Source organism: Notechis scutatus, chromosome 6 (assembly GCF_049901735.1).
Source record: "Notechis scutatus isolate UNSWTSFEM ecotype Mainland chromosome 6, rNotScu1.2, whole genome shotgun sequence".
In the NCBI taxonomy this organism is placed as follows: domain Eukaryota; kingdom Metazoa; phylum Chordata; class Lepidosauria; order Squamata; family Elapidae; genus Notechis; species Notechis scutatus.
This window is the reverse complement of record NC_142014.1, coordinates 41,517,076-41,589,164: the sequence shown is the minus strand read 5'-3', so window position 1 is coordinate 41,589,164 and position 72,089 is coordinate 41,517,076. Positions and strand designations below refer to the sequence as shown.

Sequence of the window (72,089 nt, the reverse complement as noted above, 5' to 3'; positions counted from 1 at the left end):
TCTGCTTGGTCCACCGTGGCCCTGCTCAGCCAGTCCGCCTGGATATTGGCGATTCCGGAGCTGTGTTCGGCTTTTAGTGAGAGGAGGTTGGATTCTGCCCAACGGCAGAGAGCGCTCGGCTTCCCTCATCAACTGAATAGACTGGGTGCCCCCTTGCCTGTTGATATGGGCCTTGGCCGTGATGTTGTCCATGAGAATGAGGACGTGACGTCCGCGGACCTGGGGGAGGAAGCTGCGCAGGGCCAGGTGAAGCTCCAGCCAGTTGATGCTGCATCTTTGCTCGATCGGCGACCATTTGCCCTGTGCCGAGAGCGAGTTGACGTGAGCGCCCCAACCGGATAGGCTGGCGTCCGTAGTGAGGGTAAGCCGTTGAGGTTCCGTGAAGAGGTGGCCCCTGTTGATGGCGGGGTTGGTCCACCAGAGGAGAGACGTGAGGACCCTTGGAGGTACCTTGACTCTGGACTTCGAGTTGCTCCTTCTGGATCTTTGGAACGGGAGCAGGAACCACTGGAGGGATCTGCTGTGTAAACGGGCCCAGGGGATAATTGAGATGCATGACACCATCTTACCCAATAATTTAGAAAGGTCAAGTAAGGCCACCCTCCTTGATCGCCTAATCTGTTTGACCAGAGCTTGAATGCTAAGGAGCCTCTCTGAGGAGAGGAAGACCTTTTCTGAAACCGAATCGATTATAGCTCCCAAGTGGGTGATTCGGGTGGATGGGGTAAGTTGGCTCTTTTGCCAATTGACTAGGAACCCGTGTGCCCGTAGAGCGGAGAGGGTGACTCTGGTATCCCTGACTGCCTGGGACTTGGACGGGGAGAGAATAAGGATATCGTCCAAGTAGCAGTGGAGGTGGACAGGAACGCTTCTGAGGTGAGCCGCCAGGGCCGCAAGGACCTTGGTGAAGGTCCTGGGGGCCAAGGCCAGTCCAAAGGGTAGGGCCACGTATTGATAGTGAAGGTTATTATAACAGAACCTGAGGAATTTGTGGTGAGAGGGCCTGATTGGAATATGGAGGTATGCCTCCGAAAGATCTATGGAATATAACCAGTCTCCCCGCCTGGTACCGAAGAGAATCGATTGCAAGGTGTGCATTTTGAATTTGCGCTGGATAAGGTGGCGGTTGAGCTGTTTCAAGTCTAATATGGCTCTCCATCCCCCAGAATGCTTGGGCACCACAAAGAGATGGGAGTAGAATCCCCGTCCCCTCTGAGCCGGTGGGACGGGTTGAATGGCCTGAATGTCAAGCAGATGTTGGATGGCTGCATCCATTAGTGCACGTTTGGCGGGATGAGATGAAGCAATCAGCGGGGGCGGACCTGAACTCAAGGGCGAGACCAAACCTGACGGTGTCCCTAACCCATGCATCAGATGTGGATTTGTACCATTGGGTGGCGAAGTGACTGAGGCGGCCGCCGATGGGGAGGGAGGAAGAAGCTCTATCTGGTTCGGCGGTAGGGCCTTCCTCCCGATCCCCGAAAGGGCCTCTAATAGTTGCCGCCACGTCTGCTTCTGTCGCCTGAGTCCGAACGATCCTGAGATCGGAAGGAAGGGGGTCTCGGGTATCTGGGCGGGAAGGGGGGTTGGTAGAAGGGGCAGGGGAAGCCCCTCCGAAAGGGCTGTGGGCCTCTTGTCTCTGACCTTCGAAAAAGGGAGGGCAGATACTTCCTCTTGCTGCGGCCCTCGACCAGCAGGGGTTCCAAGGCCGGGCCAAACAGTTTATCTCCCTTGATGGGAGCAGTGGCCAGCTTGACCTTGTTTTTAACATCCGCCTGCCAGTGCTTGAGCCACAGCAGGCGGCGAGCTGTGACGTGCGATGTGATGGCCCTGGAAGAGAACTTTACCGATTGGTAAGTGGCGTCAGCTGAGAACTCGGCTGCGGCCACCAGTTTTACTATGTCTTGGTGTGCTCTCACATTGGACGCGGGGACGTGTTCTCTCAGCTGACGGAGCCAGCGGATAGAGGACCTTGTGAAGAATGAAGCGGTCGTAGCCAATTTAATGGCCCAAGCGTCGGATAGATGGGCCCAGCGCAACGCCAGTTCCGTCCGCTTGTCCTCAGGTTTCAAGGCCTCTAAGGCCTCACTGGGGGTAGAGGAGGAAGCAAGGCCCACAATGGGATCATCAACCTCCGGTATGTTCAGAAGGCTAGACATTGCCGAATCGAGATTAAAGAATCTCTTGTCTTGGCTAGAGGGTGTAGGGGGGGGGCCTGTGGAAGCAAGTTGTTTCGCTACTAGGTCTACGAAGATGGGTGGGGATGGGATGACCTCAGCCTCTACCACTGGTTGAGTGAAAATGGAGTCCTCTGGTCCCTCTGAGGCGGGGGGGAGGTCAGAAGGAGACTGGGGAAGAAGACCAGAGACGTTCTTGGCCTTAAAGAGGAGGGATTTAAACATGTGTGGCTTGAACAGCCCCCCGAATACGGGCTGGTCGGGAGAGGCCCCCTCGTCCTCCGACATCTCCCCCTCCATGATGTCCGCCTCTAAGAGGGGTTCACTATAACGGGAGGATCCCATCCGGGAGTCCTCTTTCTCTTCCCTGAAATCCCCAAAGTCCCCTTCCTCCTCCTCCTGGGCCCCAACCGGAGGAGGGCTGTCCCTCTGAGAGAATACCTGATCAACCGGGGGGACCGGCTGTGGAAGGGATCTGATGGATAAAGAGTCGTGCTCGGAAGCTCGTGGAGAGAAGCCTGATCTGGCCATGTGCTGCAGGCCCTCTGCAATGCTCTGGCGGATAGCCGATTCCATCCAAGCCCTGATGTGGGCTGGAACCTCGGAGGTAGAGGGTTCTTCCTGGCGCAGACCAGCGGCCGTAGGTGTAAAGGTGGCTTCAGGGGTCCGTCTGATCGGAGGTCCAGGGGTCAAGTGACCCTGAAGTGGACTGCGCCTAGGTAGGGAAGAAGGGTCTGGAGGGGGAAGAGGTTGAGTAGAGGTGGGGGGAGTGGGAGAAGGAAGGGCTGGAGGCCCCGAGCGGGACTCCCTTGATCGCCTGTCAAACTCCTTTTCCAACGCCTTATGGCGCCTTAAGGCGTCTCGTTGGGAGGCCTTGGAAGGTTCCTTGTCCTGCCTAGAGCCCTTAGGTTCCTTGTCCTGCCTGCGCAAGTAGTGGGACTTTGCCTTAGCCTTCAAAGAAGGAGTTTAGAGAGATTGTCGTCTGCCATATTTGATAATGAATACTAGCAAGGGCGGTTGGCTCGCCTGGAATTGGCCTGTGAATAGGGCCGGGTGAGGATTGAGCTGGCCCGCTCCCCCTTTTGGAATTTGATATGTACAGAGATAACAGACAGTAAGGTATATATATAATATGATATGTACAGATATATATAATTTTGATTTCTTTTTTCCTTTTTTTTTTTTTTTTACACCAGTTGTATGTACAGGTTATCTGTGTATATACATATAAATAAAAAAAAAAAAATTTTTTTATATATATTTTTTTTTACTTTTTTTCTTATTTTTTTTTTATTATTATTATTATTTTTTATATAAACAGTAACAGTAACAGGAAGGAACTAGAGCTGTATCCCAGTACAGGCCGGATTAACCAAATAAACGCCTGAGGCCTAGAGAGAAAAGCCTCTGGCAGCAGGCCTCCAGACAACAAAAAAAAAAACCGGAGGGGGGGGGCTGCAGCTTCGCCCCGATAAAGGCTGCGGGAGGCCAACAAATAATAATAAGAGCGAGCCAGGAAGATCGCTATAAACAGCTGAGCTCTTGACCCGAGGGGTCTGGGACTTTAAATTCACCGCAGCAGCAGAATTCAGAAACCAAAATGGCGCCCGACCACGATGCGGTGCCAAGATGGCGGCCGCGAGCTGAGCTATGTCGGGGCGCCTTCGGGACGGTGAGGAGGGCTTGGCTGGTCAGCTTAGCGCGCCTAGAGCCCTTAAGGGGCGACTAGCCCTCCCGGTCGGCGTTTTGGGTGGGGGGGAATCCAGCAAAAACGCGCGCCACGAGGCAGCGCGGAGGCAGCGACGCGATCTAGTAAAGGGGGGGTCGCGCCAACAGCGCTGCGAACCCGCCCATTTGGTCCCTAGGGACAAGGGGAGACTTCCCCTAAGTCCCAACCTTATGCGCAGGAGGAGGCAAGGAAGATTCAAACCTCAGCAATGGAGGAAAATAGCCAGAAGAAAGAATAATATTGGATCAGCCAAGGAGCTCTTTCGGATCACAGCCTGACTCTTCGAGGCTGAGCAAAAGACTGGGGGAACGCTGCGTGGAGTCACGTGAGGGGGTGGAGCGTTTCCTCAGCTAAAGCTCAGCCTGCAAGAAGAGGACTCAGAAGCACATCCCACTCTCTGGATGCTCCGAGCGGCTCGAGGGAGAAAAATTGATTTTTCTTTCCTAGTTTTTTCCCCAATTTGTATATCATCACTTACAAGTATATAGTACTAACAAATCTAATTACAATTCCTATATAATATCCAAAGAATGTACAGATATCAAAACTAACCCCATTTTATATTAGAATTAGGTTACTGTGCAGAAGTATATATATATATATATTATGCTAAAGCACAAGCAGAAAATGTTGGTATGGATTTGAGTAATTATTTGATTTTGAGATTCGCAGCTGATTTTGGAGATGTTAACCTGGAATCCTGATGAGATACACTGAGACACAGTAACAGGTGACAGAGAAATTTATGCTTTGTGGCATAAATATAACCTAGAATATAACCTAATTAGCCAGTAGGAGCTCTATTTATAAGTGGTGGCACTAAATTTGGCACAATCAACACTTCTCTTGAAGAAAAAGATTTCAAGATCCATAATTAAATCTAGGGTTCACAGTCTTCATTTTTATTGGCTGAAGAGGGATTTGGTTTTCTTTTTCAACAATCAGGATATTTTAGCCTAAATAACTTAAGTTGCAAATAAAGTAAAATCTGAAAGAAAAAAGAATAGCAGATCCCTGAAATAGCTTTACTTTTAACATCCAAGTACAATTTGTATTCATGTTACAAAAAATGGTCATGGGAGAGAAGAAGACTGCAGTGTCCTTTAAAAGACATACTAATGATAAAACATACTTTTACCCAACTGAGACATTCCTTTGTTCGGATCTACAAATTAAAAGTGAAAACCTCTAACTGTATTTTTGTGGTCAAATTATGTGATTCATGGACCAAAAGCTGAATCAAAATATTTATATAAGAAAATCTGCAATGCAAAGCAGTGCCTTGTTAGCTTGAATCAATGGTAAACTAAACAGAACAACAACTTCACTAACTGTTTCATAGGTCTTTGGAGAGGGAAGGTCACCTAAATATTTCCTTAAAATATTTATATCCTTATCTTCCTTCAAATGTGGTGAATGCTGCAAGACAAGAATTAACATAAACATCAATTTTTAAGTTAAAACTGAAATGGCACCAAGTTACCACAAAGTGAAAGAACAATAACAAATAAATAAATTCAACTAAAATTGAATAAAAATACCATTTATATGTCAAATAATTTCCTATACAGGAGGAGGTTAACTAATTTACCTTAGATTGTATAAAATAAGATGAAATGGGCCAAATCTCAGGAAATCCCAATGCTTCCCGCTGCTTTAACAGCTCTTTGATATACTGAAAGTCTATGATAAGGGCAACAAGAGGCACAAATAATGTCACTTTCATTATGAGATCATAATGCAACTGACATCAGTTATGTAATTTACATCAGTGCAATTGCCTTGACTACATAAACTACATGTTATCTGTGCAATGATGTTATGACATAGAGGGTGGGACAGCTATACTATGTGTTTGAAGTCTTGCTTCTACCTATAGCAAAGCTTGTCTTCACTACAGTTACCCTCTGGAACACCATAGCACCTGACTTTGGATACCCACGACCCTGTTGGCCTTTTAAAAAGCCATTGAGAATTTGCTATCTTCCCAAGCATGGGATAGGAAGTTAGTTGAATTGATTACTGATTTCCTTATTTGTTATAGTATACCCTGTACTTCCCATTGCTTTTGGGGGAAAAAATTTTTTTTAAGAGTTAGCTGACAAAACTCATGTTTAAAGATAGCTAGCCTTTTAAATTGGTAAAAGAAATCAATAACAAATTATTGTTATTTACCATTCACCATTCTGAGCTTTTGTTATCTCTGTCTCTAGGTTCCTCTCATCCTTGGATTTTCAGCCTCACTATGAGAAGCTAATTATCCCTTCCCTCAGAGGACTGTACAGACATGCTTACGGGTACACAGGGACTGTGTATCCACTCTTTCTGAAACAATTTTAATACCTCAATACATACATACATTTCACAAGCTTCTTTGAAAATTATCTAAATTACTTATATCAAGGCACAAAGACAACCCAAGATTTACATCCCATTCTTACAAATGAAAAACAGTCCCGTCCCAACAGTCCCATCCCACCTCTTTATTTCTGCACATGCACACAGTACATAATGGAATATTGGTCAGAAAAGGTTTATATGGGGAGACACACTGAAGTTAGGAGTACAACTTTTGTACTTGTAAGAAAGTATTTTTGAAACGGCATTTGCATGAAAGAAAATAAAGGTTAGCTTTAAAAAACAATATCATGAAAGAACAAATCCCTCAAACTCTCTCTACATTAGCCTCTTTATCAATAGATTTATAGGTTCAAAAAGCCAATGTATGTCAAGTTAATTTTCAACAAGTGATTCATGCAGGGTGACTATGAAGTGTGCTCCTATGGAGTGATTTATGGCTAAGCGTGCAGTAAATACTTAGCCAATTGCTATTTATATGTTTATTTATAGAGTAGTACATTAGCATACCCTTTCCAATTTTACAAGTCTTATTGCAGTTTACAAAAAAAATAAGCTATTAAAACAGTAGGTGAAAGCAATCAATGAAACATGCATTAAATCATTATATAAAACACACAGAAATAATAAAAAAAAAAATCTAGCACAGTAATTCTCTAAGTGTGGTCTGCAGGCTATTAGAGATGCATAGGGCTCCTGAGGTAATCTGCTACAACTTCACTCATTCAACAGCCTCAGCAAATTGTCTCAGCACCAACTCCAAATGAGTGTTGCTGGAAATGGCAAAGCAGGGCTGAAGGCCAAGTGGGTCTCTGCCAATGAACTGCTAGTTCATATCTAATAGTCTGTTCAGAAAAGGCTGACTTGAACCAATTTGGTGTCTCAGCCCGCACCTGAAATGATAGATACTTAATCTTGAATTGCATTTTTGATTTTGAGGTTAGTTTAAAAAGGACCTTTAAAACTGATGTGATGGGAAGGGATACAAATGGAACTCAGCCCATTTACTTTATGGGTCAAAAAGGTGAATTCCTTTGCATAGAGCCATGGTGGTGCACTGGTTAGAGTGCAGTACTGCAGGTTACTTCTGCTGACAGCCGGCTGCCTGCAATTTGGCAGATCGAATCCCACCAGGCTCAAGGTTGACTCAGCCTTCCATCCTTCCAAGGTGGGTAAAATGAGGATCCAGATTGTTGGGAGCGATATGCTGACTCTGTAAACCGCTTAGAGAAGACTGTAAAAGCACTGCTTTTTTTAAGTCTAAGTGCTATTGCTATTGCGATGGGGGTGTGTGGAAATGGGGATGGGTATATGGAGAGTTTGTTTAACTGGGCTGTCCTTGCAGTTTCCAAACTTGCATTTTGTGGTCCCAAATTGCAGAAATATTGAGAAGTGCTGACTTACAAAATCATAGCAGCAATAAGAACTTGAAAATATAAGAACAGCATTGTACATTATTTATAGGTCTCCAAAAATAAAAATGCTTTTCCTGGCCTAGAAAAGATGATGTGAGATGTACCTCCCTGGCAACAGCATTCCAAAGTCAAGATGCCAACACTGAAAAGCCTCCTCCTGAGTACTCATTCAGTTAATTAATTGATTAACTGAATAATCACTCATGGCATACTCCATAGTAGGATACTCAGAAAATGCCCTATATAGATAACTTTAAGGTATACATAGTATCATATGAAAATAATAGCCCTTCAAAAATTCTACTCCCTCACAGTGCAAGGTCTTTACAATTAATACCAGAACTCTGAATTGGGACTAGAAATAAACTGGCTGTCAGTAAAAATAGTAAGGAAGTGATATTATATGTACATATTGCATTCTTGCAATTTTTGTACTAATTAATTTCTGAACTATCATTAATCAGCAATCTGAAAAAGAAATTGCCAGGGAAGGGTTTATTCAAATAAGGTCATAGCTGATGTACCAGCTTATGTTAGTAAAGGTGCTTCTTGCCAAAGAGACCAGCTACTTAGCTTTATTACTCAAACCAGGCTCTAGTTCAGCAATGTTATTGCCTCATCTAAATCCAAGGTTTAAAAAAAGGTCAATCTAGATGTCATAATCAAATTAATACTTTACTCTAAATCTTGAAATCATCTCATTCAGTGATTTCACGTAGCTGTTGGACAGAATGAAGGATAAAACAGAACTCTGCATAACTCCACAACATAAATGCCATGTAGTTGAACAGAAATACCTACTGGTTCTCAACCAAACTCATTGGAAAATGCTCCAGAGCTTCTGGAATCCATGAAATCAATCATCCTCCAAAGGCAGATTATTTTAATATATACACACACACTTAATTGCAGAAAGAAACAGTTGCAGCACTTTGTTTAAATCTCAACCACGACTGACAAAACAACAGATGCAACAGATGACATTTTCAGACATTCCCAGTAATGGAAAAAAATAGTCCAGAGCTTGACCTGCTACAGGTGGTAGTAGTTGAGACAGACCCACGGCTGACATATCAGCTTGCTAAGACAGCAAGAACACCCTTGCTAAGACAGTTCTAAGTTGAATGCTAAAGTTACCAAGAATTAATCCTTTAGATCAGAGGTCTCCAACCTTGGCAACTTTAAGACTTGTGGACTTCAACTCCCAGAATTCTCCAGCCAGCTCTGCTGGCTGGAGAATTCTGGGAGTTGAAGTCCACAAGTCTTAAAGTTGCCAAGGTTGGAGACCTCTGCTTTAGATGACCCCCACCAGTTCATAAAGGGAGACTGTTGGTGTTAGAATGGGTGAATAGAATCACCAGTCTGGTCCATATGCCCCACCCAAAGACTGAGAACTCTGAATGTCATTGAAAGAGTAGAGAGTGAGTTTCCACAGCCTACAGCAACTCTTCCTGCCCAATCACTGACTGAGCCACTGGCCCAAGGCAACTTAGCTGGCTTTGTGCCTGAGACTGGACTAGAACTCATAGTCTACATGTTTTTAGTCTGATATCTTACCACCATACCAAAGCCAGTCACTATCTCTTAAGGAAGAAGTAATGGCAAACCACTTTGGAAATCTTTCTAAGAAAACTGTGGGGAATCCTGGCAATCACCAGGAGTCAACACTGACTCAAAAGCACTTTTAAAAAAAAAAAACCTTCAAGCACTATTCATCCTAAACCAAGAGTCTATATCTACATAACAGGAGTTAAAGAGATTCAGAAAAAAAGAACATGTAATTTCTTAGGACTAGTGCAACAACAACTTTTGCACATGTCCCTCACTTCACTTTCAAATGGCAAAACAAAGTATATGATAAGGCTTTCAACAAGTTAGGTCAGCAGTACAATTTTTTTTTTCTTTTAATCTCTGTCAACACAGAAGTTGTTGACACAATTAGGTTGTTACACTTGTCAACAGTGAAGTATACATCCAAGAAACAGCAAACTAATAGCAATAATACTTCATGAATCATCTCATATTATAAATAATTTCCAAATACTCATTAATTCAATATAAAAATGCCAGCAATTTACTCAGCCCATTTTACTCAGTATCAATATTGGAGAACTATTTGTTCAGGTTACTGAAACTTTGTTTTTGTCCCTAATCAGAAAGATCAAAACTTTCCTTAGCCTAAGGTTTTTCAGGGTGATCACTGCAGTGTTATTGAAAGCAGGACAGAGCAGATTGTAGAACTCAGCTATACAAAGAAACAGGAGGCAATTAAATACTGATATCATCCATAGTGTAACCACTTTTAATTTCCAAGTTTCCTACAATTACAAATGTTCATTATGCTAATATTATAAGGATAATCTACCCCATGGGAGGAACATCAGATGAACCTTTTCTTGGGTGACCTTCTGGCTGGTAGATAATATTATAAACATATCCAGAGAGCATTATATTGGAAACCACTGGTTTAGATAATCTTAATAATCTATTCAAGTGCATAAGACTTTGGTGTACTTAACTCATACACTGCCCTCAGTATACTAGCAATAAGCACTTATATACCCGCTAAGCCCTCTCAAAGCGGTTTACAGAGTCAGCATATTGCCCCCAAAATTTGGGTCCTCATTTTACCCACCTCGGAAGGATGGAAGGCTGAGTCAATCTTGAGCCTGGTGGGGATTCGATCTGCCAAATTGCAGCCGGGAGTAGCCTGCAGTACTGCATTCTAACCACTGTACCACCAAGGCTCATTTATAATATAATGGGAAGGGTATGTACTGGAGATGCAATTATTACAGCTGTTTCAATAGGACATGTATTCATGTCCTATTTCATGTCCTAATTTGTGAACCCAGCAATATTTAAAATGGAACTCAACTCTGACAAATCTTATGGGTGATACATATTCTGCCTTTTTTTAAATGGTGCCATCTTCTCCTGACATGAATGTCGCGCTTTAACAACTGTGTGGTCGATAGAAACTCCACGGGGACTAAAAGACGCGCAGCAAACTTCCCCGGTTGCCAGCGAGCTGAAGAAACCCGGGTTTAAACTTTTATAACGCTGCCTTTTATGACTTCGGCAGAGCAACAGCCAAGCGAGCCTCGCCAGCCACTCACCAAGAAGTGCTAAAGGGCTCTTTCCTTTCCATGGTTTTAGTCCACGGCTTGTGCCACGTGATGCCTTGAGCTGCTTCGGCCCAAAGTTGATCCGGCTCGTCCACCGACCTCTTGAAAACCCTGCCATAGTCACCTGCGGCAGGCGCGGCTGCCTGAGAGACGTAAGCGCTGGCTATGCGAAGCGGGCGAGTTTGAGGAACCAGAGGAAGCGCTTTGCTTGGCTGTGTGACACACCGGAACCCGCCGGTCGATCCCCGATAGACGCGACGGCTACAGTGCACAATTTTCTGCAGCAAAGTCCTTTTGCCCGGAATTATCATGTTCCCTGGAGTTGCCCCGTCCCGTGTTGTAGCAGGCGGTTGTGTATGTGTGCAACTAAAGGAAGGCCGTCCCTTTAGTGAAGTAAAAGTATACAAGTTTTTCTCCAAGTCAACACAAAAAGTCGAGCTGGATTTCTGAACATGGAAAAGTGATCGTTGATCTTCGTTTTGCAAATCACAAACTTAGTGATTTGCAAAAATCCAGTCCGGGCTTTGTTCTTACTTCCCAAATACTCTCCCTTGTTTGTTGAAAAAAAGGCACTGCATTGCATAATCCCGCACCTTGGTTCCTCTTTCAGCCCGTCCCAGTGTGGCTCTCCTAACCCTTCATCCCTTAAGACTTTTCTTGTTGCAGATACTACTAGTTTTTATTTGTCCTTCAGGTTTTGTCTAGGACTTCTTTTACTTTAGAAAATCCCACTGTTTAAATCCTGGTTTGGATAAGAATCTCAGATTACAGGTGGTCCTTGATTTACAACAGTTTACTTAGCGACCTTCGAAGTTACGACATTGAAAAAAGTGACTTATGACCATTTTCCAGACTGATAATCATCACATGATTTACATTCAGATGCTGGACAAGTGACTCACATTTATGACGGTTGCAGTGTCCTGGGGTCATGTGATCATCTTTTGAGATCTGACAAGCAAAGTCAATGGGGAAGCCAGATTCACTTAACAACTGGGTGACTAATTTAACAGCTGCAATGATTCACTTAACAAATGTGTCATGAAAAGTCATAAAATGGGGCAAAACTCATTTTCTCACGAACAAATTTCTCACTTAGCAGTGTAAATGTTGGGCTCATTGTGGTCATAAGTTGAGGACTACCTGTAGTCGTTCTGTTTTTCAGTGACTAAGAACTTCTACTGTATTCTTTTTAAAATACATTAGCATTAGTAGTACATTAGCATTTCTGGAATATGCCTACAGATTACGTTGTAAAGAAGTTGTATACTTCCTGATTTGAAAAGCAGGGGCAAAGTATTATGCTACATGAAATGATAATTGGGATTCAATTTACATTGGACACAGATCAAAGCAACCTTTGCTCAGAATAAACAAGTTCTTAAGACTGAGTTTGCCTATTGGTAGGCAGCTGAGAAGCGAAATATGTACTGGTCTTTCAGGGCCAAATTACCAACACTGAATACTTTGAAATTGCTTAATGTATTCTGTTGAGAACAATGCATGGCTTTGCCCACAGAAAAAAAGGACTTTATTATTTAGGTGGCTGTTGGTGTTGGGTGGGGAGTCCTCAAAAAAGTGCTTACCATTGCTTAAAAGTCTAAACAAGAATAAGAAAAGCACTGTGACTGGCAACTCCAAAAAACCCATACCTGTCCATTCCTCCTATCCTCATCACAAAAAAACTCTCCTCCCACTTGCTATAATGTTGAGTGTGGTTTTCCATTTGGAAATCTGCAAATGGAAGGTATTATTTATATAGCATATGGCATACAAAACGAGGGAGTCTACAATGTTTCCACAAGGCAGAAGTTCTGGCAGCCAACAATCTCTGGTCAAGGTCATTGAACTGGCGTTCTACCAGGGGTGGGAGAACTAGCTCTGCGCCAGCTGGCCAGCAACACTCTTGAGGGAGTGAGATCATCTGGGGCTTCCCTCCACCAGTCTTCCATCAATCGCATCCCAGCAGATCCAGTGCTGGCTCCTGCTCTCTGCACAGAAGGCAGCTGGGGTTTCCTGCCACCAAAATGGTGGCACCTGTACTTGCAGGTGGTATGTTTTCAAACTGCTAGGTGGGCAGGAGCTAGGAACAAGTGACAGGAGCTCCCTCCCTCCCATGATTCTGGGTTCAAACTGTCCGAGTGCAGACCATTTCTGGCCAACAAATCCAGTGTCATTAAGCCATTGTGCCACCACATCCCCTAATAGAAGAGATCACTAAAGAATATAAAAATACACCAGCACAACCATTGTCATTGTATGTACAAAAATGGCAGAAATCCATCCTCTTCAAATATATTTTATAAATTCAATATGGCCCACATCAAAGGAAGTTTTATGATTTAAATTAAAAACCCAATTGTAACTTATCAGTCACTAAACAAATACCAGATACTTGACTATATTTCATAAATGAATTAGGAAAAATATGGATGGTATTTCACCCTGCAATCCCCTGGTGAATGTTACAATATATATTTTGTGCCATGCTCACTGTGAAACAACATATACGTCTGCTAGGTCTTTCTCTTGATATTATTTTAATGTAAATGGCATAGAACAGAGGAATGTAGTAAAATAAAATTATTCATTATAAATTTGCCATAATATAGATGCCGATAGGTCTATAAAAGGTCTATAGTATTGTATTTAACTGGAAAATCTTTAACTGGACTTTTTTTCTATGAGTATATGTTAAAATTGGATCTTTTAATTTAAATTGTATAAAATCATTTGATAAGATCCAGGTTGAATTTATTAAGTGTGTTTGAAGAGGATGGGTTTCTGCAATTTTTGTACATGGCATTACAATTTAGTGTTTTAATTGTAGGTAGAAATATTACCCCAAAAATTCTGAATCTATCAAGTGATATTGTGATACTATCCGAGATTCTTGTCTTCTTTAATTTTGGACTTTGTTCTTAAATCATTAGGCAGTCTCAAGATAGTAAAGTTGTTGCAAGAGTGGATAACAAATATACAATCTCTACATTATGATATTATAGCTACATTTTGGATAACTATTTAACATGACCAAAGCTTACTGCAGCTGTGCAGCAATATGATTTATATTCTGGTTATCCACTTCCCATTGGGGGGAATTAATTCAACAGAATGGATCTCTAATTTTACTAGCTTCTCTGTATGAAGTTGCTGCTGTTCCCTTAGCAAACATACTTCTTGTGAAGGAGGACAGGATGTAAAATCATAAATGAAAATATAACAGATTGTGTATTCAGGAAACATTTATTGACTGCACAGACTGTAAGTTCAATTTTCAATATTCAAGCATTTAACGTCAATGAATAAAAAAGGACCTGTGACTTTCATTTGCTCAAATACATAGATAAATTTGCAGAATTTGGGGAAATGGTAAATATCCATAAGAATGCAATGCAAAGCTGAACAAATATTCTAATTTCAGTCTCCATAAAAGGAATATTTGAGTACAGAGAGCCCCCGCCATCACACATTGTAAGCATATCCCTACTGTGGCCCATGGGCAGCCAGGCACCAAGTCCAGCGCCGGTCCCACAGGCGAGCAGAAGAACAGCCAACCGCCACGGCGCGAACGGGCTATATACCCACAAAAACTCCAACGCATTACAAAGATGAGGAGCCACCTTTTGTGTAAAGAGTTCCCCAACCCATCCGCGGGGCTCACCCCTACGTTGGCTCCTTCCCTCATCCACCCCCCCCCGAAGCCCCAGCGACAAACCCACTGTATGAATAATCATATGATATATTTTCAAACTAAAGTGATAGGATATCTAAGAATAATCTTATAATTCAAATTTATATTACAGAATTACAGATTATTAGAATATTATATATAGAGGGAGAGAGGGGTGGAGAGAGAGAGAAGGAGAGGGAGGGAAGAAAAAACATTGCTAAAGTATTTTATTTTTTAATCAGCTCCATTTCCAAGATAAATTGATTGATCTATTGCAGGTGTGTCAAAATGGATTTCTTTGTGGGCCGGATCAGCATTGTAGTTCTGTGCAGGCCAGAGGGAGGTGAGGTCGGCAGGAGAGGTCGGGGGGGCAGGACAGATCCCTCCTACAGCATCCTGCTGGCCAAAATGGGCATGGGGGTCCAAGTGTGACTCCCCTGCACCTTGTTTTTGCCCTCCATGGCCTCCTCCAGCACTCTGCCAGCCCAAAATGGGCTGCATGACCTTTTTTCAGCCATTTTCAGCCTGTTTTTGGCTCATTTTCAGCTCATTTTTCAACCCATTTTCGGCCCATTTTCGGCCAGCAGAGTGCTATAGGAGGCCATGGAGAGTGAAAAAGAGGCAGCGGGGGATGCACATGGCCGGTTTTAGCCAACAGAGGCACTGTGGACTGGTCCCTTGATATTTCCAGGCCAGCCCCGTGGGCCAGATTTAAGCACCCTGTGGGCCAGATATGGCGCCCGGGCCTTGAGTTTGACACCCCTGATCTATTGATTACTGAATCATCTTCAAGTATGCTAACATAATTCATGCTATGCTATTTAAAATGAAACCATTTTGGAATATTTTTCAAATCTTTCCACTTTGTCTATTTCACAATGGGGTGGGGGGACTCTTTTTTTTTTTTTCATTTATCCTCAAAAAAAAAAAAAAACAGGCTGCTCCTTTCGAGGACAATGTGCCAATTGATCATAACTGCAAGCATTCAATGGTGACATCGTTTCTGACACGGTGTAGTTTACATAAACATAGAAATAGCTACACAGTATAAGATTACAGAAGTGGCCCTGGAAGCTAGGTTAATTAAGTCCTTTGCAGCAAGAAAGAAATAGTGAGAAGATCAGATGAATACAAACACTGTTGATAACATGTAGCAATGGAACCATTTATTGGTCTTTAGACTCTACACAAAGTAGCAATAATCATTAAAAAAAAACCCAATACACATCTCTACTACACTGTTATTCAACATAGACACAAAAGAGAAAACAAAACCAAAGGAAACCGTTATCTGTGCGGTCCACTGAAAAATAACATTCATTTAAAGAAGGGCTGATCTTGCAGTGGCCAAAGGTGACATACCAAATGAATCTACTGAACCTGCTTTCAGACCTTAAAAGATTCTAGTTAATGATCTGCATTTTGATACAGTTACATTTTTATTAAATTCACCTCATAATTTAAAGATATTACATGATAACATGTCTCTTCTTCAGAGGTCAAGAGTCCTCCATTGGTATCTGTAGACCCTATGGCCATTTTTGTACTCAGGGTAATGCTGTGGCTGATCTTCAGTTCACTGGGGGATCAGTTCACTGATGATTTAAATTGAAAACTAAACCACACAGTCTTTCAAACATATTAGTATCCTCTTTAACATTTAGAGTGGCTTTTAAATTTCTCCCAATTATTAATATTTATTTCATGGAATATTCATTGATTTTAAGGTAGAAGACTGCACTCCTAGCTAAAATTTATGTCCTTCCTGTATGCAATTATGCACAAATAATCTGTGAGATGCTTAAGTAAGTAATGTTAACATATTTATTAAACGTTATAAGGCTAATTAACCAAGGGACATAGATTCATTTCCTGGCAAAATAGTTAACTCATACTAAAATCTAGACCTGCTATTGATGCTTTTTTCCCCTGCCCTGCAGTGCAGATGCTTGAGTTTCTTACTTGCAACCACCAAATCAGAAATTATCTGAAAGATTTTTGCATCATAGTGGCATTACATATTATATCATATAAAAACTGTTTTTCAAAGATATTCACCCAGTGAGTAGATTTAGATATCATGCTAAACACTAATTTATCTCACATTGGTCATCTGTTTCATGAGAATGTATTCGACTTCTATTTTACAATCCTCCAACAAGTTTATTGTTCCATTGCAAGGACAAATTAGATCAATTAACTTACTTTACAATAGTCAAGTCTTATAATACAGAAAGATTGGAGAGGAAGGCATTACAAGGAAGTAAACAGGCACACCATGTGGAATACATCAGGGTATTTGGGTAGCATGTTCAAAACTGCTGGCACCAGCATATTACTTTAAATAATTCAATGTATATCTCCTATTTTGTGCCTGTTTGCTGTCTTGCAATCCCTTTCTCTCTATGAATGTAAATACAGATGTTAATTCTGTTCATGATATTTATCCCAGCTCGGATGAATGTTCCAAAGGGCAGAGCACTGGTTAGGAGGCAAACAAAAAGAAAGTTGTGAAACTGATTGGCTTTGTCAATTTCAAGCTAGCTTTCCCAACACCACCAGGATGAACTTTCCAAAGAGCAGAAAGCAAGGAAAAGAAAAGCATAGTCATAGTCGCATGACTTCTCACTTAATGACCATTTTGTTTAATGAGAGACCTGCTGGTCCCAATTATGGTCACTAAACAAGGACTACTTTTGAAGTACTAACTCCAGTATTGAAAGATGCCAGGATTTGCAAACCTTATATAATTCAATTGGACATCTGCAGATACCCTGTATTTTTCTGAATTGGTTTTTTTTTTAAGCATTCAACAAGGCAACTATACCTAATGATTATACCACATTAGTTGTTCACATAGTGGGTCAAGGAACAGGTGGAATCCTAGACATTTGCCTTACTTCCTATTTGGCATTTTCCTTCATATTTATCTTCAAAACAGAGTTGTGTGAATAGGTTAAGAGTGATTGGCTCAAAGCCATCCAGTGAGTTTTCATAGCTAAAAGAAGACTCGAACCTGGGTCTCCTGGTCTTGGGACAGCACCATAGCCATTATACCACACTGGTTCTTGAAGAACACCTATTCCCATTGCACTAGATATCAACAGACAAGTCTCCAAGCAGAAATAGAACAACTTTCCCTAAGTAGGATTATAGGATCTGTTGTTTAAGAAGAAGAAATCATTTTCTAACATTTCAGCAGCTCAAGAGCTTTAGCAAATCCACACAGAAATAAAGTAAATTGCACAGAGAAATGGAAAATAATAAAAACACTAATTACAATGTATTGAAAATAAAAATATTTTACAAAGAGTAGTGTCTGTTTATTATATAAATAACATTTGCATCAATTCCAAATGTTGAATTCTTTCTCTAACCAAATATTGTTTAAGCAAGAAAGCGTGAATTTAAATTCCACTGAGGGCTTAGTTATTACAAAGAATGATCTTAGCTACTTTAAAAATAATTAAAATATAATCCACTACAGTGGAGTAAACCTTTTGTTAAAGTTATTTTTCAAAGTCTATACAAAAAGAATTCTAAGCTGAAATCTCTCTATATAAAGCGAAATACCACTCACGTATCATCACAAAATCTCCAGTACCATAAAGCCTACAAATTTGAAATTTGGCACATATGTTCCTCTTGGCTTCTAGATGCTCACTAAGAAAGGATTTTTCAAAATGACCATCAGAGCATTAGTATTTCCTATATTATTATTAACATGCTCTGATGCTAAGGAGTTCTATTCCCCCTCCCCACCTGAAAAGAAATCTGTTCTAAATGCAAAACACAAGCAGAGGAATTTCAGTTTCAGTTTTAGTTTCACAGCACCAAGCAGCTTTAGTACAGAACAGTTGAGCTAAGCCACACACAGGCTCCTTGCTGTCTCCTTGCTCACACAGCAAATACTGTTTCAGTTTCCAAACAGTCCTCAACTCTCACACACACTGACAGGACTCTAGCCAGATGAATACCAATGGATGCTGGTAGGCAGAGGCACAATTTTTTTTCTCTTATTTTCCTCCCCAAAAACTAAACCTGACCACATAGTTTCATACTGAATCACGGATATCGAGCTAGTATAAGATATTTAGAAGCAAATGACTGTTTAAAGTTTTGCATTGGCTTAACAACAACATTTTCCCCATTGGGTAAATTAAGAAATAAAATAAATATCTGCATGGTTTAAGGCCCCTTCTTCACCCAAAGGGAAAAATGGTTCAAATTTTTCTCCCTACCCCAGTGATCCATCCAGAGAAGAAAAGTAGGACATCGGGTCCAAATAGGTTGCCTACTTTGAACTATATAAATAATGGCTAAAAATCTATTTAGCCATTAGCCTGTTCTAATAAGTTTCTTATTTTTTAAAAAATCTAATTAATGCTCAACAATATGGGCAAATCACTTTATATAATAGTGCCAGAAGTTAAAATAGCATTTGTTCTCTTTATTTCCTTTTTAATTAGCTCTGAATATAATGTTTCTCTTTAGTATTACTGGCATATTTATACTAGCATTCCTGCTTACAGTTTAGATTATTCATGCCTGAGAAAATAGTTTGAAACACAAAGAGAAAGTTTAATGAGTTTCAAGAGGACCGGGTATGAAAAATGCAATCTTTAAAAAAAATCTGACAACACAATCCTATTGTCCATTTATTGAGAAACAAGTCTCCAAGATTGGCTCAAAAATGCGTATGGGTTTGAGCTTGAAAAATGTCCTGTTGAGCATGCTTTGTTTAACAAAAGACTTTATTTCCAGCTATAATGAACTATAAGAGTATCTGTACTTTCTATAATTGCTTGAGAGGCAGGATGGTTTATTTTTTTTCCAATACATTTTATTAAGAAGTATATTAAACAGATAAAACATACAAGAAGCTAGCACAAGATGCATTTTAAAAAAGGAAAGAGAAATATTAAAAAGTGTAAAAACAAAGTCATCCCCTCTGCTGAAAAGGAAATAGTAATAAAAAGAAATTTCCCCCTTTATGGTGGATTGACATTTGAAATGAGACACAGGGAACTGTCTCTGAGAAAATGCCAACCCTGAGAGAACTCAGGTAGCAGTATTTATTGAGAAAACACACAAGCAAAATATACAGTATGCATATTCAGAAAACAATGACCTCAACAGGAGATTACTTCACCAGCATGAGAACACACAATCTTGGAAAGTCCCAGATGTTACCTTGCTAGGGTGAGATCATACAGCCACGGAAAGTCTCATGGGAAAGTTTGGAAAGTCCCATGAGAAAGCACAACTGTGTATCTTGTACCTTGAACTTTCACCCATTTTCCTATTCCTTCTAAACTGGCAGAATCAAAACAGAATGAGGCACTCTGAGCAAAGATACTCCTACCCCACCAAGAATGCCCACATCTTCCTAGACTTACTGCTAGTTATACAAAGGCCTTACAGAAAATGATAAAATGATCAATAAAATATATTACCACATTCCCTCCTTTTTTATTTATTCAAAGATAGGGGGTGTTTTAGTGGCATAGTACACAGTTCCCTCATGACCTGATCCCACACGCCGGAAGACTGAGGTACACATTTGTAATAGATTAGGAATACATTGAATAAAACAACATAATAAGATACATATAGCAATGATAATAACAACCCCTTGCAATAAGGAGCGAAACCATGATCCATCAGGAAGCCAGGACCACAGACTGTCCCAGAATGATGCATTAAACCCATCGGCTCCAGATTGATGCTGAGCAATACGATCTTCCATGTCCTGAACAGTCTTTGTAATGTTTGGCTCATAATTATGTATAAAAACACAACAATGTGAATGAATTAAAGCACAAACTCCTCCTTGAGCAGCTAACATAATATCTAAAGCATATCGATTTTGCAAAGTAACTGTACGAATTTCAGACATTTCTACATTAATCATCTTAATATTCTTTATAGTATCATTAAACATAGCAACAGTAAAATTATTTAAAATATGAATATCTCTATAGTTCATAGCAATTCCCAAAGGCGGGATGAGACCTCGAGAAATTTGTGTCCATAGATTACCTCCCATGGTTAGGATCTGGAATTGCTCTGTTGTAGCACAAGACAACTGTTTTCTCCAGGTTGCTTTTTCCTCAAAAGGCACTCCATGCAATGTTAGTCCTTCTCCCACTCTCCCAGGAAGGTGCATACACAACCAACAATTGGTGATGTTCAAGTTTTTGGCAGTTGTGCGCAAATCTTTAATGTAATTATTATCTGTCCACAAATCATCGCCCAAATCTCCGGCACGCTGAACATGTTGTCGCTGCTCTCTCCGCACCCGAGCAGCCCAGGACAGATTAGGCAGAATCAACAGGATCAGGAACCACAGATGCGCCATCCTGCTCCTCCGAAACTTCCTTCACAGGTGCCTGCGAATGATCAGGTCGAACACACCGACCAGGAACCCAACGAATTTGACCAAGATGTTCAACTGCTGCATAACCACGTCCCCACGTTATCAGCTCAGCAGGAACCCATGCCGGATCCGGAAGGAACCGCACCAACACCCGAGGTCTCACCGCATCTGTAGAAGGAGAAGAAAAATGCCTGCTGGCCGCTGCAGGGGGTTACCAGACAAATTTAAAAAATTTAAAGTATATAAAGCTAGATTTAATTGATCTTGAATCGCCGGAAGCCCCAGGAGCTTCCCTCCTTTTTATTTAATTTAGTCAACATGGTCTTGAGCGTGGAATTATGACGTTCTACAATAGCTTGCCCAGTAGAATTGTATTCCACAGACCATTGTTTAGGTGTACCAGCAACTGAAAAAGTCTTAATGCAATGATTGATGACATGTTTAACCATCTCACCTCTTTGAGGGTAGCCATTAAAAATCCTGAGTAAGTATCCACAGTTACATGTATATATTTCCAGGGCGCAAATGGCGGATATTGAGTAACATCCATTTGCCAAATCATTGAAGGTTTCAACCCTCTGGGGTTAACTCCCATAGGGATATTCGTGCCCTGCTTTGAACAAGTTGGACATTGTTGAATTATGGCAGCAGCTTCTGCAGTAGTAAGTTTAAATTGCTGTGCCAATGCTTTAGCGTTTTGATGAAAATAACTATGACTATCCCATGGCTGGACAGTGAGGACTGAAGTTACAGCACTGTCAGCTTTGGCATTACCTTGTGATAAAATTCCAGGCAAATTACTATGACTACGAATATGAGCAACAAAACACACATTCACACGCTGCTCCAAACATCCTTGTAACAACAAAAGCAATCTTAAAATATCAGGTGATATTCCAGGAGACAAATAAGAACCTGCTACAAAGGGTAACAAATTATACACATACAATGAATCCACTATTAGATTAAAATCCTGATTGTGAAAATTTTGAAAAGCCAAAACTACAGCAGCAAGTTCTGCCTGCTGGGCAGACTTCTGCTCTGAAGTCACTTTTGTATGCCAAATTCCAGATTTATCTTTCCAAACACAAGCACCAAAAACTTTCCCTCCATCAGTAAAAACTGTAGGAGCATCTGATATGCCCAATGGTATCCTTTCTTACATTTCGGGCACACTGATTTAGGACGAACACCCTGTCCCATTGATCTCTTATTCTGCTGACTTTGACCTCCTCCAGGAGCCCGACATTGCGCTTTAAAATGTCCAGGCTTCCCACAATTGAAACAATTCCCCTTCTGAGCATGTCCTGTTTGTAAAGCCAGAGCTAAAGTTTCCATGTTAAAAGACTGACTCCCTACCTTTCTACATGCATTAATCAAATCTGCGATTTCTCGCTCCCCACTTGCTACCAGTGGATTTAAAATCTTTTTGCAATCTGTGTTAGCTTGTTCTACTGCTAACTTAAAAGCAACTCTTTCTGGGCGAATTGATTATCAATTTGTCTTTCAATAGCCAATTTCAGTCTGCTAATGAAATTTTCATAGGGTTCATTGTTCCCTTGTTTGATGTTAGTAAAGGTCTTCTCACCACCTTCGCCATCAGGGAGAGACCCTATGGCTTGAAAAATTATTTGTGGGAGAAGAATGAACCCTTCCTCAGGCATACCATCTCTCTGTTGTTCCACTGTTGTAAAATTACCAGCTCCGTAAAGCTGATCTGGGGTAACATTTGCTGTTCCCCTCTGGACTGCCAGCTGTCTCCATTTCTGATCTAACACCAAATATTGAGCTGGAGTTAAAATCATATTCAACAGAGCTTTCCAGTCAGCCGGAATCATTTTATTTCCATAACCAACTGCTTCTAACAATGCCTGAGTATATGGCGTTCTAACACCATATTCTTTTGCTGCTTGCTTAACTTCCCTCAAAATTCTGAGCTGTAAAGGCTTCCACTCCCGCTGCGGATTTAATGCAGCATCCATGACAATTTCCACTGGATTAAGTTGAACCTCTACTCCAAACTCCACCAAATCATCTCCTGATAGTTCCCCTCTATTCTTTGCTTCTTGAATAGCTGCAGTAACTGCATCCACCTGAACCCTTAAAGGTAAACTCTTATCCTCTGACAAAGTATTGCTAGCGCCGGACAGTCCCCCAGATTTATCTGGAGGTGCCGTCGGCGGCAACAAACGTACCGCTTGGTAAAGCGGCAAACCTTCTTCGGGGGTGATAGGAGCGGTTGTTCATAAGTAGCTAATGCATCCATTATCACCCTCCAGGTTAACAAAATTGAAGAAGGGCACGGGGTTCCTCGTGCAAAAATTTCCCTATCTTTTCCAGGACTCTACTTTAATACTACCTCCCTCCGGATATGACTTAATATTTTTCCAAACATACTGTAGTAAGTCCTCAATTTCTTTCTTTCCTACAGCACAACCCCTACTGCCAATTCCAAACCCAAAACTATTCCCAATGATCCCTCTCAATTCCCTGATGTGCTCTTTCTGAGCCTTCGAGAGATCTCCCCCATACTCACGAAAAGAATCTATCTTCGTCCAGCGAAGAAGATGAGGGCCCAGTCGACGTCCGCGACGATGAGTATAGGATGCGGGAAGCGTATAGCTTTCCAAGCTATCACGTCGGGGTCACCATTTATGGTGGATTGACATTTGAAATGAGACACAGGGAACTGTCTCTGAGAAAATGCCAACCCTGAGAGAACTCAGGTAGCAGTATTTATTGAGAAAACACACAAGCAAAATATACAGTATGCATATTCAGAAAACAATGACCTCAACAGGAGATTACTTCACCAGCATGAGAACACACAATCTTGGAAAGTCCCAGATGTTACCTTGCTAGGGTGAGATCATACAGCCACGGAAAGTCTCATGGGAAAGTTTGGAAAGTCCCATGAGAAAGCACAACTGTGTATCTTGTACCTTGAACTTTCACCCATTTTCCTATTCCTTCTAAACTGGCAGAATCAAAACAGAATGAGGCACTCTGAGCAAAGATACTCCTACCCCACCAAGAATGCCCACATCTTCCTAGACTTACTGCTAGTTATACAAAGGCCTTACAGAAAATGATAAAATGATCAATAAAATATATTACCACACCCTTCATCCCAGAAAGTATATTCAACATTAATAACTTATCACTGTCTCTTCAACAACAACCAAATACATCTTCATTACATATCTCACTGAGAGGCAGGTTGATTTATAAAGGATGTACTATTTCCCATAGATTCGTGGTGAGAGAAGTAGCAGCTTTACTTTTATTTTACGTTCCCCAAAATAAGTGAGTACTAGTGCCAAGAACACAATTACTATATCTCAGTAATAGTATTCTCTTCTTCAATGTGCAATGTGCATAATCTGAAATTCAAATGAAGAGCACAGGTTACCTAAATACAAAACAGCCACCGTGTTGCTATTTTTGCTAACTAACAATAGCAACAAATAACACTGCAGATTGGTAAAGTGACTTCCAAGTGATACTATGTATAACAATGTTGTTTTTCTAGCTGTGATGAGCTGCTTTCCAGAGCAGAACTGGAACTCAGCTTGGCAACAGATGCCATGTCTTTGAATTGTGTGCTTCTGTTCAGTGGGACAAAATGTCCACAAGTAATCAAACATTTGTAAGGTTTTTTTTTATTGATGCCATAAATACATTTGTTGTTGCCATTTGTTTTACATGTACATCTTATTATATGTATATTTATTGTTGCCATGGCCCTTTTCTGAGCTATAATCAAAGAAATAAATTATTTTCTTAAAGGAAAGTTAGAAGATAAACCTGCCATGCCAGCAAAGAGGGCCCAACAAAGTACCTTTGTAGACTACGACTATTTAATAAGGTTCTATTTATTTCATGCAACCATTGATTATTCTACAGTTCATTTGCATTTTAAAACAATCAGTTTCAGAGATACTATACTGTATTTGTAGTTCAAGATTCATGGTATGCTTCCTGTTGGACATAGATCATTGTTTATAAGATCATAGTTGCCTTTTCTGAAGTTATAATTGGGGATTCTATTGTTGTGATGATTTTTGTGTGGACGTATGTTGAGACAAAAGTCAATCATGTTGTGGTCACTGTTGCAAAAGGGTTCTTTAATTTGTATTCCGTCAATTGAATTCAAACTATTGCAGAAGATGAGATCAAGTCTAGTGTTGTTGGTTACTAGTTGTTCCAGTCCCAGATTTGTTACAGCATTGTAGAAGGTTGCATGTGTGGGTTCAGTTGTACATTAGTTAAGGGTCCAGTTAATATGAGGTAGATTGAAGTCACCAAGAAAGATAAAAGTGTGTGGGTAGGATGCTGCCCATCTTATCTTAGGCTTGGGCTAAAAATAAAGCTTGCTTTATCTATCTATCTATTGATTGATTCATCCATCTCTCTGAACCACTCCATTCTCAAAGAAATCCTTATAAAATTGTTCAGGCTATGCAGCACTTTGGATCAATTCCAAACAGGTCCTTTGGAGAATGGGAGGATATGAATATGGCATCTACTTATAATTCATTAAAACACTTTTATATGTCCCAAAGTCATGTGTGAACCAAGAAAATGACACTGATGCTTTAAAGAGATGCTATAGGTGCTATGTTTTTAGCTAAACATGCTATAAAACATATAGCATGGGAAATGAATCCAAAGTGTTGTACAACCCTAAAGATTACTGTTAAATGCAATTATAAAATTAAATTCACTATGAAATAAAGAAAAACAAATAGGAAATAAATGATAGAGATTGTCATGCCCCTGGTGGAGACTGACTCTGAGGGAGAGGAGGAACAGCCAACAGGGAGTGGAAGTGTGGCACCAGAGGTTGTGGAAGAGGCTGGGAAGGGCAGAGGCTGGCTGAGCAGTCAGAGGAGGACCCAGACCCAGCACCTATCCATTCTAGGGCACACAGAGAAGAGAGGATAAGGGAGAGACATGGTCTCCTCGGGAGGAGAGGGCCTTGATCCTCTTTATGGGTTGCAGGTGTGAGAACTGAATAAGAGTTTGGACCTGCGTACTGGCAAACCCTGGAAACAAAGTGTGTTTTATTTTGGTCTGAAGTTATCTTGGTTGGCGTCCTTCCAACAGACTGTGCCTTGTTATCTCCTTGAATTTGGTAAATACTTCTCCTGTTCCGTTGTGTAAATTTTGTCATTGTAGTTTGTTTGGTTTTTTATTTCACTTCCATCTGCTCATTAAGTTTGGATTGTATTGCTTTCTTTTGAAGACTATTTTTGAGTACGTTTTATCTCCAGCTGAGAATTATTGAACAGTGGGGCCAAATTGGAGGCATTAAAAGACATTTATTTATGTTTTAGATTTTGTTACATTTGTGTGACACTCTGGGTCATCACAGAGATAGACAGACAGACAGACAGACAGACAGACAGACAGTCCCCAATTTACAACAGCTCATTTAGTGACCATTCAAAGTTACAACAGCACTGAAAAGAGTGATTTGTGACCATTTTTCACAGTTACAACTTTTGCAGCATCCCCATGATCATGTGATCAAAATTCAGGTGCTTGGCAACTGGTTCATATTTATGACTGTTGCTGTGTCCGAGGGTCATGTGATCACCTTTTGTGACCTTCAGATAAGCAAAGTCAATGGGGAATCCAGATTCACTTGACAACCAGGTTACTAACTTATCCACTGCAGTGATTCATTTAACAACTGTGACAAGGTCGTAAAACTGTGACAAGGTCGTAAAATGGGGCAAAATTCACTTAACAAATGTCTCATTTAACGATAGAAATGTTGGGCTCAGTTGTGGTCATAAGTCAGGGACTACTCATAGATCAATATTCTGTAAAGAAAGTGTTTTCATGGAGCTTTGCTCTGCTTGGGTGCTACAACTGTTTAATGAAATGGATTTTTTAATATTTTGATATTCATTTAAATCAGGGATGAATAAGCTACACCCATTGAGTGACATATATTCCCCAGCAATTCCTTAGAGGTCTCTCAGACTGTATCATCAGACTTTAGCAATATGGTTTTTAATGAGTTTTATTTTTTAAAATAAAAGTCAATATAGTTTTAGGCCTCCGATATCATTCATAAAAACACATTTAAAAACCAAATTAACTTCCCCAGTTTTAAAGAAACCAAACTTCTAAATGTATTTTTAAAATCCCGTTCAAAACCATTGACATATTGACACCCCTGTTTTTATTGATTTATTAGCTTTTTAAGATTTTGAAAAATAACCGCAGATTTGAATTCTTGGTGTAAAAACATATTTTTTTAAAAAAGTTGCAAAAATTAATTTTAGCCCCATTAAATGACACACCCTGCCTAATGCTTTCCCTCATGGGTTTGTTAAGTGACCTCATGGGTCATTAAGGGAAGCACAGGGTAGTAAAGCCTTGGAAATTCTAGTACAGAGCCTTGCCTGAGAATCCATTTGCCTCCCCCACACCCAGACAGCACCAGAATTCCACAGTTCAACCCTGAGCTAAACATATTCTCTTCTATGAGAAGGGTGGGGGGAAAGGTTAGAAATTGAAATGTAGTATTCGTCTAAGAAATGCAACCGATTAATTTTGAATAATATGCAGAGGAATATAACAATGGCCATGACTCTTTCAAAATCCAAGCTCGCAAATGCTTCTTTATATCAGGTGTTAAAGAGTATTTCAAATGGTGGCTTCACTGTTTTGAATCTTCAAAGAGAATGAGGTGAAGTTAATTAGCTTAAGTAATTATCTGAAACACTTGCCTAATAATCTTATTCATTAACAAATGCTGTTGATTGGATTGTTGTCCTGCATGCAGAATCAGAATAAACATCCCTGGTAAAAAGAGGGGGGGAAAGAGTCCACTTGCTAGATGCTGGCTGAGGAATTCTGGGAGTTGAAGTCCACAAGTTGTAAAGTTGCCAAGGTTGGAGACCTCTGTGCTAGAAGTCTTTTCCAACAATGTTCATACTTTATTGCAAAGTACATTTTACTACGGTTATAAAGTTCAGTATGCATGGCCAGAAACAAAGCTGCCATAAACCTGATGTACTATAAATCTTTTGTCTCAGGTAGCAAACTGCGTAGGGCAGTTGAGCAGGGCCAGCACTTAGTGAGACATCAAGGCAAGCTGGTTGTTCTAAATGCATCACCACCACTAATATTTTACTCTGAGGAACCTTCAACATAAATTCCTTAAAAGAACAATTGTTCTAGAGAGCCATGCTGGTCTGATTGCTCACTTACAAAGTCATCAAATTGAGATAATGGTGACTTCCAAAATGTGAACTAAATCAGAATGCCAGAGCCTAGAGGATATTCAAAAAAAGGTGTTACATATGAGGCCTATATTCTGAGTGAGTTATTTGGTGGAAATGGCAGGAGGAGAGATGGTTTCCACTGAGATGAAATGAACCTTTGTTTGAAAAGATGCCAAGGATTTCATGGTAGATTAAATACTGCATAATTTCTACAGGCAGACAGTTTGAAAACCATTGCTCTGTGTTGTGCCCCAATGTACATTTGTTTTTTAAAGCCAAATATTAAATCTTATTAACATATTTCTAAAAAAGGGGGTCAGTATATCTTATACTTTTCAGCTTTGATAGTTTATAAACTTTTAATGGCACATATATTTATACATTAAAAGAAAAGCTTCTTTGTAGTCTAGCAGATCATACAATAAGCTAAATAACACTATTAAAAAGAGTTTTAAAATTGTATCTCATGATTCCAACATATTTTCCATGTATAATGCAAAATGACAGTGCATTCTGATAAATCTTATTTCTTGCCAGTTTCTGCTTTACATGTTTTAAAATATGAGTGACATTTAAAGAGTTATCTCTTTTGAGAATATTAACAATGCAATTTAATCTTGCAGCAAGAGATTAAGCAGATAGCAGTAGCACTTAGATTTATATACCACTTTACAGTGCTTTACAGCCCTCTCGAAGCAATTTACAAAGTCAGCATATTGCCCCCAACAATCTGGGTTCTCATTTTACCGACCTGGGAAGGATGGAATGCTGAGTCAACCTTGAGCCGGTGAGACCTGAATTGCCAAACTGCTGGCAGCCAGTGATCAGCAGAAGTAGCCTACAGTACTGCATTCTAACCACTGCACCACCACAGCTCCTATAGCATGCAAGAGATAAGATGTATACATTGGAAAAGAGTAGAGATTCTTATTCATGTGCCTAAACAGAAATATGAAAGTTAGTGATGCCTGTAGAAGAGAGTTTCAGCCTGGGAGTAAAATGAAAAATATAAAAGGTTTAAATTAATACTTAAATGTTTTAGAGGATGGAAAAGCAAAATTATGAAAATAGTCAATTAAAACTAATGAGCCTAAACTCCTCTAAAAGTTAATCTCAGAAAGTCTAGCATAGTTTTATAATCACTGCCTCCAGTGAAAAGTAAACACTTCATTTGATGTAAATTATTATTAATTGGTTATAACCAGAGAGTTACAAATTATAACCTAGAAACCATGGTGATGTCAGATAGGGTGGACAAAAGAGATCTCTGGGTAGTTTTGAGTAGGATTTCTGACTTATAGCAATAGCAGCAACAAAATACAGACATTTTATGAAAGCAAAAAATAAGTGGTTACATGAAAGGATTGTAAACTCAGTAGAGTTCTCAGAACAAAGGAGCGAAATCTAACCCAACACCGGACAGAAATAGAGGAGCTTTCTAACAATCCCAGAACTAGAATCACATCTCTGATGACAGTGGCAGCAATGAAAAAATATTGCCTACCATGAGTAGGTTTGCATGGAGTCATCTAAGAACGCACATACATTCTATCTCAGGGCAGCAAAAGTACAGCCATCAGCATCTGTTTTGTGATTCTTATTTATTTTATTTTAAGTTTGCAGAAGGGATAAAGTTCAAGGCAACTATTTGACCTCTGAAAAGCTTCCAAAGCCCCTTTGCAGCATGATTTCAGTCTTAAAGCTTGATGTTGGTTTCAGAGCTGATGGAAATTGCACACTTGCTCTAGCCCATCATTCCGATTTGCCATTACTGGAAATATTTATCTCAGCTCTTGAGTTTATTTCAAGGTTGATTTACAAGATCTTTTAATTGAATCTCACCGGTACACAATAATACACTTTGCTGCTTGGGTTACAGCTGATCATCTCTCTTCTACCTTTTCTATGCATTACAATATTATGAAGCTCCCATGGTGAGTTGAGATATAGTGAATGAATGAATGAATTCTTTATTGGCCAAGTGTGATTAGACACACAAGGAATTTGTCTTAGTGCATATGCTCTTGGTGTACATAAAAAGAAAGGATACATTTGTCAAGAATATTAAAACAGGAATAGTTACTAATATGGATCTAGATCCATTTGCCTCTAGATCCAAGAGTGAAATGGATTTTTAATGGAAAGTGCTTATATAATACAGCATAATCACTTTTCTATTTAATGTAGTCACGGAAACACACATTCACTCTTCACCTTAACTTTTCCTGTAGTATCACATACCCTTTTAGTCATTCAGTCCCACTGTACTCAACTTACTTTTGTGTTTTTTCTCATAGACAAAATCATCACTTCTATATAACAAAGTGGATAGAAGCAGGTAGTGATTTTCACTGCTTTTATTCATCAAAACAGTAAACATCTTTCTGCAAGCATTTGTACATCTGAAAAAGTCTCTATTTTCCCAGCTTTATTAAACATTCTAGCAAGGTACACAAATTAATATACCTGCTATAGGCTTTACACAGAGAGAGTGGGGGGGAGGGACAGGGAGGGAGGGAGGGAGGGAGGGAGGGAGAGAGAGAGAGAGAGAGAGAGAGAGAGAGAGTCCCATTTTCTCTGGCAAGAACAACTACATACCTTGATCTTCAATATTTTTTATTCATTTTTACATCACACATTCTATTTAATATTTGATGCAAATAATTGTGTTCTTGGCCAACACAAATTCATCTGCATATAACATTATATCTATATCCCTGTCCTCAACCAAGATATACATACTATCACCATAAGCACCTATTTTATATATATTTGTAAACAAAAATTAAGTAACCCTAGGGTTAGCCTTATCTTACTGCTTGCTCAGTCTGGAACCATTCACTAAGGCAGTAAGATACCAATCCTCTTTTTGTCATTAGATCGGGAAATTATCCTTCTAATAATTTTTCATACAGAATACTGCTTCCTCTCCTTGCAGTTTTACTTTCACTCTTATTTCCTTCATTTATTTTTTTTAATCTGTGTCTATTTTTTACTCAAGATCAGTCTTGAGATGCTATCAATAAATGGCCTATCCCACATTCAGAAACTCTCATCAATCTTGTATTTTTAATAATTACCTCAATCTTTCATTACAAACAATAAAATTAATCATGCTGTTAGATCATTACTCATTCCATTGTTAGCTGAACGTATCAAGTGATCGCTGCTTAAACAAACAGATATTTTTTCTAAGTAGGCACTGACCAGTCTCCATTCTCTTTGTGCTTGTTTCCTGAACAACTTTTCCTGTATTCTTCATCTTATCTCCAAAGACAGTTATGTAAAATAACACACAAGCTAAGTTTTAATCCTTTGTCTGATTTCGCATACGTAACCTGTCAGTTTTCCCTGTGCCCACACCCAGTTGTGCACAATTACTATGCTATCGTCTTCAATGAGGAATTACTCTAGCTGTTATATCAACACATCAACTAGGATATAAATTCAGAAAAAGATCTCAATCAATTCAGTGGGACTTATATTAAAACTTAGTTTGATAAACACTGCTTTATACTAATTTTTTAGCTACAGTACATAGATCTTGCCATTTTCATCTTAGTTGAAAGCCTAAGCTACATAAATGGTCTCCCTTAAGCACATGATATTGGCCTTATCTTGTCTCCAGCTCATGATTTAAATGGTCTTTTATCAGCCTTTGTGTACCATGAAACATATTTTTCTTTACTTAAGCTACAACAGAACCATGATACATAAACTGTATTGTACTGTCCTCCACTGTTTCTGGGAAGTCTGTTCATGTAATCAACTCAGCCTTAAAAATTTATGGCATTGGCTGTTCATCAACCAAGTATCATAGTAAAATATTCTTTCTATTACCACCCATGAGGCCAATACATTGAGCCAATGAGGACAGCAATGAGAATAAGAATACAATGTAATTACCCCACAAGAAATCATATTGGTACAACAAAGGCTAAATTATTCAGAACATTCTTGATGAGAAAAAATAATGATGGAGTAAAGATAATCCCAACACTTCCTTTATATGAATAGGTTATTCTCTAATTGCTTACCTGTCTACCTACCTACAGTACTTCTCTAGAATATAAGTGGGAGGATTGTAGAAATGAAACTAAAGGTTTTTTTTTTAATATTTGGTGTTTTTTTTTAAATGTTCCTGGGTATGTTAAGATCACTAATTTAATTCTTTAGTTTCCGGAAAAGGAAATTAGAAATTACACTGTCATTATTTATTTAGTGATTAGATACTGCATTTTGGCAACTTAGTGTTGTGTGGCTCTGAGGACCACAATAATACAGCTGGAGGTTGTATGCAATCAGTTGGCTACATCTTGCCACCCTTGTTTTATACAAATGTGTTAACTTCTTACAGATTCAGATAGTATAATGACAAGAATAATATTGCTGTCCTAAATCTACTTTGAGTCAGTAGAATAAAAAACCCTGTTTGCTACAAATAAAGTCTCAAGCCATCTGCTCTTTGAAGTTATATACTTGTAATCTGCACTTGGTCCAAATCCCATTTGTATATTAAAATAAAACTAGCCTCTGTATTGATGAGAACCATTTATATTCATATTCTCAGATCAATTGAACATTTCATAGGAGCTCCAGATGTTACTATAATACTGTTTCAAATGTTGTTGTTTTTACAGTTTATTTTTAGATGGCTTTGAAACAGTGAATGGAAAACTTTCTTGTGCCTTTGAAACTTCACAGTATTTTTTGAATAAATACAGGTTGTGTAACGTGAGGTGAGCATAGTTTGAGGTTGTGTAATGTGAGGTGAACATAGCAAGGATGCTGAAGTACAATTGAGAAGACTATAGTTAATCCACAGTTATGGGACCTTATGAAGATTATGACTGAATTTTACGTAGTTTTTATCTCAAGACTATAAGAGGAAGTATTCTGAGTATTGTTTATGTATGCTCGCAGAAGAAACCTGGGATATAAATCCAATAAACAATGAAAAACACCAAGTCAAACCATTAATCCATGTAATAATGCTGGCTCTGATTAGTCAGAGAGAGAGAGAACAGAATATTATATATGCCTTATTAAAGAAAGAAAGGTAGGCTATAAATTTTACAAATGAAGCCACAAGTGAAAGTAATGAAGTAAGGAAGCTGTCCATTTCTCCATAAAATTCAGCTATAATAGATCCTTATAAACCCTGGCAAGACCAAGTGGCTCTGGGTTTGGGGTTCGTTAGCTAAGGGAGAATTGCCATCTTTGGTCCTGGATGGGGTGGCACTACCCCAAATAGACCCTGTGAGTAATCTGGGGGTTCTCCTGGATTCATGACTCCTGCTCAAAGAGCAGGTGACGGTCGCAGTCAGGAGAGGCTTCGTGCAACTGCAGGTTGTGCACCAGTTATGCCTGTTCCTGGACCAACAATCTCTACTCACAGTCACTTCCCAACTTGACTATTGTAACATGCTCTACATGGGGCTACTCTTGAAGAGCATCCAGAGGCTCCAGTTGGTGCAAAGTGCAGCAGCCCACATGGTTTTGTGCAGACCCCAGTGTGCACGTGTATCACTTCTCCTGTGGGAGCTGCATTGGCTGCCAATTTGCTTCCGGGTGCAATTCAAGGTGCTGGTTGTCACCTTTAAAGCCTTTCATGGCTTGGGACCAGACTATCTCAGGTACCGTCTCTTGCTGGTCACATCTACCCGACCCATCAGAATGGGACGGCAGGGAATGTTGCGGGTCCCATCTTTGAGGGAGATACACTTGGTGGGACCCAGAAGAAGAGCCTTCTCGGTGGTGGCTCCTTTCCTCTGGAACATCATTCCCACAGAGATTAGGCTGGCCCCCACTCTGATTCTCTTCCGGAAGGCATTGAAGACCTGGTTCTGCCAGCTGGCCTGGGAAACCCACAGTGGGATAGAGCCCATTAAATGGCTCGTGTAATCTGCTGTCGCTGGGGGGGGGGGTGGAGGTGGGGGGATTTTACTATATTAATTTATTTGATTTTATGAGTTTTATTGTTTTTAAATTGTGGTTTTATATGTTGTAAGCCACTTTGAATCGCCATGGTGAACAGGCGGCAATACAAATCAAATCAAATCAAAACAAATAAATAAATAAATTGCAAAAAGAAGGTCCATAATTAGAATGTATAGAACTGATGATGGGCTAAATAAATTTAACTAAATAGACAGATCACAGAGAATATAAGTAAAGACAGAAGAGCTATAGATACTGAAAAATGCATGCTCTTAGATAAGATTGCAGTATAATATCATAATTTCTACTTTTATTAGCTATTGTCTTAAATGTTCTTTCTGCTTTTTTGTTTCAGTAAGAGAGTCAGTTTGATCTTGTGGACATGGAATGAGGAAATCTAAGTTCTAATCCTGCATTGGGCAGAAAGTCAACTGGGTGACTTGGAGTCAACCATTCTCTCTTAACCCTAAGAAGAACACAGTAACAAGCCACTTCCAAAAATCTTGCCAAGAAAACTGCAAGGACTTGTCTTTGTAGTCACCATGAGACAACATTGACTGAAAGGTGCAAAATCCAAAAGACAATACACGTAATAGATATGTCAAATAAGGACTCATTCCCTGTGTGTGTGTGTGTGTGTGTGTGTGTGTGTGTGTGTGTGTGTGTATGCTTTGAAGTCAGTGTTTTACTCCTGGTGACTGCCTGGATAAGTGCTGCAGTTTCTAGGCAAGTTTTCAGAAGTGGTTTGTGATTGTCTCCTTCCTAGGGATGAGAGTGACTGACCAAAGGTCACATACCTGGCACCTAAGATGGAAGTAGAATTCGCATTCTCTTGCTTGATGCTGTCAGTGTTCTGAGTAATGCATCCAAAGAAATCAGATCTCTAAGGCAGGAATGTTCCTCAGAGAACATGTTCATTGGACACATCATATCAGCACAGCTAATGAAAACTAACTCTAAAAGTTTCTCTTGGTTACCATGTAATTAAGAGCAAAACTTTCCCTCTCCAGGTGTCACAGGTCAAACGGTCGAAACAAAGCAGGTGGTGGGCTCCCTCAATCACTTCTGCTCTTCCGCCAACTGCCACCTGTTGTGATGACTTTGGTTCCCATGGGAGAGCTCTTTATTTTGTCTACGAGGCGGTCTAGCTATTTTCTCCTCATTCTCTCCCCATAGTGCATGACAACTGTGAAGTAGCACAAGATGGCTTCATCCAGGTTTGATTCATAGTTGACAGTTGCCTTTAACCACTACACGAAACTGGTTCTCCCTTCCCCCTTATCATTGGCTAAACATCCAGTGCAGAATACAATTTCCTGTAACTGCTTTGGATTTTTAAAAATGGGGAAAATACACAGTTGAGTTTTAGAGGTGGTTTCAGTACACAAAATCTTTTCCTTTCTATCACAAACTGCATTGTATGTGAATTCAGTATTTGATGTGTTAATATATATGACTGCATCTTAATAGACAGTTTGTAGTTCAATCATTTAAAAAAAATGGCACACACAATGCTGCTTTTCCATCTTTGTTTTTTTCACTGGGTTTCTGTGATAGGAAAAGAATGGAGGAAACAACAGAAAACACAGAGTAGATTACAAATATCTGCAAAGTTGTCAGACTCTGTAAATGCAGAGGGGAGGGAATGATGTAGTGGACATGCATGGTGTAAGTCTCCTATTATCTCACATTAATAAGGCATAGACTTGTTTATTAGCCAATGAACTATATATGAATTGCTCCAAACAAAATATGACCTTGATTAGATCTCTATATATCACAACACAATGCAAAACTGCAAAGATCTGTATTTTGTTCCCTAATGGACCAATATTTTAATTCTTTAAAAGCAGCAATAAAATAGGTTTAATATCTAAACTAGATATTGCAGGTTAAAATTGTCATGCTGAATGTCAAGTCATTTTCCTCAGTGAAATCAGTCTAGCTATTTGCCATAAAGAGCAGCCTTTGAACTCATCTGTCTACATTCTATCAGGAGAAACTTTTGATTATAAATCAGAAGTGGCAATCATTAGAATTTTTATTTTCCAACATGGAACAGAATGTGGCCCTACTTAAAAGCAAAAATGACAGCCTCTACTGTGAACTTTAAGCTAATCAAAATGGTGGCATTTAAAGAGTCTTAAGCAGATGGTTTTTAGAGAGTAGTGTTACATGTGGCAATAGATACTGTTCTTCAGTTTTCAATGAAACTTGGAACAATCTGTTGGAATTCTATTGTCTTTTTAGCAGATCACAGGAGAACAACCTATAGCCTATAAATTATACACAGATTATACATAATCTCTGCTGTGCCCTTTTGCAACCTCTGGACCCCTTTAAAATGTGCCACAAAAATGTGATGTAAATCTGCAAGGGCACAAAGACATCTGATGTTGTATAACAGTTGTATTTACTGACTACAAAGATTTTTTTTTAATAAACAAAGATGTGTCCTGAGCCAGTTCAGAAGGATTTATGGTCTTATTCACCATAACTTGGATTGCTATACACCAATGTGGTCGATGCTTTCATGTAAAAGATTGTTTTGTTGGCAAGGGATACGGATTTGACAGACTGACTCACTTGGCAAGCATATCATTCTACTTCAGTTTCTGTAGTACTGCATATTATAAAGTTGCAGCTTTCAAAGTAGAAGTGTAGGACTGATATATAAAAAGACCAAAAATACTTTAGAAAATGTTTATTTGGTACATATGTTTATACACAGACGGCACAGAGTAATGAGGATTAAGCAAGCTTCTGTCCCAATGAGATCCATTGGTTTTAAAGTAACTTAATACAATATACTTAACATTGTCGCTATGGTTTCTTATTAATATATGACTGTTGTGTAGAGAAATACATCCAGGTGAAATGGCATCAGCTGTGGGGTTTTGTTTTTGTTTTACTTTTATAATATTCAAATACAACTAAGAGCAGATATAGAAGGTTTGAAAAAAATACCTTCTCAAAGAACTCTACCTCTTATTCTAAGCTCTTTATTATTTTTAAATGAGAAAAAGAAATGCAAAACAGATGTACAATAACCTGAGGAACAGTACTTTCAGTCTGCATTCTATGTCTGGGTGGAAAGAAGAGGGGATTCTGTGATAATGTGCTTTTCCTAGCCAGGATTATAGCTTAAAGAAAACAGCATTTGTATTTTATCTTCCCCTGACCTACGAAACATTTTTTGCCATGCATAAAATGGACTTTAGCCCTTTTGGAATAAATAAGAAATCCCTCCTCATAATTCTTTCTCCTTAAAAGTGTTGATAGATGATCAATTATATAAAACAATTGAAATTGTATAATATTGTGAGTTGACAAATTTTGATTAATTAGGTGCCTCATTTAAAATTTTAGGGGACACAAAGGTCCTTTGTAAGTACAGCAATGATTCAAATATGGCAAGGCTCTATCACAAATATGGGCGGAGCCAGAATTTTCTATTTTTTTCCTAGTTTTTGGATAAAATGTTGATGTTTTATTCTTTTTTTAAAAAAAATAAACTTATGTTGTCTACTTTAGGACTTGTATTATATTTTTCGTGTATTTCATGCCTCAGAATAGTAAGAAACCAGGCCACTGATTTTTGGTAAGTTCAAGAAGCCTTACTTTGCAATTACCTTAGCCTAATTCTGGGCATAAGTATAGGATTTCAGTATTAGGTAGCACTAAGGGAATCATCTACTAAAAAGGAAAGCTTGCTCTATTTCAGATCTCTTTATGCTACTTTAATAAAAACAAGCAAACAAATAGATCTAAGTTTGGATGGAATCTCTGAGAGCTTGCTGCCTTCATTAAAGCTAAGTCCTTTCACTCAGGGAATCCTAATTATAGGTATCAGTCAGTCATGCTTCTAGCTGGAGGGCATCTTGCAATTATTCAGTTTTCTTTCTTAACAGGTTTTATTTTCTACTGAGGAGGGAAACAGAAGGAGAGCAAGTGGGGAGGTTAAATACTGGAGATGGTGAACAAAGCTGGACAACTGCATAATACACTCATTTGGAAGCATTTTCACCAACCTGTACGCTTTTCCATTAGATTCACACACTATGAGAAACTATATGATTTCTTTGTTTTTAATGTAACATAATCTTTGAACCCAACCAATTTTATTTATAAACTACAGCTTATGAGTTATGTTATATCTTCATCCATTGCAACCTGTGGATTAAATTTCATGATCAAACCACACTATGATTAGATACAAAGCTGTACAAATGTAGCCTAAGGGCTGTATGTGACTCATCACTTTTGTCTAGATATCTAAGAATACTTGTACACAAACATTTCACTCCATATCATTTTATGTTTATTCCAAGTTACAGCTCATTATTTTCAGCTCTTCTGGTACACATGCCAAGTGTTAATATTTTTCAGATATGTCTGGTTATATATTTTATTGGCCCCTTCTTCCAATCACTTCTGATCCTTTTTCTTTCTGATAAATTCCATTCTAATATGCATTTATATGTCAATATCAAATCCAAATAGATAATTTTTAAAAACCCTGCAACATTTAAAGATGGGGAGAGTTATCCCACCCCCGTTTGTGTGTGTGTGTGTGTTTGTGTGTGTGCACATATATGCACGCGCATATCTTGATAAATTTGAGTTATCTGGAGTTAGTTGCTCTGACTATGCACGGTGGAGTGAGTTGTGATGTTCATTACTGTTCTCAGCTTGTGGTAATTCTTGGCAGCTTGGATTAAATGAGCTACTTGATTACTTAGTGCTGAAATGTCACAGGTGAACTTGCTGGCAAGAGCAACCTCTTGAGGTCCTCTAATGCAGTGGTCGCCAACTAGTGGGCCGGGGACCACTGGTGGTCCGCGAGAAAATTGTGGTGGTCTGCAGAGAAATATCACCCCCAAAGCATCCCCCCCAAAGCAATTAATCCAGGCTGTGTGGGAACACAAGGCTGCGCTGCCCACATGGCCCACAGGAACACAAGGCCTGTTTGCATTGCAAACAACACGAGATAGTGAGGGGAGGGGGGAAAGGGCAGAAGGGGGAGCTTGCCCCATGCACCCCAAATACCTCGCCTGCCACCAGGCTGCTTCTTTCTGCTTCTTTCTTCTTCTGCTTTTGGCTACATACAAGGAAAGCAACAAAAGCCTTCCTTTCTCTCCCCCAAACTCTTCCAGAAATGAGTCTTTGGGACCCTGCAAGGCATCCTGCTGCAAGAGGCTGCTCCAAGTCTCACAAAGACTCATTTCTGGCAGAGTTTGGGGAAGAGAAAGAAAGACTTCTGCTGCTTCTGCTGCTTTCCTTGCATGAAGCCAAAAATCTCTCTCTCTCCCCCTGAGAACAGAGCTGGAGATGGTATCCTGTGATTCCAAATAAAGAACAATAGATAGGCAGGAAAATAGGGTGGGGAATTTTCCTGCAGACTTTTGGGGGGATTTTCCCAGGGTCTCTGGTCTACGGGATTTAAAATAATGAGTTTGGTGGTTCCTGATATCCAAAAGGTTGGCAACCCCTGCTCTAATGTATACCTTGTTTCCAGGGTTTCTAGTTGGCACACTGGATCGTAAATACTTCAGGAAGAGGTGGGCAAGTAGTTTCTTTTTTGCTTCCCCAGTTTCTCTCTTCTTGATACCTTCAGGCATGGTAGATGACTCCCATCATCTCCTGCCCTGGCTAATATTGGTGGAAATATCTGCAAGACACAGAGAGGATCTGTGTGTCTCCACATAGCTCACATAGCTCCTCCATAAGCTCAGAGAGCATCAAGGTCTCCACATAGAGGGAAATGGATTGCAACAGGTTGCAATCCGCTGAGCTGCCCTGCTACTTTATCAGGCTTGCTGGCCCAGTTCCTTGGTTCATCTCAGGTAACCTTCTTCTGGTCTGCCTCAGTCTCCGGAGACCCGCAGAACCCTTCCAAGCCTCTCGGTTTCCCGAAGTTCCCTTGAGCCTTTGCACTCTCGGCCGTTGCCCAGGGATGCGAAGGACCTCGCGATGACCCTGCCTCGCCTCCGCCGCTCTTTACCAACAGGCCGTTTCCTCATCGCCGGACCGCTGCCTTGTGGTGTTTGGGACGGCGCGCACAGCCCTTTTTCCACCTCCACGCTCCCCCCCCCATCTCTCTTTCACACTCACACGCACACCGTTCACGCATCTCTCGGTCGCGCCAGCCCCCTCCCCGCACTCTGGTCCTCCTCCCTCTTCGTCCCCGTAGCCCCTCCTTGCCCCCTCCCGCTCCCAATCACACTCCCGCCCTGATGCTGGAGCCCGGCGTCATTTCACCTTCAGCCGAGCAGCAGACATGGCGACGACGCTGACAGCGGTCCAGCCGCTCACTCTGGACCGAGGTAAGCGCTGCTATGTTCGGCGCCGCGATCTGACGACCGCCTTCCCTCGCTTTCCCCCACCTTTTCGGTGGTTGATTTTGAGAGGTTGGTTTTGGGGCTGGATGTGGTTTTAGTCTCCCCAGATCCAACCTCAAGAGCCTTCGCTACGTTGGACTCCCCGGAGGTGATTTCCCAGAGGAGCGATATATTGCCCATCCGGCGGCAACGCGTTGGGCTTTAACCGCCCGGCCGCTTGCCCGAGGTCTCTTCCTCGCCCCTTGCCCCGCGGGAAGCGCAGCGGCGAAGCCATCAGCCGATTGGGACCCGCTCTTGCGCCTCCATATCAGCCCGGGAGGACTTGAAGCAAATGGAACGGGACCACCTTCAGGGGCGCAGTGGTGAACGAGATGGGAAGGACGGGGAAACTTTATTCCGAGGCTCGGGTGCCCGGGTGCCAGTTTGGAGGAGCAGGTTTAGCATCGCGGGGCGTCAGCAGCAAGATTTCCTGGAGACCTTGGAGTTGCCTATGCCAACATGGCAGGTTTCAAAGGCAGAGAACTGTCATTACAAATAAATACCGCCACCCTCCCAACTGTCAGTTAGTAATGTGGGGGAGAAGAGGCTTGTGCCAGGCATAAAGAAAAGGGAACATTGGGAAAGGACAGCATTTGGACTTTTATCACTGTTTCACTCAGTAGAGCAAAAAGATCTTTATTAATCTCATTTCCATAACTTTGACCCTTGATTACTAAGGGCTAACATCCCCATGTATACTGCTATTTCTAAGTGCTTTCTATTGATATGTTATCCCCTGTGGTGGAAATGCTATGGATTATGTTTTGTCGATGACTGGGAGGGCATCATCAGTCAACCCCCTTTTCCTTTTTCATTTAATATGTTAATCTGAGATGAGAAAATTTTCATAGATTTGCGAAAATAAAATTTGAGGTGCAGTCCTTATTGCATGCCACTGATAACCAGTTCATTGCAGAATGCAGATGCCTTGATGTAGATATAGACATTCTTTTTTTTTCTTTTTTTTGTAAATTTTATTTGAGTTTTCACAAAGAGAAAAAAAATACAAATAAAACATCTTTTTGAAAGTAGCGTAATCCCGGGTTACATTTCTTCGTACAGACACAAATTCAGGTTCATGCTCATTTTTATATTCTATTCCATATCTTATTACTATTTTACATTTTCTGCATAGCTTCTCCCCTCTTTTAATTTTCTCAATTTTATTTTAATTATCTCATCTCAATTCAAATCATTGTATTTATATTTTTTGTCTGTCCTGTTTCAATTATCTATTATCTTTTCTCATTAAACAAAATTTCTCCTGTAGTTACTGATTGGAGTATGATGCCTTTATATCTTTTCCCTAAAGTTGTAACATTCAATATAATACATAACTTCCATTCGGATTCTGCTTGGTACATTCTTAAAATACACACTGTATTCTTAAAAAAAGAAAAAAAATATAAATGTATATAATTAAAACAACATTCCATTCCAATTCAATTCTATCATTAATATTAATATTCATTAAAGTCTTAACATCTTTAACATTACATTTCAATTAAATATCATACTTCTATGGGAACAATTATAAGCTTTCCATAGTTAATTCCCCCACTCTTCACTTATATTTTATAAAACATTAACTAATTAAAATGTTCCCGTTCCTTCCTAATTCAATTTTCTCATTTATTTTATTTCACTTATTTTATTCACAAACACTTAACTAAATTACACTAACTATTTTATCCCTCATTTTAATCATACGTTGTTTCCAATTTTCTAAAGTTATTTCTATTACTAATATAACAATACAATCTTATGTACCTTTACAGAATCCCTTTTTCAGTTAGATTTTCACCCATTATCTCTAAATAGGTCCTGTTTCTCTATATCTTGCTCCAGTCCTTTGTAACTTCTTTTCCTTTCCTTCTTCCCTCTCTTCTTCTCTCTCCCCTTTTTACCCCCTTGTCTCTCTACCTCTATTTCTCTCTTCTGTATTCCCCTTTTCTGTTGCTTTCCAGTATTATACTGATTTTTTGAATTATTTTTCTTTTCTTTGGTTGTTTTTTTAAGTCTTAAATTCTCCATTCTCTTTCCCCCCTTTCCTTTTTCTTCCCCACATAAAATTGCTTGTTCATTAAAGATGGCTTCTTCTTTGTCCCAGTCTTCTTGTTTTGCAGTCGTTTCTTGTTGTTTCTCATAGTTCCAAATCTCCATTTCTAAGAATTGAAAAATGAAGCCAAAAGAACCCTTCCCTTCTTGTGCATCTTCTTTGTACTTTTTAAGTTCCATTTTCAATTCATCCAGAAGTGGTGCCATTGTATAAATTTTTAAACAACCACCCGATTGATTTTAGTCATTCAAATATAATAACCAAGAATCCAAAGATCACCAAATAATCCAAATACACGCAAGCTGTGTCTTTTTTGCTCTTTTTTTTTCACTTTCTCTTCCTGGGGTTACTTTAGTTGCAAAGTTTCATTTAAAATGTATCTTTTAGAAGTCTTGTTGAAGTTTTACTGTAGATTCTTTTTAATTCGAGGCAGTGTCCTCCCTCTTCCAGATCCTGCCCTTATTCTTTTTCTCTCCCTTCCTGCTTATGAAAAAGAAAAATTTTTAATGTCCAGAAATCTTTATTATCCCTTTGGCATTTTGTTTTATTTTCAGCTTAATTGCCTATTGATGTCAAAGCGGATTTTTCTGATTTCTTATTTAAGTCTCTTAGTTGTCAGTATAGGGAAGGAGAGAGAAGAAGAAAAAACCCCAAACCTTTCCCTTTTCACTTTCCTTCGCTGCTTCCGACTCTTCTTTGGGAGTGATGTTATTTTTTGTAAGTTTAAATTCCAGGGTACCTTAGTTGTTGCTTTTACAATTTAACCCAGTCAGCCAAAACTTTCACTTCTTATCTTCCTCCTGCACATTCTTTTCCGGTCGAGTTCTCCTTTGTGGTGGCCATTTCTGACCACCACTGCAACTGCCTTCAGGAAAGGGAGTAATGGCCAGCTGAGGAGGAGAGATGCGGCTCTCCTCAACCCTGCTGGCAGTCTCCCCGCCTCTTCACCACCTCTACAGGGTGGCTTAGCCCCGAAACCAGCAGGCTTGGGGCGCTCCAGCGGCAAGCCCAGACAGAAAACATGCACGATCGCAGATTTCTGTCTGTCGCCGAAGCCCTTCAAACCGGAAGTCGATGTAGATATAGACATTCTAAAGCTATCAGAATGTTTGCTGTCCACATTTCTGAATGAAAGCAGAAGCCAGCAATTTGGCTGTAATTAAATCCTCACATACTTTTTTTAAAAGAAAATGTTGATTGACAATTCCAAAAGAAAATGAAATTGAGGGACAGATAGACTAAACACCAGATTAACAAGTGGAATGGAATGAAAAGAAGAGCAGGTGGAAGAGAGAGAGGTGTGAAAAAGAAATTTCAGTGCAAGTATAGAACTGCATTTGAAGGGAAAAAATTTTTTCTTAATTCAAATCAATTCTGTTTGAGAAAACACCACATTCTCTTAATGTAGAATATAGGTAAGAAAAACAGTTTATCTTATTTGCTTTTTGATACCACTTGTTGCCTGTGTGACCCAGGAAGTAAGTTCTATTGATTTTACTGGAACTCCTTTGTAATATGAGTAAGATTGCCAATTTAATAAATCAATATTCAAGAGCCTCGAAATATTATTTTAAAATCTAAATACAATATAATTGAAGCTTCTTAGGACTTCTTAAAACTGTCCTTAATTTTAAATAATGAAAGTTAGTAATTAAAGAATTACAATAAATCCCCAAATTCCTGCTTTACCCTCAGTGTAAAATTCGGATTCTCAATATAAATTTGAATAGCTTGTTGGAGTGTAATGAAGAACCCTGGAATTTATACGTTGCCAAAGCTTACTTAAAATTCACTTCTGAAATGGGCAATAAAGAGAAGAGAGTATAAAATGTTAGCAGTAGCAATTTGTTGACAGAAAAGGATGTCTGTTTCTACCAAATAGTTAGAAACTCAGTGTGTAATCTGCAGTTTCATCCCAGTGAACTACTTTAAAGCAAGACAAATTTCTTAGCAAAAGGTTGAACAGATGGCAATCTATTAGGAAGCATGGATCTTTTTTCCAAAGGAAAGTATGGCTACCACATACTGTAGTCATTAGACTCTGCACTTATAATTTTTATTATTTACAAATTAAATAGAATTGAAATTACTTTTAATTTTTTATTTTATATGTTTAAGTCGCAACTACAACTTCAATGAAATGTACTAAAAGTGGTAAATTATCAGCTGCGCAAAAGTAGAGTACAAATATTAATAAATAAAATACTAGGAAAAAAAGCTATCCTTAAATTACATAAACTTATCACATGTTACTTAGGTCAGAATTTAATATTGATGTTAGATTAAGCAATATTAATTACTTAATTAGATGCTACTTAACATTTCACATGCAACTGAAGATAATTGTTCATTAATAATTGCATTTGCATAATGAAATAATTATCACACAAGTGAAATGAAATAAAATCATTCATATATGAAAACAACAATGAGCAGCTAGACAGGCATGCAAACCTTGCAAAATATGTAGTCTAATAATTTAAAGAGATTATTCTTCTTACTAGCACACACTAAAAGGCCCTCTTCACAGTGCTAATAGGTAGAGGTCAGAAGTTTTCTGAAGAATGTCCAGGGTAGAAAATTCCCCATATGAATTCAATTGGATCTTTTTTTTTTGTAAATGTGTTTAGAAATATTACTAATGCTGTCAGCATCCTTGGTACCTAGTAAATTATCTACATATACAGGGTAAAGTTACATCCAGTACAGTAAAAACCATTCCTCCAATGCACTTACAATGATGCTTGTGTTTAGAAAACAAGGTAACAGGGAACTATCTAACATAAAAGAAATAGAAAATAGAAAATGCTGCTCCTTGAAGAAAATAATATCAAGAAGAGTGGAAGAGACAGAGGAAAAGAATTTGAAGAATTTATTTAAAGGTAGCATTTTGTTTGCACAGTTAAAGAGGAGAATTTCTAAGACACCTGGGTCCACATTGTTTGTCCTCACTCTTTCTCTCTTCCTGTCCCTTCTACTCATAGATATATGTGGAAGAATCCCACTCAAGCAATTTGTCTATCTTAACTACATTTCAGTTATGGTAGCATCTGACAAATTTTGTCTTGCCTCAGATGCTAAACAAAATAGCATCTTGTTTGTTCTTGGATCAGAGACAAACAAGGAATGCCGGGGTGTATGCTAGACTTTTAAGTCAAACAAGCACCCCAGAATAAGGCAGTGGAAAACCATTTTATATATTACAGCCAGAAAAAAAAAATCTAATGTGCATGTATCCATGAGGTTACCAATCCTAACTAGATAGCTACATGAAAATGTGGTGTAAGTAGAATAAAATAAGCCCAGTCGGAAAGAGTCCATGGGTTTCACTATATTCAACCACCTCTTATGAAAAAAAAAAAAAACAGGGAAGGTTGCACTGACAACCTACAGTAATGAACCAGGCTAATCAGAATTACAGATATTGGGACGACTGATAGAGAAATGATTGCAATGATTTTATTTCCTTTTTAACTTAGTCCACTTTCCTTGATTAATTATCAATAACTTCTGACAGTTTTCCCTATAGACATATCAATATTTCCACTCTTTTATCATCTATTTATATAGATTATTTGCAAGATTTTTCATACAAACATTAATCAAAAGAAGGTAGAAATTACTGGAAACCATATACAATGATAACTTTTAGGTTGCAGTTAACTTACAATGCACATGATTTAGTCTAAGAGCTAAGAGATTTTAGATTTTGATTAAAAGTTAACAAAAAGCTATCTTCTCAGAAGCTGTTACTATGTATTATGTATATTATACATTATATTATATATTATATGGTGTGTGTGTGTCTCTGTGTGTGTATTCAATCAATTGTTATTCAGATCTCATCTGTAGAAATGTTGTTCTTGCCTTGTATCATTTCTTCCATTTTTAAAGATCGTTTGCTATCATAGTTTTATTGGAAGGAGATTCAATACTTTACCATAAATGTAGAGAAGATCTATATTAAAAAAATCTGGACTAAAGAACCCAGTTACCATGGCTGTGAGAAAAACCCACATAACCTCCAAAATTTATCTGTGTCACATCCCATATCATAATGAATCCCACCAAAATAGTAACACTGATTTAAGATTGTGATGATGTAACAGTCACTTTGTCACTGAAATCTTCTCTGGTGTAAGGAAGTAGTAAGTCCCTTGTCCTTATTTACAGCTGCAGCTTCATAAGATTGCATTGTAAAGCTTTTAAATTCTATTTTTCCTCATCTGTGATAACTGCCTTTTTTTCATTAATAGAGACCTTTACATATGTTATCCAAAATTTGCATTAAATTATTTCAAACTAGAGACATTTTCACTGGTAGGTTAAATTGAATCTCAAGCACATGAACTTTTTTCTGTAATTCTTGTCAGCACATAGCTTCTTAAAACACCACAAAGAGACTTATTTCTTTATTATGTAGACTATATTTTCAAAATAACAGAAGATTTAATCACTTTACAGTTTAATCTAAGAAGCTTTATCATTTAGCCTGTACAGATCTATCCTGGCAGAGCTGGGAACATGCAACATACAATTACTAGAAGATTGAATTGTGGATGTTCTGGGGTTTAAGGGATTTGGAATATATAAGATCATCTGACATATAGTGGGTAAGACTAAATGATAGAATATAAAAAGCTGAGAATAGATAGGAGCTTTGTGTGTGGAGAATGGCAAACATGTAAGTAGCCACAATCCAGTTAGCAAAGTCATTGAGTAAGTATCAATATATCAAGTCCAAATCACTTATGTTAGTTGAGAGCCAGTGAAATAAGTGACAATTTAGCCATGACTATCAGCCCCATTGATTTAAATAGGTTTGTTCTAAGCATGACTAATTCTGGAACCATTCCAAATGTGGTGTAACTTAATGTTCTAAAATATATGTACAGGAACCATTAATCTGACAACACCACTGAATTATTGGAAGTTTCTAGACATATTATAAACCATACTATGAAGAAAGCCTTATAAAAATAACTACTTTTCATTGATAATTAAGTGCAGCCATGTACAGAATGAGGTTATGGCCTCATAAATGCAATCTAAAACTGAACTTTCAAATTACCTGTTAAAATGTAGTGTGAACAATGTGCTGTCCAGACAGTTTAGAGTTAATGGGATTTGGGATAGTTAGTTAGGGATTGTGAGCTGTCCCCTGAAGGGAATGCATCATGGTAAATGTAGTTAAGGCATCCTGGGAAATGTAGTCCATGTCATCTGGTCACATCTGTAATACGGATTGGTCACTAAATTGATCCTTGTTGGGTTGGGGGAGGTTCCCTCACTCTTGCCTGAATCCACCATCCCATGCAGTCGCTTCAATCATCATGGGGATGAGACTTTATTATCTTTCTACACCACAACTGAGATATGCAAAAGATTGGACATTAAGAGGAAACTCGTCATAAATGTAAGATGATACGGATGCCTGATGAACCAATTAAAAAGACTTTGTGTGGATGCTTTGTGGAATTACTCTGTCTGCTTTATGCTATCCAATAATAAGCAGAACAAATGGGAAAGGAGAGGAGGAAAAGAACGTGGCTAACTGGAAATTAGACAAAGCAGATAAATTAATATAATGATACTTACTTTGAATGAATACATTTGTTCATTAAAATATGTCTATCAATTTTAAGTTACATCAATGAAAACAGTGAAAATTTCATGCATCCACATTGCTGCTTAGAAAAGCAATGCCAGCAAATTACAGATATTAGTTGTATCTTCTTTTAAACTTATTTCCCTTTTTTTGTATAAAGAGCACAGTTCCATATAGCTTCTGCTATACTTATCATCATGTTGTCTATTAATTTTTAATTAAATGTATAACTTGTACAAAAGACAAATGATAAACTGAAGTGAATTTAATTATAAACCATACAGGCATTAATACATGGGAGTAGAACAATGGAATTTGTAAAAAAATCTTTTTTTCTCCTATGGTTTCTCAGACAAAATCCAAACAGGGAGCAAGGAGTGCTTGAGACTGCAATGGTTATTTTCCTCCATTGCTTTAATGAAGCAGATGAACATTTTGAGTGATATTGCACAACATCATTACTGATTAGATTTATCCAATATCTTTCAGAAATAAACAGACAGCTGAGAGCTTACAACCAGAATGAATGAACAGGGGATCAAACAAGGACAGGTTTTTTTTTTCTTTGCAAAAAGAATCTGCTGAATGACGAAGTTGATCTGTTAAGTTATAGGGAGTGTTACAGTATTTGGTTTATTGTTCAATTTTGTGCTTACACAAACTATGCATCTGGTATTAAGCACAAGGGCAGCTGCTGCAGACGGATAGAAATGCATTTCCTGCCTAGCAACTCAGATTCAGCCAACACTCCTTAGAAACAGGACAGGTAGCTGAGACTGTTCAAACACTTTTGTAAGGAATTTAGCCTGGGAGGAATAGGTGGTTCTCAGATTCTACTGAAAAGATGAATATGGAAATAATTTCAAGGCTCATAAAGGCTCATGATTCATTTCTGCTCAGTATACGAGGTTACATACAATCCAATACTTCATCAGACAAAAAACAAGTATGAAGTCCTAAACAAAAGGATAAAGATTTTAGAGAGCACACACAGTTTCATTCATCTTTCTTTTGATGGTCAAAAAAATGAGAAGGAAAAGTAGGATCCCAAAAAAGAAATATTGACTAAGAAGATAGTATTGTCAAGAAAGATTTGGACTTCTAAACATGGACAACATCACAAATGACTCTGAGGCACAAATGGGATGTACCTGAAAGAAGTAGTGAACATGCAAGAGTAGGGAAGGACCTTGTAAACAGCCCTTAACAGGAGGGCTTTCAATTAAATAGGATGAATGAAAGACACACTGATTCAGGTACATAAAGATTGCACATAATAGTAAAGGTACAAGGCAGAAAATGTCACTTAGAAATCCTCAATATAGGACATTAGGGAGACCAGTAGAAGGCAACATTCCACATCTTCATTATCTATATAGCAATGAACCTAGTGGTAAATAGGAAGAACTAAAACCCTACATAATAATACACATAGAACTTGATATGTATTGTGGAAATTTAGAGGGATTAGAGTTGTGACTGGAGTGCTCGTGGAAAACAAATTTTATCCAAATATCTAAAAATGTAAACCAGGATTATCCAAAACTACATATCAATTAGTTCTGGACAAGCTTCCAGAGCAGAGTTTTAAGCAATATATCTTCAAAACAGAAAAGGGTAAAAAGAATACCATCACAAAGACCTAACATGGGATTATCGATAAGAAGTCATGACTGTTTACCCTTATTTATTTTTGTACAATGACAGGATTAGTAGATCACAGGAATACTGTACTATAGATTTAGTGTATTTTGATCTCAGTAAAATGTTTGACAAATTCTAAATATAGACTACAATTACGATAGACAGGTGTATGTGAACTAGCTACAAGTAATGGCATCCAAGTAATGTTCATTAGGGAAGGAAATGTCAAGTAATCAACGTTCCCACTTCATTGCAATGCTCTTTAGCTTCTTTGAATCATCCAAAGGATGAAATAGAAGGGAAGCTCTTTAAAATTTGTAGGTGATTAGCTAATATTTTTTTTAATTTTTTAAAAAAAATCACAGTTCAGAATAATCTTGACATATTTAAAAGACTGTAACGTATCACATTGCATGAAATATATCCTATCATTCAAATATTTCAATTCTCTTTTCATAATAAATTTCTTTCCTATGAGCAGGTGAAGATTATAGTAATATATAGCCTTGAGTTAGATTTTGAGAAGCTTAGTGTTTTGAAGGTTGCCAGCACAGAATTAACTAATTATGTAGGTAAATGACTGTAGGAAAAACAAAATTGCACAACTGAACTGTATCATAATAAAGTCAAAAAGTTAAACTAATTCTGGATAGTAAAAAATCACTATATGTTACACTTTATGCCATTTTAGCTGAAACAATTTCTCTCTCTCCCTCCCTTCCTCCCCCCCTCCCTCCCCCCCTCTCCTCCTCCCTCCCTCCCTCCTCCCTCTCTCCCTCTTTCCCCTCTCTTTTGTATCTGTTCAGATATTGCCAGAGCAATTGAACTTCTAGAGAAACTTCAAGAATCGGGAGAATTACCAGGTCACAAGTTACAGTCACTTAAAAAAGTACTGCAGAGTGAGTTTTGTACAGCTATCAAAGAGGTATGGTAATAAATTTTTGGCAGAACATTCTCTTGTGGGTGGTGATGGTGGAAAGCCTACTACGGTTAATGCAGATAGAGTGAACACACCATTGAAAAGACCTCTATACCATGCCAATAAATAAATATTGCTCTATGGAGTTTGTGGAAATCATTGGCAGGTGTCCACAATCAATGCTGCAATAATAAAAAAATAAAATTTTGCATAAAAATATATAAAGTCTGATCTGACATAAACAAAACCTACCCTACAAAATATTTTATACTGAGGTTTAGGGGATAGTATTACATCACACATGTAGTGCAGGCAGAGGAATTATGAGAACAATCTAATGAACACGTAATAATTATTAGTTTCTTGCTACATTCTTTTGTTCTAGCATGCTGGGAGATTCGCAGAACCTATAGTGTTTGTTGGAGATAGCTCTCTTAAAGATGGGGAGAGAGCTAAACAGGGAAGTCCCATCCAATTAAATAATCCTCTAACCAGTGCCTCAATATCAAGGCAGGCACACACTGAGAAAGTTAGGGTGTACAGATCAATGAAGGCTGCACCACTGGATTGATATGCCCAGAAAAATCTGATTATCAATGTAAGTTTAAATACATTTACTAGGAAATAGAATTTATTAAGATCAAGGGTGTTTATTCAATTGCAACCCATTGGAATTTGATACATAAATTTGTAATGTTTTCTATGAAAAATATAATTTTGATTGTAACCCTTCCTTATTTTTAAACAATGCTGACATATTTTATAACATATAGGCACTTTCTTTTATTTTTTCAAATAATTAAAACTGATTGCTTTAACTAAATAATTGTGGCTTTACTAATTTACTAACTTGCAGTCAGTGGCAAAACATTAAGGTTTCAGTGATTCACATTCTCATTACAGAATCATTTTCCTCCTTTCATTTAAATAAAGAATTCAAAAAATAAAGAATTCACTTAAATTCTGAAGTAGGCAAATTCCTTAAAGGACATTTGATTGGGATATATCAGATTGGCACAATCTTGGTGGAAAACTGGCTCTAAATTCCTGCCAGTTTTTCACCCAATTAAAAGTAAACTTGTCACTTCCCCCCCAGAGTCTCCAGTCACATGGTCCAATCAGCGTGTAGTCCAGTTGCTAGGTGACCTAAGTCTCCATCTTTCAAACACCTGTACCAATGTCCTTGATTCCCAGGGGAAATAATTTTATTTAGGCTACAATACCCCAGCTAGCTTTACCCCCCCCCCCCCGGCCCCTTCGCTCTAGGCTGTGTCAGTCCTGAAGCAGTGAGAAGAGAAACTTTCCTAAACAAAAGGATAGGACATTAGGATAACATGTTCCATAATGTTAGTTAAGAATTGGTCTGTACATAATGGACCATATTAACCTTGTTAATATTTTGTTCAAGTGCTTTGTGATGAGTGGAATATTAGATATGTGAGAGAACAGGAATTGGCTAAAGGGGAATTTAAAATCAGTTCTGGGACATCCTTCCTTGTATCTGTTCAGTATTTATATAATTTCTTAAACGAAATGCTCCATTATAGTTCATCCTTTTTTGGTTAATTCTCTCATGAAGCTAAATGGCAAAGTATAAAATGTGGTAAGGGAAACACATTGTTTCTTTGAACACACCGACTTGTCAAGAGAGATATTTTAAACAAAGTATATCTATTTTAGAATGTACTATAATCTTTCTTAAGCTACAACAGTGCTTCAGGTTATTTAACTCCAAATATAAAGATTGAAATTAAATTCAGAATGAAATCAATATTCATAAACACTCACACTTCCACCCATAGACACACAGTGATAAATTCCTTCAGAAAAAAAAGTATTAACTTACTCATTTTTCATACGTTCCTATCATATGGTCTGTAATTAAAAATGTCAATCCTCCTAAGAGCTACATGAGTTCATTGCAAGTCTGGATTGTTAAAGAGTCATCATAATCACTGCATGAGGCAAGATGACATGTACCTTAACTGCATAGCTCCCAATTGTTCCAACATCTGTTGTAACAATGCAGCTGTTTGCTTCTCAGTGGTGACTGCTATCAATATCCTGAATAAAACATGTTACTTCTTTCAGATGAAAAAAAATGCCACAATTCCAGCAAAGCTTTTAGGAACTTGAGACCCCCTGAATCTGTGTAATCAATCCTTTGGTTGTTCTTACTTTTTATTAGTTACTTTTTCTGACGACCCTGTCCAACTGAGCTGCTTCCCAATCATCAGCCATAATATAAAAGCTTTTCAAAGGGGAGTTTTTGGATAAAGAAATGTAGTCTACCACTGAGCAAAAATTATTCGCTTCTATTTTGGTAAGGATTTCCAGAGCAATGTACCTAAAATAAAATTGAAAAGCTATTGCAATATAGATAAAACAAGCCAGAAAAATTCTAAGACACAGAAACTAAAAGGGCAGCAAAGTCTGAAGGTGTCTTAAAAAAAACACGCTTAGCCTCCTGCCCTCTTCACGTTGCAGCTTAACTAAGGAATTCCAGGTATAGCAGTGCTGGGTCTTGAATCTAGCAGTCCTCTTAATGCTAGGTCAGTTGATGATCCATTAGTTAGGATTTAATCCTGAAGGAAAGTGCTAGCCTTGATTTCTATTATGTAGTCTGGATGGTAGAAGACAGGGCGGTTTATCTGCTGCAGCTGACTTCATTGAGCTAGTCCATGTATCAGGAGGCTAGGACTGAATGGCAAGGAGGTTGAGTTCCTAAAATAGGAACTTCATCTCATCAGTCAGATGTCCCATCAGATGTTAACATTCGTAGCGCATGCTGCATTTGGGTAACTGGGACATTGTAGAAATGCTGTTAGTATATACTGAACCCTAATATTACAGAAGCAGCAGCAGGATATTGAATTCCATATGATGATCAAGATCCTATCCCAGCTAATATGGATTTGATAATAAGTTTCAAGGAAGACGATGGTTTGAAATTATATACTTTAAGTTTCAGGGATAAATAACTGAGAATGGTTTATCTATGAAAGCTGATGGCTGGTAAAAATATGTGAGGGACCAAAGGACTTGGTAAAATGGTTTGATCCAGGAATTAGTTGATTTGTATGGTTCAATGCCCTTAATTTTTTTTTCATCTACCTTTATACTGTCAATGTTCTGGCTAAACTGTGGAATATCAGGAGCCTATGGATGGTTAACACTATTAAGTCCTCCTTTGACCGGAGGTCAAATATATTTAAATGAATGAAACATTGACTGTTGCATAAATAGATAGAGCACCGTTTCTATTATAAAATCTATTATTAAGGTCTTTGGGAATTATCTGCATGGTCAGTTGACAATATTTCTGGCTCACTAGAAATGCCCTTCAAAGTTGCTTCTGTACTAACACCGGTAGTCTACTTAGGAGTTCCAAACAGGAGGGTTTTTTTAGTGGGAGTTATCAGAAAGTAAATTGGACAATTCAGCAAGCCAAGTGTAAGTTCTTCATTGGATTATCATTTTTCTAATCAATAATGGAAAAAATCTGGTGTAGATATTATTGTAGATTTTTCTTGTTCTTTATTCTTTCTTTTTCTTCAATGATTTATTATGTTTCTCTTATAGGAGGTATTTCATTTAAGTCTCATACTCAGTACTGAAAAATCATTGTTAAAATCATTATTTTATATCATTATCAATAATAAAGAATTGTTGGTATGCCATATTCCTCCTTGAGCATATCTTACCAATATACATCACAAAGTCTCCAAATTAGCCTTTAAGAAACTAACTAAGTAGTTTATGATCTTTGAAATTATGTCATTTTATATAGATATTATATAATGTTTTATTAGTTTATTAAAGTGCCTATGATTAATCACTTTAATTTTCCTGGGGTTCATATTTTTAATAATTATGCACTTCCTCACTTTAATGCATCCTTGCCTGTATTCCTCAAAGCAAGTTGTTCTATTTCCTGCACTCTTTATTACAACAACTTATAGAAAAAACACAGTGAATCCAACTCAGAAATATCTATTTTTTTCATACTCTGGACAGTAATGATTCTGAAGTAAAAAAAACAAAACTTGGTGCATTGTTGTACCTGCTTCACCTTTTGAACATTCCAATATAATTCACTAACACAAGAGTTGGTATGCAGATGAAGGCTATTTATTTATCATATTAATTAATAAAGAGCAAAATGAAATTTCAAGATTTAAAGACAGCATACCTAATATGCTTATTAAAACAATAGGCCAAAGACAGCATGCTTTAAAACATACTAATAGCATGATGTAAATCATTGGGCTTAAAATATGATAATTTGGTTAACTGCATAGTTTAACTAGTGAACTCCATGACTGCCACAGCATTGAATATTTTCTTAGTCCAAATTTGATAGCTGAGTAGTTATTTCACACTGAAAGACATAATTCCAAGATTTATCTTGTTAGAAATTACTGTTACAATCAATATATCTTAAAACCAGGAACATTGTTTTTAAGATACTATTGATAAACCATGGTATCTTACATTCTCCATTCTGTGTTCTTGCACTAAGAAAAGAGACATATAAATATCCACATTGGAGGGGAAGATATATTTAACTATCATTTTTAATTTGTTTTTAGTTTCCAATTTAGCTCTAGTTATGACTCACATGCTTTAAAATAATAGATAGGACACCAAACCTGTGTTTCTGTCCTCTTTTTGTGTAAGGGTAGAACAAGCTACAAAGAGGTCTTCATTTTCCAACAACTTTTCAAAATGATCCAATGATTTATGGCTATCTGAGTACAGGAGTACACACTGTTTCATTATAACAATTGAATTCCTTTGCCGAAACATCTTCAAGGAAAATAAAGTCCAGGTGCTTTTTGAAAAAACACCTTTGGGACAACCATGACTTGGATGACTGAGAATCTTCATAGACCAGGGGTGTCAAACTCACATCATGATGTATTGGGACTTTTTTCTCCTTCACTAAATCGGACAGAGGGGGCAGCATGTGATGCATCCAGCCTACTGGCCGTGAGTTTGACACCCTTGCCATAGACACTTTGCCTATATTTAAGAATGGTTCAATACATTTTGCTGCTTGAAGCAAAACATAAAATGGTGGCTTTTTATTTTAAGTGAGTTTTGCCCCATTTTACGACTTTTTGTGGCACATTTGTTAAGCAAATCATTGCAGCTGTAAAGTTAGTAACACAGTTGTTAAGTGAACCTGGTTTCCCCATTGTCTTTGCTTGTCAGAAGGTTGCAAAAGGGGATCACATGAGCCTTAGACACCACAACTGTCATAAATATGAACCAGTTATCAAGCATCCGAATGTAAATCACACGTCCATGGGGATGCTGCAACATATGAAAAATGGTCAAAAGTCACTTTTTCAGTGTCATTGTAACTTCAAAGAGTCACTAATTGGATTGTTGTAAGTTGAGGTTTACCAGTATAGCACAGGGAGGCGAGACAAGAACAGTATCTGGCATATCAGCTCTCACTGTTTTCTGTATGAAATCTCTGGCTCATTTTCTTTTATAGGACTAAAGCAAATTTACTGTTCTATTTCACTGAGGAATAATAAAGCAGACTTTGAAATGTTTTGAAAATTAGCTGATGGCTTCCTAATTATCTGAACACCAGCAGGTTGTTTTACTTGAAGCAAACATTCAAGTTAATGAAGATATACAATTATGATGTATCATATGACTAAGTTATGGTATATTAAATTAAATCAGAAATTACTAAGACAGAATTAATTATTTAACATTTGATTACAGCTACAGGATGATAGTTTGCAGCATACATTAATTCAGCTCATAGAAATAGAAACATCATGATCTTTTGCTTTGTTGCCTAACAGCAAAAAATATGCAGTCTCTAGATTTGAATAAACTGGCAAATCTCACATCTTAGCAGTAACAAAAACACCTCTTGTTTTTACCCTCTAAATCAGCAGTCGCCAACCGGTGGGAAAATTTTGGTGGGCCACAGAGAAATCTCACCCCCAGAGCACCCCCACAAAGCAATTAATCCAGGCTGTGCAGAAACACAAGGCTGCTCAGCCCACATGGCCCACAGGAATCCTCCCCTCCCACTCATTCCTTACCCTGCAAACTTGTCTGCTAAATTGCTATTTTTCCTTTTTCCGACCATCATCTGTTCTGCTGTGCCGGGAGATTTAGATTAACTAGAAAGCAGGAAATGGTTGGATTTCTTGCTTTCTAGCTAGTCTTTAGATCTTTGGCTCAGCACAGCCAACCTCCCTTAGGACTGAAAGTTTGCTTGCAAGTAAATTTAGTGCAGACTCACAGCAAGCAAATTTGAGAGACTGAGCTAGCCGATGGCAGATTGATAGATCATTGAATGATTCTGTGAGCAACTCAATCTGCCTGATTTTGGGTAAAAGTTGCTCTTTTTTATAAAAAATTCAATATTTACATGCATGGTGTGTTGTGAGTTAATTTTGTGAGTTTGCTTGCGAGCAAATTTTATATGACAGACTGAGCTAGCCAATGGCAGATAGATAGTTCTCTGAATGAATCTGTGATTCTGTGAGCAACTCAATCTGCCTGCTTTGCCTGATTTTGGGTAAAAGTTGCTCTTTTTTAATAAAAAAAATCAATATTTATATAAATATTTATAATATTTACATACAAGCCATGCCCAGCCAGTCACATGACCACCAAACCACACCCACAAATTAGGCCATGCCCACAGAACCGCTTAGTGGTCCCTGGGATCTAAAATTATGAGTTTGGTGGTCCCTGAGGTCCAAAAGGTTGGCGACCCCTGCTCTAAATTACATTTGGAAATGAGGGACATTTTAAGGAAGAAATATTCAGAGATTCGTTTGCGAAAATATTTGTATATCTTCTTATTGTAAACTTGTCACTGAATCTTCAGTCTGGCTTCAACATTTTGGGGCCACTATTTTACACATTTCTCTGGCTGGTGAATTTTAGGGCTCAGTCAAAAGCCAATTATGTTCCATAAGGTTATAATTTGTGAACTGTTTCATTACCCTGCACTGAAGCAACACTGTTGCCATTATGGGTTCACTGATTTATTTTTACTGTTAGGCCATATGAAATTTTAATGTTTTTGTATGGGGGAAATTTTCATCTAGATAGCGCATGCATTAAAAATAATCTGTGACAGTTTATTCTGTGTATTCTTTGTGGCATTATCACTGATAATGACAACTTATATGCCTTTGATATATTTGAAGTATTTTGAAATGTCTCTCTTTTACTTGACTTGCTTTCTATCCAATGCCATTGCTGAATTCAGAAAATAAATATCTTGTTTTTTTAAAAAAAGCTATTCTCTTAGTGAGCTTGGCAGATAAATCAAAATATGAGCATCCAAAATGAGTAATTGTATATCTCCAAAAGAGAAAAATGAAACTTCAAAAGAGAAGAAAAATGTTGGCATGACATTTGCAACCATGGTTTTCTACAATATAGATAAATACTGGAAATAATGTTTATTATCAAAATACGAGAAAAATCACACCTGTTGATCTACTGACAGGTGATATGTAAATGTAATAAAGATGATAATATTTCATTATCTTATACTATCCATAGGCTTTGTTCTCACTTTCATGTATGGATTTCAACTGGACAATCCTGGAAGCAAAGGATAATGCCACATAAAAGCTAATTGCTCTCTAATTAGCATTTCAATTTAATGGGCTTTGCAAAGTAAGAGACATAATCATCACTCTAAGCCAAGGATGTCAAACTCACCACATCACATTGCCATCATGTGATGTTTCTTGATGTTTTCCCATTCGCAGAGCTGGGTTGCACCTGCACATGAGGCATCCGGCCTGCGGGCCACCAGTTTGACATCCCTGCAGTAAGCCAAACATTTACCAGTTGCTAAAATGATTGTTTCCAGAATGGCATAAGAAATGAAGGAAAATGAAAGACAGAACCAAATGGGCTTCATTGAGTTAATTAGGCACATTTCACACAGCAATTAAGAATTGCAGTGGAGTTAGATTTTGAAGGTATTTCCTCTCTAAATTAAATAATGTTTGAATCAGGGGTGGGATTCTACCTGATTGGATGGGATCTATAGAACTGGTAGTTTCGATTTTGTGCAGTTAGAAGAATTGGCACATTGTGCCACTAGCTGGCCCCTCACCTCCCCTCCCCTCCCCGCCCACTCCTTACCTGGCATGCATGCCATCCATCTTGCCTGCTGTTGTGCCTTCACCTAATTTTTGGTAAGTTGCTATTTTTCCTTCCCCCCCCCCAATCATCAGCTGTTCTGACTATCAGCTGTGCCAAGATATTTAGATTAGCTAGAAAAGAGGAAATCATTGGATTTCTTGCTTTCTAGCTAATCTAAAAGCAGAGCTGAACCTTCCTGAGGACTGAAGCTTCTATTTTTCAATGCAGATTCAGGTAGCAGATTGTAGAAAGGTAGATCTCTGAGTGAATCTGTGATTCTGTGAGCAACTCAATCTACCTGCCTGCTTTTCTTGATTTTGGGTAAAAGTTGCTCTTTTTTTGTAAAAAAAATTCAATATTTACAATATTTACATACAAGCCAAGCCAAGCAAGTCACGTGACCACCAAGCCATGCCCAATCAGCAAACCATGCCCACCAAGTCACATGACCACCAAGCCACACCCACAAATTAGGCCATGCCCACAGAACCAGTTTTGAAATTTGAATCCCACCCCTGGTTTGAATATTTAAAAAATTGAAATAATTCCACATCTTAAAGGTGGACATCTAGTACCAGAGAAATACTGCCCAGAATTAGGTAACATAGGCAGTGTAGAAATCTTGTAAATAAAGAAATTCTTAGCAAAAGATACAGAAAGGTCCTTGGAGGTAGGTGTCATCAGGGCAGTGAAAAACTTCAAGGACATTAAAGATTGGTAAAAGAAACACAAAACAAAAAAATGTCTTGACTTGTGGAGATTGCACAGATTATTAATTTTCTTTTCATCATTCTCTTTGTATACCTTCAGGTATATCAATACATGCATGAAACCATAAATGTTAGTGGCTGCCCCGAATTCCGTGCCAGGGCTACTGCCAAGGTAAGACACTTGTAGTTTAAGGAGGTCTATTCTCCACATGGCCCAGTAATTGACTGTGCGCGTGTATTATTTCAGGTTTTCGTGTGTACACTATAAGAACATTTAGACATCAGTGGCAGCCCAGAGTCTAGAACCAGTGTGCTCCTTCCCAGGTAACAATCATACCGGCAAGTTCAACATTTGTGCTAATCCTGTAGTTTAAGAAAAGAGAATGCTGTATATGGCCAAGAGGCTTATCGGGCATGGGTGAGGGGATGGAGTGGATTGGAGTCACCTTCCAATCAAAGCTTCCACTTACTTGCAATTAAATACTGACCATTAGCACTTATGACTAATTTCTCTAATAGATTCTACTTATGTAGTAGTATGGCCAAAACTATAAAGCTGCCAGTTTCAGAAGTGCTTAGCATGTATTTCCTCAACAGAAAAGCAGCAGAAACTCCTGAAGAATCTGATTTTAGGTTAAAATGCTATAAAGCAGTGGTGGCATTCAGCCGGTTTGCACTGGATCGGGCGAACCGGTAGCAAGAATTTGGCGTGGATCACCAAACTGGTAGTAAGTTCTGGCTGGCCACGCCCCAGACCCGGTCGCCCTCCTGCCCGATGCTCGCTTACCCACCCGCCTGACATTCACCTAAGATATTTCTTTCTTTTTTTTCCCTCCCGACAATCAGCTGTGCTGGGATTCCCCTTGCTGAGGCCCAGGAAGGCAAAAAATGGAGGGAGGAGCTCAGTCCCCCCCCCTCCATTGTTTGCCTTCCAGAGCCCCAGAGGAGCCTTAGGGGAGCAAAAATGCTCCCCAGAGGCTCCTCTGAGGCTAGGAAGCTCCAAAAAATGGGTGGGGGCAACAAAAAAGCAAAAAATGCCACACCTACCCAGTCACATGGCCACACCCACCAAGACACGCCCACAGAACCGGTAGTAAAAAAATTTGAACCACCACTGCTATAAAGGTCCTTATAAATGAGTGTAAGCTCTCTCCATCAAAAGAAATACTATTCTATGAAATAAATCTGAAATTTAGTTTGCATTGCACAGAAATAAAAATTAGTAACAAAATAGGTATTTCTTCAAGAAAACAGTTCCCTTGTTTACTATTGATAAAACTTGAATGAATTTCAAATAGGTGTGTGGGGGAGGGGGTGGGAAATATAAAATGCAACATTCGTAACTTAATACATACTACTCCAGAACAACCATTATGTGCAAGCAGAATAATAAATGTTACTCTTTTTTTCACACTACAGCCAGCATCAGAATTATATTAATTTTAAATTGAGATAAGCTATGGAGGAAAAATACTGAAGCCATATAGTATACTTAACATTAAATATATTGATTAAGATATTTAAGTAATATTCTTTCATTTGCTTATTGGGTAGATTTCTTTTATTCTAGAGCAGGGCTGTCAAATTCCTGGCCCACCAGCCAGATATGTCACATGTTGGCCACACCCATGCCCGGTTTAGCAAAGGGGGAAAAAGTCCTGATATGTCGCGTGACGCTGCTGTGACAACACGAGTTTGACACCCCTGTTCTAGAGGGAATTGACCTAATATAAATACTACAGATATTAATTTATTTGAGTCTAGAAAGATGTTTTTAAATTGTTTAACTTCATATAATATAGTGAAGTTAAAAATTATCACATGGCATACTTAAAATTCTCAAGAAGGTCTTCATTCTCGTTTCTTATTCATATGGAACAGGAGGATTGTACGGCTAAGATTCAATATTACAGTATTTCCTGGTTATTTCTGGGCTGTCTGCATTGCATTTTCCTTACGCATTTATGTCTGGCATGCATGATGACAAATTTTGCATGTTAACATATCCTGTATATATAACTAAAGTGTACATTCATGCTATCAAAATCCATCCATTAAATGCGATCCTAATGAAATTTAGCTATCCCTTTCCTCTAGGACAGGGGTAGGGAAACTTGGCTCTTTTATCATTTATGGACTTCAACTCCCAGAATTCCTGAGTGAGTCATAAAAGATTCCCCATCCCTGGCCTACTGGTTTTTCAGTTGTGGGGGAAATCAATTTTTGACTTGAATGAGACTGTTTAATATACAAATGTAGGACATATTCAGCTCAATACAGAAATTTAAACTGAACCAATTTGACTTTCAAATCATCAGATTAAATTCTATTAATTATTCAGATTGGATCAGAGCCTATCTTCACACCCTACTGCCTAGTCTCATATAGTTCAGTACATATGCTCTCTCCTGTTTAAATCAATGAAAGAGTTAATTGAGTATACTCTGTTTTATGTTTCAATAAGTCAAATTGCTCAGAAATGTGGTGCACTCTGATAAAAAGTTGCTATTTTCACAATTTAAATTTGTTTTCGAAAATTGCACTCCCCTCCCTAAAGTTAAATTAAATTAAAACCCCTATTCAGGTTGCGCTTCTACTGATCCTTTTAGCTACTGTTAAAATTTAAGAAACCTTTAACATTATGTTGACTATATGTACAAAGCTTTCATATTTTAAAAGATAATTAAACTTTATGATACTGCTGCATGTTCCACTGCAATATAAAGGACTCTAGTATGCATATGCCTCTTCAGCCTTAAGAATTGCTTTGATTTGCATCTCATTATTCTGCTTAACCAAGTATTCAATAAAAAGTTATTTTTAATTCAGAACGAAGAAAAGCATCTTTTGAAATCTGCTTACATTGGAAGCAAATGTGTTCAAAATAGCCAATAAGAATTAGAATACATATATACATACTAATCCTACCATTCCCTTTTCAGAAAAGGAAATTTATGTTGCAAGTATTAGTGTCTAGAGTGAATTGGGGATCACCTGCTAGAGAACATAGAATTATTTCCATTTCCCTGTAAAAGCTACTTACAGGTAAAAATCTAAAAACATCTAATGTTTACTCCTGAATTTCCCTTTCAAAAAATTCTTCCAAAAGTCCCACTGAGCCTATTGTACATGGAACTGAGACCTTGAGATTTAAGCATTCCGATCCTCAAAATAACACCACTGGGATATAACTGTATGCAGATGTCTTGGGTACAGCAATATTACATTTTATTAAAAAAAAATTTAATGAAGCAATTTAAAAAACAAATTTTAAAGCATCATTCTTATGAATACATATTTGAAACAAATGAGAAGAAGTCCTCCTAACTGTATTCATAATATGTTTAAAAAATGCACTTTCCCCCCCCTAGGCTACAGTTGCTGCATTTGCAGCTAGTGAAGGGCATTCTCACCCCCGAGTGGTAGAACTGCCAAAGACGGATGAAGGCCTTGGCTTTAACGTAATGGGAGGAAAAGAACAAAATTCTCCTATTTATATTTCTCGCATAATTCCTGGAGGAGTAGCTGAGAAGCATGGAGGACTCAAACGGGGAGACCAGCTGCTTTCTGTTAATGGAGTGGTAGGTGAACACACGCCGATTTTATTAATTCTGCTTATTAAACTGCTTCGGACTGGTGGGGGACGGAATCTGGATGACTACTGCAGTATTTTTGCTGTCTTCTAGTACTATCCAGAATTTTGTAACCCAGATCTGGCAGTTCTAGTGTGCATACAAAAGAATAAATGGGTACAAATGTGTTGCTTAAAAGTAACCACTTTCAGAAACCTTTGGAGAATTTTCTAGTCTCCCCTTGACATCTTAGTTTGCAAGTGGCTATTATTCAACAAGAAATCCAGAGGGAGGTTCCACCATGCAATTGCCCAAGTAGCGTATATTAGTACAGGTGAAACTCAAAAAATTAGAATATCGTGCAAAAGTTCGTTCATTTCAGTAATGCAACTTAAAAGGTGAAACTAATATATGAGATAGACTCATTACATGCAAAGCAAGATAGTTCAAGCCGTGATGTGTCATAATTGTGATGATTGTGGCTTACAGCTCATGAAAACCCCAAATCTGCAATCTCAGAAAATTAGAATATTACATGCCATCAATAAAACAAGGATTATAGAACAATATCAGACCTCTGAAAAGTATAAGCATGCAGATGTACTCAGTACTTGGTTTGGGCCCCTTTTGCAGCAATTATTGCCTCAATGTGGCGTGGCATGGAAGCTATCAGCCTGTGACACTGCTGAAGTGTTATGGAAGACCAGGATGCTTCAGTAGCGGCCTTCAGCTGTTCTTCATGGTTCGGTCTCATGTCTCTCATCTTTCTCTTGGCAATGCCCCATAGATTCTCTATGGGGTTCAGGTCAGGTGAGTTTGCTGGCCAATCAAGCACAGTAATCCCACGGTCATTGAACCAAGTTTTGGTGCTTTTGGCAGTGTGGGCAGGTGCAAGTCCTGCTGGAAAATGAAGTCAGCATCCCCATAAAGCTCGTCTGCGGAAGGAAGCATGAAGTGCTCCAAAATCTCCTGGTAGATGGCTGCGTTGACCCTGGACGTAATAAAGTACAGTGGACTAACACCAGCAGATGACATGGGTCCCCAAATCAACACAGACTGTGGAAACTTCTCACTGGACTTCAAGCATCTTGCAGTGTGAGCCTCTCCATTCTTCCTCCAGACTCTGGGTCCTTGGTTTCCAAATGAGATGCAAAAGTTGCTCTCATCAGAAAAGAGGACCTTGGACCACTGAGCGACAGACCAGTTCTTTTTTTCTTTAGCCCAGGTAAGGTGCTTCTGATGTTTGTTGTTCAGGAGTGGCTTGACAAGAGAAATACGACATTGGAAGCCCATGTCCAGGATCTGTCTGTGTGTGGTGGCTCTTGATGCACTGACTCCAGCCTCAGTCCACTCTTTGTGAAAGTCCCCAACACTTTTGAATGGCCTTTTCCAGACAATCCTCTCCAGGCTGAGGTCATTCCTGCTGCTTGTGCACCTTTTTCTTCCACACTTTTCCCTTCCACATAACTTTCTATTAATGTGCTTTGGTACAGCACTTTGGGAACATCCAACTTCTTTTGCAATGACCTTTTGAGGCTTTCCCTCCTTATGGAGGGTGTCAGTGATGGTTTTCTGCACAACTGTCAGGTCAGCAGTCTTTCCCATGATTGTGATTCCTACTGAACCAGACTGAGAGACCATTTAAAGGCTCAGGAACCCTTTGCAGGTCTTATGGCTTAATTAGCTGATTAGAGTGGGACACTTTGAGCCTAGAATATTGAACCTTTTCACAATATTCTAATTTTCTGAGATTGTGAATTTGGGGTTTTCATGAGCTGTAAGCCATAATCATCTCAACTATGACAAATCACGGCTTGAACTATCTTGTTTTGCATGTAATGAGTCTATCTCATATATTAGTTTCACCTTTTAAGTTGCATTACTGAAATAAATGAACTTTTGCACAATATTCTAATTTTTCGAGTTTCACCTGTATATGATTTTATTTATAGTTTAGTAGTTGAAATGAGTTTTTATTTCCAATACAGAAGGTATCATAGCAAAATGAAGACTGTCATCCTCTTTATCCATTGTACATAAGAAAAATGTTTTGCATACAGAAAGTGAAGCATGGCTATTGGCCATGTTATTAATGTTAAAAGCCTCCATCCCCTACCTTTTTCACAATAATGCTTTGATTATTGAACCAGCAAAGTCTGTCCACAAAGATTTTGCAAGTACTGGAATTCAAATGGCCTTAGTCTAACCCAGGCTCAGTTCATTGATGTTGAGAGATAGGAAGCATCAAACTTAAAAACTTCGATCGTGACAAGTCCCTAATTATACAAATGATTGATGTTAGCTTCAGATGCACATATTGATTTATTTATACATGGAGCTTTTGTATCTATATTCCTATACCAATGCTTCGAACTTTTACATATTGCAAATTGACAACTGAACTGCCAAACTGACAAAGAAACACAGATGATGCTCAAAGATGCACATGGTGGTTTATGCCTATCCCACACTGAACATGTTCTTGGTGCCGCTGCAAAGCATTGTCATTTTGCACCTTTTCTATGGCGCTTGTCCTATGGAATAGTGTCTCCTCTGAAATATGGATAGCCCAGACTCTGCTGGCCTTTTGGAAAGCTGGCTCCTCTCCAAGCATTAAAGTTAGGTTGTTAATGGGGGAGCTTTGGCAGGAGTGTGTGGTGTTTAATTTGGGGTTATGATAGTTCATGTGATTAGGACACTGAATCAAAAGACCACTAAGAGGTTGACAGCTTCAAAGTTTGAAACCCGGGAGTGAGCCACGTGACAGAATGAACTGCCATCAATTTGCCTTAGCTCCTGTCCACCTAGCAGTTCGAAAGCATGCAAATGCAAGTAGATAAATAGGTACCACGTTGGAGGGAAAATAATAGGCACATGAAAGGAGCCTCCTTGGACATCCTTGTGGCAACAGTGACATCACCAGCTAATTCTTTCAACCTGGAAGCCCCTTAGTAGGTGCTTCCAACACAGATATAGATGTAGTAGTAGAAGTGTTTAATGGTTGTGGTTTTACTGAGCTTCACTGCTGTTTTGGCTGATTTTTTCTTCCTGTAATGAAATTCTTTGTTATTATTTTGTTTGTAACTTAGATTTTATTGGCTAGAGGGGGAGCCATATAAGTAGGATAAATCAATATATCATGAATGAAGGTGAATATACATGTCCCAGGATAATGTTGCAGGATCCAGTCTGTACTTGGAAGGTGAGGGATTGATAGCACAAGCAAACAACCAACAACTTAATTGCCAGCTATCAGACTGAATCCTGCAAATAAATATATCACACATTTTTTCTACTTGGAGGATTTTGATGTTGCAGTTCCAGCTCGGCCGATTTTGCCTTTCTTTTTCCTTTCCCATTAAGAAAAGCAATAGCAATAACAATAGCCCTTAGACTTACATACTGTGCCACTTCACAGTGCTTTACAGCCCTCTCTAAATGGTTTTCAGTGTCAGTATATTGCCCCCAATAATGTGGATTCTCATTTACCAACTTCGGAAGGATGGAAGGCTGAGTCAACCTTGAGCCAGTAAGATTCAAACTGCCAAACTACTGGCAGCCGGCAGTCAGCAGAATTAACCTGCAGTACTGCATCCAAACTACTGCACCACTGAGGCTCTTAGCAACAGAATTATATAAATACACCTTACAGTAGCTACTTCCTTAGGGTCTGAAATGTTAGAGAGGGGGACAGGCTTAACTACAGATTCCAAAACTATAGTTGGGGAGGCCTAGTGGGACCAGGTTCACCCATGGTATAGTTTTTTTCTCTCTTACTCATAGTTCTAAAGCTGAAAGCCTCTTGCTTTTTGCTATTTTTAAACATTCCACAACCAGAGTGTGGAAGGAGAACATCATGAGAAAGCAGTGGAACTTCTGAAGGCTGCTAAAGACAGTGTGAAGTTGGTGGTGCGTTACACTCCCAAAGTTTTAGATGAGATGGAAGCTCGCTTTGAAAAACTGAGGACAGCTCGGCGCAGACAACAGCAACAGTTGTTAATTCAGCAGCAACAGCAGCAGCAAAATGCACAGCAGAATCATATGTCATAGGTGCGTGTTTATCTGCCTTATTTTCAACTGTTTTTTTCTTTAATTGAATTACTAGATGTTCAGCTGCCTCACTTACAGACACACATAATCCCCCATTTCCCAATGTCATAATTAATAAATAATTCAGTGACTAAAACATCTGTTTTTGATTTAATTGTTTATTCTGTTGTGTATAATAGGGGTCCCCAAACCCCAGTCCGTAGCCCATTGGGAACCAGTCCGCACAAGTGGCAGGTGAGCACAGGAAGCTCCATTTGCACAAGTGGCATGCGCATGCAAAAAAACATCCCCTCTGTTGTAAGGGGGAGTGGAGCAAATAATGCCATGTGTACTATGACATTATTGTGAAAATGATGCAAATCATGTTATTTGTGTCCATTCAGTGATGCAGCTCATGCCAATTATATAATTCATGTTATTTGTTCAATGATTTCATAATATCCATCTTGATAGGAAAGCTTATACTAGCTGCCTATACCAGGGGTGTCAAACTCAAGGCCCAGGGGCCAGATCCAGCCCATGGGGTACTTAGATCTCACCCATGGGGCCACTCTGGAAACAGTGAAGGACCGGCCCATGGTGCCATTGACAGCGAAAAGCCTGTTTTCACTGGCAAAGCACTTGGGCCACCACAGGCACCTCCAACACAAGTGATGTCAAGCTGGCCACGCCCACCCTGATCATACACACACCGGCCCCTGAGATAAAACACAACCCTGATGCAACACTCAATGAAATCGAGTTTGATACATCTGGCCTATACAGTCTAAATCCAGGCATTATAGTGCTTTAAAAAAATATAATTGTTTCTAATATTAAGCTGATACTGCTAATTTTTATGCATATCTATTTTGCTTTTAGATTCACAATTACAACTATAATTATAAGAGCTTTTTAAAATTAAACCACGATTTTCAATTACATGTAATCCCCATTTTAATTCCACCTTCATTATTTTTATAAGCAACTCAAGGCAGCAAACAAATAATATTTCTTCCTTCTCCTATTTTCACCACAACCACAATCCTGTTAGGTAAATTGGTCTGAGAGAGAGTGATTGGCCCAAAATCAGCCAGCTGGCTTTTATGCCTAACCTGGGACTGGAACTGTTAGCTTCTAGGCGGATGCCTTAATCATTAGACCAAACTATATGATATATTAAAATTAATAATAAAAAAAGAATTGCTCTAATTACTACTGCAGTACTGCCAGATGTTTTGTAAAGTTAGCCAATACATGCATTTAAAAATAATAATAATGAGAAATTAAAGCAATTGAGAATGTCAGTCCATTTATGCTTTTGACGGTTTATATACTTTTGTTGTTTAATTATAGATGGCTATCAAGAAAGACTTTCTAAACCAAGAATGTAACAACTTAATAGCAAAGCTCTGCTTTGTATTCCAACTTTACAATAAAGAGCAACAGCAACTGTGTTCACCAGCAAATTGTGCAAAATTACAATAAGAACAGTTTGGGAAGTCAGCAGCATAATAAACTCTTCATGTGATTTTTCCCAGAATTGAAGTCCTAGGATGAAAAAGGTTTATTTGAGTCTTTTGTATGGTAAAGTTCTCATGATGACAACTTGTTAACAAAATTCAAGAATATTCTGAGAAATCACATTCATTATGTATGTGTGTTTGGCCCAATTCTGTATCCTTTGCAATGAAACTCAAATGAGAATTTGCCAAAAAAGTGTAAGATGGGCAAATGGATTCCATATCTGCATGTTATTATCTTGCATAATAGTTTCCTTCACAATCATATAGAGTTGTTGCATCCAAATTATCATAATTTTCCATTTTTCCTTCTCCATAATTTTCTTTTTCCTAAAGTGACAATTGTTTGTTGATTAGTCAATTGAACTGATGAGGTGTGGAATGGAAAGGAGATTATTAATTACTTGTAGAGTGATTACTTATCAACTCATGGGTGGTAGGTGCTATCCTAAAGTAATAATCCATATTCCCTCTTACATAAGAATATGTAAGGGAGAAATGGTGATAGTAAGAAGGAATTATGATGTTTCTGCTGCAGTGCAAACTATGTCACAAGTTTAAACTGTTTGAAACATATGTGATTTCATACATGTGTATGATTCTGACCTGAAACCTACATATTTCAAACAGTTTAAACTTGTGGTATAGTTTGAACTGAAGCAGAAACATCATCATTTCCAGTCAGAAGACTAAAGACAATTCCAAATTGTCTTTAGTCTTCTGACTGGAAATTCTGGAAATTTCAGTTATAATACACTTGGTGAGTGTTTGATTGGAGATAACTGCTATACTTTTGAGACAATCCTACAGAACTCAAGAAGACTTAGTTTTGAATAAATACACATAGTAGGCCAGGAGTGGTGCAGTGGCCTAGAGGTAGAGCTCTCGCCTCACAATCAGTAGGCTGTGAATTCAGTCCTTGGTAGAGGCAGATATTTCTCTCTGCCAATGAGAATATATCTGCTGAACAAAACTCTGCATTGGCAACAGGAAGAGCATCTGGCCATTAAACACTCTGCTAGCTCCATTCAGTTGCCCAGATTCCACCCCGCAGGGGATTATAGGGTCATTAAAAGATGATGATGATGGTGATGATGATGACAACGTAGTAGGCCAGGCCACGTAATCACACTTAGCCTTAAGGTAAGATTTTTTTTTTGTCACAGAAATGAATGTATTCATCATCGAGGCACTATGCATCACTTCTGGATTTCCGGCATGCCCATTACCAGAAAGAGGCTTGAGGGGTAATCTTTCCAGCTAATAAATGGGCCATGGTGAATTTGAGATGCAAGACAAAGTGAAGCTATGCGGTGGCCTAAATCCACTTCTTTATAAGTGGGTTGTGTCCCCTTCGCTTCAAAGGGTTGCTTCAAGCTTATGACACTAGCAAAGTTAATCAGCCTTTTCACAATTGGATAACCTCACCCTGTGGTATTAGAGTGCAAGTCATATGCAAAAGTTATGCAGATGTAATCAATTAATTAATCAAGTCATCAAGTAAAATGTCTTTGGTTTGATGGAGTCCTTATTTGTATGCCATTCCATTTGTAGATAAAATTCTTATTCCTGGAGAATAATACCAGGAACAAGTTTAATTCTATCTTTTATGACAGTAAAATTAGAAAACTGTATTTTTGAACATAGGCATTCCTATTGTATCTATCATAGTTATATCACTGAATCTAAACTAATTATACAGTATATTGATAAGATATATTACGAGAGATACTGTTATCTAATATATATGCATATGTTGTCAGAATATATTTGTTTCAGATGTAGGTTCTATACTTAGTATATTGCAAACATTTTTGAGATGATGTTGAAATAACTAATGGTATCTCACAATTTTATCTATTTTTGCAATATATTTATTTCTGATGTTGTTAGATTTAGTACTAAAACATATAGCAGAAACTTCTTTTTGTGTAACAATGCAGCTTTCCCAATGTGGTATGCTTTAGATGTGTTTGCATTACAAGTCCCAAAATTTCTGGCTAATATGGCTACAGGTCCTTTGGAATTCTGGAAGAGACAATCTTAGCTTTTCTAGAAGGCACCACCTTGTGTGACTTAGCATACAGGACTCGTGTGCATATTACAGCTGGATAATTGATTTAAACAAAGCTCTATTATTATTAACTAATTTTATTGTCAAAGTGAGAAGCTATGTGCACCAAAGAGGCACAAATGTTTGTGATGTAATGTTAACTTTAGTTAAGTAAATGAGTTCAATATCTGACTCCATTCATAGGTATACAATTCAATTATTTACGTTATGCATACTGTCACTGACTTAGTTGGATATGTAGCAATACATTTTTAGCAACAATATTAAAATCATTTGCACGAAGTCAGTTGGATTAAATCATTTCAATACCCTCTATCAGGGGTGGGTTTCTACCGGTTCTGTCCACCTCTGTAGAACCAGTAGCTCTGAAGAGCAGCAGACATAGAACCAGTTCTATGTCTGCTGATGTTTTTGCCCATCTGCCACCTGGGCTCTTACCTGATCTTTATTTCCTGGTTTTTCAACTTCAGCTGCCAAACGAGGCACAGCTGCAGTTTAAAAAGCAGGAAAAGAGGGTTGTTTCAAAGGCTACTTCTCTGCACGCAGCGTGCTGATGACGATTTTCAGGCGTGCACTCGCAGCTTACAGGGAAGCACATCATAAATCACCGAACATTGTAAACCCCAAACCGGTAGTTAACCCTGTCGTATCCCACCCCTGCCCTCTATACATTGTCAGCTATCCCTATTTCCTTTTCTAAGGAAAAAAAATTCTGTTGCAATGTTACAAGAATCCCTGTTCTACCCAGCAGAGCAAAACAAATGAAGTCACAGGAATTGAAAAGTCCTAATAAATAATGAAGAAAGTTAGGAAACCATAGCCCAACAATTCTAGAGAAGATTACACAGAACATAGAAGTGACATTCAAATACTTTTGCACATTTTTCTTGTTCTTGCCTTATGTCATAGACTCCTGTTCGGTCTGGGAAGGCCAATTTCTATGTGCTCTTGTTTTTGTAGGGACAGACTTGGTGTCATATTATTTACTGACTGTGTGAGAACTAATTCTTAATACCAATAACATGCAGGACAATGTTTTTATTGTTGCCCCAGGAACTAATAACACTATATTTGTCAGTTTGTGAGAATAAAATGTATCTTTCAAATCCTTCCCATCCCTTTGTTGACTGAAAATCAATACCTGATGTTTGATTTGAACCTTTCCTCTTAGAACTAAGTCAATCAGTAGTTCAGATGAAAATTCAGAACATCGGGTTCTCTTTCTCAAGATTAGGCCATTCTGTACTGAGAATAAGAGAGGATAGAAATTGAACATGCATAGTGAGACCACTTTAAATCAAAAATTCAACAACAAAAATCCTACCTATCTCAAATATACTGCATGCCCCAAGTAGATTCTAGTATCATATCACATTT

The 72,089-nt window shown here is 38.5% G+C and overlaps 3 protein-coding genes across 8 annotated transcripts in view; 1 reads left to right on the top strand and 2 right to left on the bottom strand.

Annotated features, from left to right (window-relative positions):
• ACSS3 (acyl-CoA synthetase short chain family member 3) overlaps window positions 1-11,198 on the bottom strand; it is a 138,439-nt gene extending 127,241 nt beyond the window's left edge. For 3 of the 4 annotated variants that reach the window (XM_087968035.1, XM_026667686.2, XM_026667687.2), the window contains exon 1: window positions 10,799-11,198. In XM_087968035.1, coding sequence (XP_087824161.1) covers window positions 10,799-11,118 — 320 coding nt within the window. In that variant the 5' untranslated portion in view covers window positions 11,119-11,198. The remainder of the gene's footprint in view (window positions 1-10,798) is intronic. The other variant, XM_087968036.1, reaches the window with a different exon arrangement.
• LOC148130188 (uncharacterized) lies at window positions 1,476-2,522 on the bottom strand. The gene has a single exon (XM_087969065.1). It carries the CDS (start codon window positions 2,520-2,522, stop codon window positions 1,491-1,493), a length of 1,032 nt encoding a protein of 343 aa, XP_087825191.1. The 3' UTR covers window positions 1,476-1,490.
• Window positions 11,199-40,233: 29,035 nt separating the features above from the next.
• Window positions 40,234-71,375, top strand: LIN7A (lin-7 cell polarity scaffold A). Of its 3 annotated transcripts, XR_015750069.1 has the most exons (7): window positions 40,234-40,369; window positions 50,541-50,659; window positions 59,615-59,686; window positions 62,886-63,095; window positions 66,924-67,136; window positions 67,316-67,370; window positions 68,472-71,375. XR_015750069.1 is itself a non-coding variant. In XM_087968037.1 (6 exons), exons 1-5 carry the CDS (start codon window positions 40,324-40,326, stop codon window positions 67,134-67,136), a joined length of 660 nt encoding a protein of 219 aa, XP_087824163.1. In that variant the 5' UTR covers window positions 40,235-40,323; the 3' UTR covers window positions 68,472-71,375. The 3 variants fall into 3 exon arrangements, 2 of the variants coding, with proteins under 2 accessions (XP_087824163.1, XP_026523440.1); XM_087968037.1 differs by lacking the exon at window positions 67,316-67,370 and having other exon boundaries at window positions 40,235-40,369; XM_026667655.2 differs by lacking the exons at window positions 50,541-50,659; window positions 67,316-67,370 and having other exon boundaries at window positions 40,236-40,369.
• The last annotated feature ends 714 nt before the right edge of the window (window positions 71,376-72,089 follow it).

Bases quoted from the DNA above. Each gene is read 5' to 3' on its own strand.
- LOC148130188 (XM_087969065.1), bottom strand. From the start codon at position 2,522: ATGGGATCCTCCCGTTATAGTGAACCCCTCTTAGAGGCGGACATCATG.
- LIN7A (XM_087968037.1), top strand. From the start codon at position 40,324: ATGGCGACGACGCTGACAGCGGTCCAGCCGCTCACTCTGGACCGAG. The intron at 50,660-59,614 runs GTATGGTAATAA...GTATACCTTCAG, and splicing joins TTTGTACAGCTATCAAAGAG to GTATATCAATACATGCATGA. The intron at 59,687-62,885 runs GTAAGACACTTG...TCCCCCCCCTAG, and splicing joins GTGCCAGGGCTACTGCCAAG to GCTACAGTTGCTGCATTTGC.